This window comes from Atractosteus spatula, chromosome 22, assembly GCF_055471065.1.
Source record: "Atractosteus spatula isolate fAtrSpa1 chromosome 22, fAtrSpa1.hap1, whole genome shotgun sequence".
Taxonomy (NCBI): domain Eukaryota; kingdom Metazoa; phylum Chordata; class Actinopteri; order Semionotiformes; family Lepisosteidae; genus Atractosteus; species Atractosteus spatula.
The window spans coordinates 7,341,062-7,413,150 of record NC_142727.1 but is presented as its reverse complement, the minus strand read 5'-3'; the positions used below and the strand labels follow the sequence as shown (position 1 = coordinate 7,413,150).

General features: G+C 41.6%; 1 protein-coding gene across 7 annotated transcripts; it reads right to left on the bottom strand.

Annotated features, from left to right (window-relative positions):
* Positions 1-32,166: 32,166 nt before the first annotated feature.
* On the bottom strand, positions 32,167-67,973 carry sidt2 (SID1 transmembrane family, member 2). 7 transcript variants are annotated; one of them, XM_088939380.1, is made up of 28 exons: positions 66,872-67,973; positions 64,285-64,406; positions 59,518-59,682; positions 59,142-59,187; positions 58,427-58,528; positions 56,638-56,721; positions 56,209-56,308; positions 55,916-55,981; positions 54,831-54,924; positions 52,724-52,782; positions 49,594-49,605; positions 48,944-48,997; positions 48,720-48,788; positions 48,110-48,166; positions 47,351-47,466; positions 46,329-46,402; positions 45,073-45,139; positions 44,866-44,939; positions 44,532-44,655; positions 44,244-44,361; positions 43,846-43,982; positions 43,289-43,397; positions 41,772-41,848; positions 40,251-40,297; positions 38,328-38,433; positions 38,083-38,193; positions 37,595-37,708; positions 32,167-32,800 (listed from the first exon to the last, which is right to left on the bottom strand). In XM_088939380.1, the coding sequence occupies exons 1-28, from the start codon at positions 67,103-67,105 to the stop codon at positions 32,738-32,740; spliced, it is 2,601 nt and encodes an 866-aa protein (XP_088795506.1). In that variant the 5' UTR covers positions 67,106-67,973; the 3' UTR covers positions 32,167-32,737. The 7 variants fall into 7 exon arrangements, 6 of the variants coding, with proteins under 6 accessions (XP_088795506.1, XP_088795510.1, XP_088795508.1 ...); XM_088939384.1 differs by having other exon boundaries at positions 64,285-64,331; positions 66,872-67,967; XM_088939382.1 differs by lacking the exon at positions 48,110-48,166.
* Positions 67,974-72,089: the final 4,116 nt, after the last annotated feature.

Sequence of the window (72,089 nt, the reverse complement as noted above, 5' to 3'; positions counted from 1 at the left end):
ACCTTCACTTTGTGTTACGCGACGGGTTCGGCGAGGATAGAGACAGGAATTCAGGCTCTTGTTAACTGAAAACACGGCGCTTTATTAATCGGACGTGCGTCCGGCCCAGCAACCACAACAGAGGAAAAGACAAATGGGCTACAACACACTGGGGTCAATTCGGGTACATTTACACAGAGTGTAATTGGGTACATGTATAAAAGGGGTACAAAACCAGGGAAACTATTTACATGAGTCCGGGCGATCTCACCACGGTGAACACCGGTTCCGCCATTGGTCAGCTGCACTGGCCAGCGGCTCTCCTAGTCCCCGCCCTGGCCACTACTACTCCCGTCCTGCCCCTCGTCGCGCACCCCAGCCGGGCGCTCCTCGGTCGCAACGGAAAGCGAGGGCGCACTATCTGCACCGTGTTTCCAGTGATTTGTGAATGTTTTCACAACCTTCACTTTGTCATTTTTACGCCATTTTTTCAGTCACGCATGTTCTCATGTCAATACCTTTGCAAGGGAAACTCATGAAGACTTCAAACCAGAGGCATTTTAAAGACCGCAATTTGTGAAAAATTTCACAACCTTTATGTAAACTAAGCAAGCAGCTAATAGTCTTTTTTATAAACTGTCGTGTTTTTTGGGGTTATTTTTTTATATAACTTAAACACAGTTGAACAAAACACAAGGAACCGCGCTTTAAGTTAACTTTTACTAAATCCCTTAATATCTGTCCGTTTACACGTCAGCCAAATTCTAACGTTCATGCTTACTCTAGGGATTGTCTCACAATTACTAAACTAACTGAAACATAAGGGAGTGTGTTAAAATTACCTATCATGACATCTTCCCTTTTTTTCGAAAAAGTCCAGTACTTCTACTTTTCATTTACATACAGATATGCATAGCTTTGACCTGTTAGTTACAATCATCAATTTTCTTTTCAGTAACAAATCACAACTGTATACACATTACATTTTAACTTAGACTAGTCTCAGTGTCAAAACAGTTATACCTTTTTTTACTTGATTCCCTGGCTGTTTGTGGTATTCTACAAGTTGAATTGGTTGTTTTATGTGTTTCACTGCTTTCTTTTGAATCTTCTGATTGTGATGTTTTGTCTAGGAAGATATCTCGCCGATTCCTTCTAAGCACTGCACCATCTTTTGTTTCAATAATGTAAGATCTTGGTTGTACATGTTGCTTAACTTTTCCTTGAATATTCCATGTTTTTGTGGGATTTTCCTTTACTCTGACTTCTCCTATTTCCAGTTCTGGAGGAATTCTGGTTCCTCTGTCATAATACATTTTTTGTTTTCCTTTTCTGGTTCCCTCTCTTTCTTCGCACTTCTTCTTCCTTTCCAAACTTCAGCGGGTCTTCCTTCATCGATAGGTTTGATTTTAATCATCTTCCCATGAGCAGCTGTGCTGGGGAAGCTCCATGTTAAAGTGGTGTACTATGATACGCTAGAAGGCTCTCATAGAAATCACCTCCACTTTCTTTATATTTTTCATTTCATCTGAATTGACCTTTCTACAAGTCCATTAGATTGAGGAAAGTTTGGACGTGACGTGATGTGTACAAAGTTGAACTGCAGACTTGTGAATTGTGGTCCATTGTTGCTAAAAATCTCATTTGGCACTCCATGTCTGGAAAAAATAGCTTTCAGGCATTGTATTACTGCTTCACTGTTTGTACTATTCAATGCACGCACTTCAGGATATGCTTAAAATAATCAGTAACTATTAAAAAATTATTTCCCATGACAAGTAAACAAATCTATACCTACTTTTTCATATGGCCTACCTGGTACAGGATGTGGTTTTAATGGCTCTGCAGCATTATAAGGTCTATATTTCAAGCATAGTGTACATCTTTCTACTTCATTAGTTATATCTTGATTAATCTTGGGCCAATACATGACCTCACGTGCCCTTTTCAATTTCCAAATGCCCTTCATGAATTTTCTGTAGCATCTGCTTCCTTAATGACGTTGGTATCACAATTTTGCTACCTTTATATACAGTATGATTCCATCCACAACTGTAAGCTCTGCCCGACAGCTCCAGTACTCAGTCACTTGTGGGTGGCAGTCATGCTTGTCTTCTGCCCATCCTTGTAGGATTACTTCTTTCAGCCTTTTCATTGCTTCATCTTCTCCTGTCTCTTTCCGAAAAAAGCTGTGTTTTGCCGTCTGACACTGACATCACTGTTACAATCATGTCCATGCTTCTACTGCCTCTGAGTTCTTCTCTTGATGTCTGTGTATTTTATATCTACTGCACCCGACGGCGTCGGCCGTAAACATCCATCTTGTTACGATACAGAAAAATAAAAGCAGTCAGTGATTTTTTAATATTATATTTACAAATTTATTTTCAATATCAAAACAAAACAATAATTATAATTACAATAACTTATAATGAGTAAAGAAAAAAACCCAAAAGTTCACTTATGCAAGAGTCCCTATCTGTCAATGCGTTTCCGTCTACAGAATCTACAATTCTGTAGATTGTTGTTTCTAGGATTTCCCTTTCAATTTGTGTCCACCAAAACAGATAAACAAGAGGCAATATCCCTCAATAAACAGTAAATCCAAATATATATTGTATATTTAGACCTTTTTTTGTCACGTGTTCCTTCTTAACGATTTACATAATCATTCTAGTAAATTCTGGTCAAGAAAATTCAAGATAACACTAATTATTTACATAAAGCAATGTTATTTACAAATGATGAATATTCTAGTAAATCAAAAATATTTTCAAAGGTAATTATTCATAACAATCTGCCTGGAGTGAATGTTACGTCCAGGGTGTATCTCTGAAGTTTAATCATCATGCGTTGAACACGTAGTTGACAGTGATTGAGAGGTTTTTTAACAAAGCAATCAGTGGTTTGTGGTCTGTTTCAACCATGACAGCTTGTCCTGACACAAACTGATGAAACCTTTCACAAGCAAAACATGCTCAACAACACCTTCTGTCACGGATGTCGGAAGGGACAAACCGTGGAGATGCAGGAGAGTGGAAAAAGACCCATAAGCGTAGCGGCGGAACAGGGGATTAGCCCAGGCTCAGCAGTTCAGGAGTCATATAGAAACCTATGCCCTCAGGCAGCGGACGTGGGGCGAGCTGGTACTAGGCGAGTCTCAGGAGATCCGAATGTCAATGCTGAGCGAAGGAGAATAAGAGACCCGGAAATATATAGCCCCAGAGAGAGAAACACCGGAAGGACAGCAAAGCACAGGAAACTAGGGACAAGACAGAGTAGGAGCACCCTCAAATAAGTGAGCTGCACAGCACTGGGAGGAGAAAAAAACTCATTTAACTGAAAGGAAACCTCCGGAAGTCCATGGCTGAGAGCTGCCTCCTCCTCCAGGTTATAAACCTTTATTGGGTAGAGGAAGGGGGGGTCAGGTAGCGCGCCGGAGACTTAAAACAAAAAAAGACAAGCAATACACAAGCACAAACAATGACAGAAATAAACCTGGGAGACCAGGGTAACAAACCACAATAAACAGATAGGAACCAAGAGTTCCACAATACAGGGGTCAGCGGGACCAGACAGAAGGGGAAATCAGGAAGTGAAAAATCAAAACACCAAACAAAAAACAAAAGTAAAAAGACAAAAACCCAGGAAAAATACAGCAGACTGGGCAATAGGCACGTTCACATTCTATCACTGATATCGGAGTGGACAACCCGAGGAAAGCCAGGCCGCAGCCCGCTCACAGGCACGGATGTCGGGAAAGGTGATATCCAGCAATTAGAATGGGAGAGGGAAAAAAGGACACCACCCTATCACTGATATCGGAGTGGACAACCCGAGGAAAACCAGGCACACGGTCCGCTCATGGATGGATGACTGAAGTGATATCCAGTGATGAGGACAGGAGGGCCAGCTTAACATTCAATCACAGATGCCAGAATGACAACCCGAGGAAAGCCAGGCCACACCCGCTCACAGGCACAGGAGTTGAAAGAAGCATCCCACGATTAGAATAGGAGAGCACCGCTCGCCGGGTCAGAAGGAGGCTCAGCATTCTGTCACGGATGTCGGAAGGGACGAACCGTGGAGAGGCAGGAGAGCGGAAAAAGACCCATATGCGTAGCGGCGGAACGGGGGATTAGCCCAGGCTCAGCAGTTCAGGAGTCGAATAGAAACCAATGCCCTCAGGCAGCGGACGTGGGGCGACCTGGATGCTAGGCAGGTCTCGGGACATCCGAAAGTCAATGCTGAATGAAGGAGAATAAGAGACCCGGAAATATATAGCCCCAGAGAGAGAGACAGCAAAGCACAGGAAACTAGGGACAGGACAGAGTAGGAGCGCTCTCTGGCTGCAGAGGGTGTGACACCTTCTCTATTTGCGCATATCTTGTCTCTGCTCCAGTAAAATGCATATGCTACTGGCTGCCATGTTTCTTAATGCTTTTGTAATAGTACAGCTCCTAATACATATTGTGAGGCATCTGATGAAATCTTGATTGGTTTATGTGGATTGTAGAACTTTAACACTGGATCTTTGATTAGCAGTTGCTTGACCTCATTCCATGCTCTCTCTTGCTCATGGTTCCAACTCCATTCAACATTTTTCTCAGTCAGTTGTCTTAGAGGTGCTAATATTTCTGATAGATTAGGAATACATGTTGCGAGATAATTAACCATGCCTATGAATCTCTGTACATCTTTCTTGCACTGTGGCCTTGGTATATTTTCAATAGCAGATACTTTGTTTTATCAGGACGAACTCCTTCACTGCTCAGAATATCTCCTATGAATGTCAGTACCTTTACAGGTAAAGAGTAAACTTCAAATTTGCTACTCTTGTAGCATCCTGAACTTTTTTCATCCTTTCATTGTGCTCTTCTTTTGAAGATCCCCACACAATGATGTCATTGTGTCCAAAAGATGTCCAAAAATCATATGTATTGTTTTGTGGTAGACCTCTGGGGCTGATGCTATTCCAAAAGGCAATCTCAGAAATCGATGTCTGCCAAAAGGGGTATTAAACGTGCACAACGTGGAACTAGGTTAATCAAATAGGTTCTAGTTGCCAAAATCCAGAAGATGCATCTAATTGACTGAAATATTATGCATTTGCAAACTGTGCCATAATTTCTTCCCTTGTTGGCAGTTTAAAATGTTCCCTCTTAATGGCTCGATTCAGATCTCTGGGATCTAAACATATTCTTAATTTACCATTCTTCTTTTCTATGATAACCAGAGAGCTCACCCATTCAGTTGGTTCCTCAACTTTCTTGATCACATTCCTGCTTTCCATTCTGTCCAGTTCCTCTTTCAGTTTGTCCTTTAGGGCGAAAGAAACCTTTCTGCAGGGGTGAATGACAGGAGTTACATTTTTGTCTATGCTTATATTGTGCTCCCCAGGAAGACAACTGAGTCATTTAAATAGCTCACTATATTCTTGCAGCAGTAATTTGTAGCTCTCTACATTAATAGTAAGCACTCTCTCAATCAAGTTCATTTTCTCACAGGCAGACAAACCTAAAATTGCCTGTACATCTTTTGGCACAGCTACAAATGATAGTGGATATTTTTTGTTTTTGTACAGAACACTAGCTATGCATTGCCCTTTTACAGGTTTTTCCACTCCTGAATATCCGGTGACTTTTACTTTTGCTTCATGTCAACTTGGTGTGGGCTGCAGTTTCCTAAATTCCTTTTCAGGCATGATGTTCACTTGTGCTCCAGCATCTGGTTTAAATGCAATTACTGCATTGTTCACTTGTACCGGGATAATCCACTCTTTCTACCTTTCACTTCAGTCAATCCATCTACATAAAATTTCTCAACTTTAGTTTCCTCTACTAGAGTATGCACCTGGCTTAGTTTTCCTTGCGATTTACAGCAGTGTGCAAAATGGTTGTTCTTTCCACATTTCTTAAAAATTTCTCCATATGCTGGACATTGTCTAGGAGCGTGCTGTGATCCACAACGTCCACAAGCATACTTTGTGCTATGCGTTGGTTTTTTATTTTTCTCAGTAATTGCATACATTTCGTGCTTTTTTGTTCACCACGTGTACAGTTTTCTTCGGTGCACATCTCATTTACTTGCACTTTTATTGTTTCTGCTGCGTTGCATATTCATACTGTTTTTTCCAAATCCAAATCTTGCTTTCTTAGCAACCTTTCACTGAGTGCGTAATCTGGTATGCCACAGACAATCCTATCTTTTATTAGAGATTCTGTTAACTCTCAAAATTCACGTTTTACTCCGCGTTCATAGGTCAGATATTGATCAACCGTTTCACCTGGTTTCTGTACACAAGTGAAGAATCTGTGTCTTTCATAAGTCACATTTTGTTTCGGAATGCAGTGTCTTTCAGATTTATCCAGTATATAGTAACATCTAACTTCATGTGTTCTCCGGGTTCAAACTGAAAATTGTTATGAATTTCCAGGGCTTCCTCTCCAATTATATGTAATAAAATGGACGCTTTTATCACTTTATCACTTTTTTCACCGCACCAATTGCAGATAAATATAATTCGAATTGCTGTTTAAATCGCTTCTAGTTTTCAGCAAGATTGCCTGAGAACTGCAGACTTGGGAGTGGCTGTAACTTCTCCAGTATAATTTTAATAATAATAATAATAATAATAATTGCTTACACTTATATAGCGCTTTTCTGGACACTCCACTCAAAGTGCTTTACAGGTAATGGGGATCCCCTCCACCACCACCAATGTGCAGCATCTACCTGGATGATGCGACGGCAGCCATAGTGTGCCAGAATGCTCCCCACACATCAGCTCTCAGTGGGGAGGAGAACAGAGTAATGAAGCCAATTCATAGACTGAATCCGTGCTGGACACGGAAAAGTCTCAAATAGTCTTAGAATGTTTCCCGGTGTGGGGATGTTATCATACAGTGATAATGAAGTAGAATTTAATATTGCAGAGCAGTGGTTCTCAAACTTTTTGGACCAAGTACCACCCCTGATCAAACCAAAGCATCAAAGTACCACCTACAAGTCATCTTGTCATAGGAACCCCAGAAAATCTAATTGACCAACATGAGCACACGTGAATGAACACACTCACATACACTTATAATAAATATTATAATGAACTTTATTAGATATAGCGCCTTTGAAGATGGCTTCTCAAAGCGCTTTATAGAATGACAAAAGGAACAACAACAACAATTAAAAATAAACAATAAAAAAGCACCACTTCAGTGAGAGAGGTGAGCCTGTTTAGTCGAACAAAGCAGATGTGAATTCATTGGTCGACCCTTGATTCAATTCACAACAGAGTCTAACAGGTTTTAAATCGTTAGGCATTTTCTTGATGGCCAAGGCCTCCTCGCGGTGGATGCTGCAGTTCATATCTGGAGCAACCTCTCTAATTCGTGCAACTACACCGCTGTTTCGGCTTGTCATCGCTCTAGCACCATCTGTACAAACTCCGACGCATTTTTCCAGTCGATGCCATTCTCTTCGATACATTCATTCAGAAGCTGAAATATGTGCTCTCCTGTAGTTCCTGTTGGTAGCGGCTTACAGAACAGAAAGTCCTCATGGGACCCTCAAACTCTTATAGAACGTAAACGTGCAAATTGGCCAAATCACAGGCATCTACAGACTCATCTAATTGCAGTGAAAAGCATCTGCTCATCTTAAAGGGCTCTATCAGCGTACTTTTGACTTCATCCGCCTTATCAATAATTCTACGAGTGACTGTGTCTTTCAAAGGGGGCAGCAGGTCGAGCTGTTTAGCAGCTTTTTCTCCACACATAATACGTGTCAGCTCTTTTGCCAATGGTAAACAAAGTTCTTCACAAGTAGTGTGGGGCTTACCTGCTTTAGCACGCTTGCATTTTCCCCGTTTCCATCTCAGAAGTTAAAAGAAGTTTTTATATCATGCGCATGGGAGTGAAACACAGAGACGCTCGGTGTATTTTGTTCAAATTAACCTAAAACAGTCCTTAAATATTTTTCTATTCTATATCACGCTTTCCTGTGCTCACAAGATTGCCAGTGTTCCAAAACCATGCACATTCTCCTACCTCCCTGTTTGCTGAAGATAACTTTTTTTTTAAATACAATTGGTCACTTACGTTCGTAGCAAACATTCCTATACAATGGTATAGAATTACATAGTAGCTCTTTTGTCCACTCAAGTATGCCCAAGTACAGTACATAGGCTGCGTATTCGAAACAAACTATGAAAATATGAAAAGTCGTCCCAATTTTTCAGTGCAAACAACAAATTTTCAGGGTCATATGGCGTACCATCTGGCAGCTCTGATACGCATACCATAGTTTGAGAACCATTGTTTAGAGAAAACGGAATGGGATAAGATGCAAAAATCCGAGCAATGGCTGAACGAAACGAAGTTATATATGCAGAAAAAGAAAAAACAAAAGAAGAAATAGAACGCCTTAGACAGAATTTGGGAGAAGGGTGGGAATTAGTGTGGAGATTTTTTAAAACTAATTGGAGAAAAGTAACAGCATGTCAGCAGAAGAAAAGTGAGGATGTTTCAGATTTTACAGAAAGGTTTATAACTTTATGGATAGTATACTTGGAGTTAGCCGATGAAAAATAAATTAATGAAGATATTTCCACAGTAATAAAACAAATTTACTTGAGTGGGTTAAAACCTGATGTTGCCAAGAATGTACAACTATGCTTTCCTGATATTACGGAGAGTGGAGACAGATTTGATTTAATAACTCGTGAAGCATGTATACAAAAGTGCGAGCGCTGTAAATGAGAGGTAAAAAGACTCCCAAGGAGGAGAAAAAGGAGCCGTCAGTTTGTCGCAATTATAGTGCGACACAAAAATTATACCCAGATATAAGACTCCTTCAAGGAAAAAACTGGGATAAATATCCTGATTGGGCATATCCAGATGGGGGGGTGTTAACTAGCCCTGTGGGAAAATGGGCACAATACCCCAAAGATAAAACTACTAATAAGCTGGTGTGTTACTGTAAAAAAAAACAGGGCATTTTTTGGAGAAATTGTAAGAAAGAGGCTTGATTTCACAGTTAAAGAACATGTCAGAAGCTGAAACCAGAGCCTTGCGTAAAATAATACCGTAATACCGCAACCGTATGCTCCCCGCTATAATCGCAGTTCTAGGCCATCCTCTATTAGGGTGTATTATTCTTGATGATCATATTGTTAATATCCTGCTTATATAACGCTTTTCTGGACACTCCACTCAAAGCACTTTACAGGTAATGGGGACTCCCCTCCACCACCACCAATGTGCAGCATCTACCCCTGGATGATGCGACGGCAGCCATAGTCCCCATTACGCTCACCACACACCAGCTATCAGTGGGGAGGAGAACAGAGTGATGAAGCCAATTCATAGATGGAGATTGTGAGGAGGCCACGATTGATAAGGGCTAATGGGAAATTTGGCCAGGATGCTGGAGTTACAAGCCTACTCTTTTCGAGAAACACCCTGGGATTTTTAATGACCACAGAAAGTCAGGACCTCGGTTTTATGTCTCATCCGAAGGACGGTGTCTTTTTACAGTATAGTGACCCCATCACTATACTGGGACATTAGGACACACAGGGTGAGCACCCCCTGCTGGCCCCACTAACACCTCTTCCAGCACCAACCTTAGTTTTTCCCAGGAGGTCTCTCATCCAGGTACTGACCAGGCTCACACCTGCTGAGCTTCAGTTGGTTGCTAGTTGTGAGCTGCAGGGTGATATGGCTGCTGGCTAAGCTCAGGCACCATCTGGACATGTGGGGAGGAGAATAGGACAGTTTGGTCAGAACAGGCTGCCAGGCTGCGTACCTGGCAGGCCAACACCAAGACACACAATGGCATGTACAGCAGCACCAGCAGCCATAGTTGCAACAAGCTGTGATGTACTGTAAGGTGTGAGTAGGCTAGGCTGAAGTAATAGGTTTTCAGTCAGGATTTAAATCCTGAGATTGACTCAGCATCCCGTACGTAGGCTGGCAAACTGTTCCATAAACTAGGGGCCCTGTAGCTAAAGGCTTTACCGCCAATTGTTTTTTTATTAATATGTGGAATGAGAAGAAGACCTGCGTTCTGTGATCTACAGTAAGTGGGCTACTTGGGTTGTATACATTAATCAGCTCCGTTATATAGACAGGTGCCTGACCTCTGAAAGCCTTATAAGTAAGTAAAATAATTTTGAAGTCTACCCTGTACCTAACAGGAAGCTAATGGAGAGAGCTAAGTATAGTTGTTATGTGGTCGTACTTTCTGCTCCTAGTAACAATTCTAGCTGCCGCGTTTTGAATTCGCTGTAAGGTGTTGAAAGTGTGGTAGGTGCTCCCTGATAGTAGGGCATTGCAGTTGTCTAACCTGCTTTATACAAAAGCATGAATTGGTTTCTCTGTGTCTTGAGTGGAGAGAAAATACCTTAGTTTTGCAATATGTCTTAACTGTAGGAAGCACGCCTTCGATACTGCATTAACATGAGAGTTAAATGAGAGCCTTGTGTCTAAGATGACGCCTAGGTTACGTGCCAAATCCTTGAGGCAAAATGTAGATGTGCATTTTGGGTGTGTCCCTTCCACTGGGTTGAGCGGTCCAGGATCTTGGTTTGGTAGGGATTCATATCCACTGGGGACCGAGCTTTACAAATCCAGGCGCAGCCCTTGTCGGGATGGAGATCAATGCCAACAAAAGGCACCATGATGTCAGAAGAGATGCAGGAAGGGGGTTGAGACAAAAAATTGATTAGACACAGCAAATATAATTGTAATGTGGGGACTGTGTCATGTTATGATTAACTTTTTTTTGGCCCAATGATAAGGATTTTGTTTACCCAGCAATAGTTAATAATTGGCTTCCAGTAATTTCTGGTTTTCCAGTGTTTCATTTCAGTTTCACATTGGTTCTGAAAGTTAACACTTATCCAAGACACTGTTTACTGGCATAATGAAACTGGTACTTATGTTTCTTTCTGAGGGGAATTATCCTGAGAAAAGGTGTACATTTCCTTCCTGTCTTCTTGATTTTCAAACATAGCCATTATGCTGAGCTCTGCGGTATGGTGTGGCTGTTTATTCATCAATAGTGCTTGAAACAGGTTACAAACAACAGGAGGCCATTCAGCCAATCTAGTTAATGTTACTACTAATTTAAATAATAACTTAATCCAAGGACCTCATCCTACTGTTTTTTAAAGAAGCCCAAATTCCTTGTTTCACAGTCTTCGTCTCTTTGACCTGATGTGCTATCCTTATATGTAGCTTGAAACTCACCAGCAAAAAGCAGAGCGGCCAAGTATGTTTCTCATTGTTGTGTGCACTTCGTTGTCTGTAATTTTGACTTCAGCCCATTTCCATAAGCTCTGGTATCTGTGTTTGAGAAATGTAAACATTAAGGAGGCTGATACTGGCTTTGACTTAACTGGTGAATCTCCTGGTTGAGAAGGCAATGCACATGTGTTTAAACAGTTTTGGCAACATTCAAAGATGTTCTGTTTTGCACAATGGCAAAGGAAAATTTTGCAAAGTTTTGCAGTCCTTTGTTGATTGATTGAGAGACAGGCAGAGCAAAGGTGGAGAACAGTGAACATCTGTGGTTCTGTGTTCTTTACGTCTCCATGGCAGACTTTCATTGCATTGCAAGTACATAAGAATGGTTTCAGTGTTGAAGGTTTCAAGAACACTGTGAATTAGGGCCCAGCTGTAGTCAGTTTCAACTTGCTGTACTCTTGGTGGTACATTTTGGGATGTCATTAAGGTATTTCAAGAACCAAATGTTTAAACAGGGGATGGTGTGATCATTTGTCAACATTTCATACACTGGTAATGGAGGCTTATTTTTTCCACCTCCAGGTAATGCAAGACAGAATACAGGTACAGAATTATTTTTTTCTGTGAGGGAATTTGTGTGACTATCCCACCTGTTGCATCCAGGTAAAGGCACTTTTTTCCTTCTTGCTTAGATGAGCAACTAGAATTCCCATACCTGTTCTGTGTAAAGAACAAAATGGGTCAATCTGCACAGCCTGTGCAGATGGCCTGGATATATCTCAGGCCACTGGACATGGTCTGTGTCATACTCTCTCATTATCTTTTGGGTCAAACTTAATTCTACTGCCATATCACAGTGAAGGTGTCCTTCACTGAACTCCAATGACATACAAACTTTTAAGGACACAACGTGTTAGTGGGATGGATAAATTCCCAGCTACAATTGTAGCTGCTGAAGTTCTGCTGTGTAAAGCACTCAGTTTGAGTGTTTTTTACAGCATTGTGTGTATTGTGGTGAAAAAGCTATTAACTCATGAAGAGGTCCCCCCATCCCAGTATATTGCCTGCCGAATGTTGCATTCAAATTCAAAAAGTCATAAAAAAACTAAGAAAAGTTTCACAAATCGAAGCAAGACTGTGAAAGGTCAGTCTTCTGGCTAAAACATTTGGTTTCAAACATCATGGGTGCTGTTTTTAAAAAGATGTTGAGTACAGAAGATGGTCTTTCCTGCTGTCAAAAGTATTGCATATGTCAACCCTTGCCTGAATGAAAACAGGACATATGAAAAGATTTCAGAAATAAAACAATTTGATCCCAATTTTTACAATTTGGATAATTTGAGATTACTTTGAGTTTGTCTTTGTGCTATTCTACTTCCTATGGTCATGTGTGGGTGATTTGCATGAACACCTATTTTGTGAAAAAAGCAAAGGTTTGTAAAAAGACTAGTTTATGTGAAAGTTGTGAAAATTTTCACAAATTACGTCTTTAAAATACAAAGCTATTGACAACAGAATATTTATGTGTGGGGAAAAAAATGGCGTAAAAACGACAAAGTGAAGGCTGTGAAAACATTCACAAATCACTCTATGCACAATGCTGTGCAAAACCTCTAGGAGGTTTTGTGAAATGATATTGACATTCCAAAATGAAAATCAAACTTTGAGCTCACTTTACCACGGTCCATTGAAGCTACTATGAGTTGTCTGATATTATGAGCTGTACTAGTTTTGAAATAAAGAGCATATATGCCGAATACTAGTGACCTTTTTTTTCTAGATCTGAGTTTATGACATCTAAATTTAAATGCATTCTCTTATCTTTTTTCCTTAAATGAAATATATTCTCTGACCGCAGGATTAGGCGACCTGCGTGACTGCCTACGGCTACGATGCCACCAGGGACCCTCTCAATGTGCATCATAACATTGTTTTAATCGGCACGTCCACAAATATGAACAAAACATCCCTCTAGTGGCTATTTCTGTTGCTACTGTGCTAAGCCGGTCTGTTAATGTTAATTTGTAAAATGTGTACTTCTTATTTGCAAGTTATTTATTATGTGTTCTTCAAAGCTGGTTAATAAAACTTTTCTAAATATATAATTCATTCATTTAGTTGTTTTAAATGGTAAAATAAGTTTGGGGTGGGAGCTGAGTAGTCTACAGTATGTGCAAATTGTGATCTGGAGGAACCCCTTTCCAAGATCTTGCCTAGGGCCCACAGAAAGCTAGGGCCAGTGCTGGCTGACTTGTGAACTGGCGTGGACATCAGATTTAGCGACTGCAGTGAATATGGTGATATGAATATGGTCAAACGAGCTGCCTACATACTGGTATATTACTACATACTGGTTTGTATGTGTAGATACTATAATTTATAGAATTATATTATATAAATACATACTTGTAATTACAACATACTGGTATATAGTGAGAACAGCTATATACCAGAGGAGGCCATTCAGCCCATGTATTCCATTTGGTAATTAGAGGCTAATGGATCCAGTTTATCTTAACTTGTGAAGTACTGTACAAAAGCTGTCAGCTCAGTTTTAATACCCTGTTTCTCTCCATACACTCAAAGCCATCCACCTCCTCCAACAAAATTTCAAAGCAATTTCAAATTTAAATTTCTTTAAATTTTCACCAAGTCGAAATAATTAAAAATGCCAGAGTCCTCGCCCAGAATACATGTAATTTCCCTAAATTTCTCTGTTTGCAAACTAGATATTCAAAGCCAACCAAGCTAGTGGGCTGTTAAAACTGCTAAAAGGCAATTAATTCAAATCCAATATAAGAGATTAATCATACTTGCCTTCTAATTAAGAAATTTCCAACAGTTGGAGCAGATCCCAGATTTGGCCCTGTCAACTTTTAAAATGCAAATCTGCAAACATGGGAATAATCTCCCTGCATTCTTGGGACACTCTTAGCCTTCATGTGCTCAATATGTACAGTTCTTGTACTGTACTTTCAACATTACAGTTTATTTGAAAATGATTTCATTCCGACATACTAAGCCTGCCCTTCCATTGCCCTGCACTGCTGTGTGTAACCCTGTAAAAATGTTATTAATTCTGCCAATTAATGGAGCGGACTGGAGAGGCTGCAAGTAGCTCTGATTCTAGTTTTGATTTCCCAAATGACCAAAACTGAGACTGGATGGGTTTACATGGGGAATCGTTATTCATGCTCACCCGCAGAAAGTTCCAGAGCCAAAATATTTTTTACCTTTCAGCATGTTTAAGAGAACTGATGCTCTTTTAAACTCCATTCAGATATGCAGTTTTAAAAATTACCTTTAACTAATGAGAAACCACAATTCTTCTGGTACTCAGAACAGAATTATTAGTGGTGGAATTATATGAGTATATGAACAAATTAGACATGTTGTGATGCACATTGTATTTGTGGATAATTCCATGCATACACTTGATTATATTAAAAAATTCAATTTAAATCCAAACCAGAGATTTCGAATGACCATGAGTATTGGGACATATGCAATGTGTCATTTTAAAAGTGTAAAACCATTTGGTTGCACATCCCTGTGAGGCAATAACTTAATGAAGTCTGTGACCTATTGAGCTCACCAAGATCTTAGTTTTTTATAATTAAGGTTATGAAACCTGGCTGGCTCTTGGCTCCACACATGAGGCAATGTTCTTTAGAGCATCTGCTATCCCTTTCTTTCACCACATTTTAACATGTCCATCACTTTGGTAAAGGTGCACCTTGCTCATCTCTGTCCATAAAACTTTGCTCCATAGCTCTGCTGCTTCGCTTTGCTCTTCAACCCATTCTGAATGAGGGGGCAGGTGGGGCCATGGCCTGGGCACAGCTGCCTCTGGAACTGGCTCACTCCTCTTTATTAACAATGGCAGAATGAATCCTGATGTTTAAAAATAATTTCATCTGCTTATAGAAGGACCCAAAATACTGTATAGTATATTGTACCATTTCATTGTACATATTAAATTGTTCTTGTAATACTTTATGGAAGCCACTCCTTTACTTTTCTCTCTAGTTGTAGCAACAGCCTGAATGTGTATTATAATTCAGTTTTTATAGCAAAATAAAAGCATCTATATATAGCCTACATATTGGGCTACTGGGAATTTCAGTACCCTCAGACATCAGTAACGTCAGTATTATAAAAGCAAAACCCTACTTACACAACTGTGTTTTATTCATAAGCACATTTTACAAAACAGCTTAAAATGCCTTAAACTCAACTTCTCGTAGAAGTGGACTGGAGGGAAAGATTTGATTCTAGTTTTGGTTTCCCAGATGGCTTGAACATCTCCCTGAGACAGGATGGGTTCACAGCTTTACCACTACACCATGCACACAACGCAGGCACCTCATACACTTTTGTGCTTTATTTCCTTAATGGTGAAGGAACCTATGCATGCCTTCAAGAACTTTTTTACTGTGCATTCTCACCTCACCCAAGTTTCTCCAAGGTCTTTCAGGTGGAGGTGTAACTCATGTGTCCTACAAGTGTGTTAGGAACATGAAAGGGAACAGGGGGTTTAAGCTGATTTGTGATTTTAGCTGATTTGTGGACAGACCTACAGTAACTGCCTAACTTTCTGACCTTCTTTACACTTTATATGGTGAAAACTGTTACTGACCAATCATGAGCAAAATTTTGCTCATCTTCAAGAATAAAAGCCTGTTGCTGTCCTTAGGAAAGTGAGTGAGAGACAAGATTAACTTATTAACTTCATCTGTACTCCCTTCTTTATTGCACTAAAGAAATCTCCAGCTTGATCTTCTAGAGCAGGGGTGGGGAATGTCCGGCCCGCGAAATCATTTGGTCTGGCCCTGCCAAGGCAACTGCAGGCGTAGAGATGAGCGATAATTTGATAACAATAATTATCGCGATATAATTCTCCTCGATATAATTTTAACAAAAGCTCGAGACATATGTTTCTGTTTGCATGTTTGTGTGCGTGTTGCAGACCGGGCAGCTAACAGATTTGTTTAATGTTTCTGCTGTTTGGCAAGTGTTGTGTTCTTAAAATAAAGAGTTGTTTAATTTACCAATTAACTGTCTGGTTTCTTCAACTTTCACTCAGGAGAAAAAATCTGCCTTTAAACTTGACATATATCGTGATAATTATCGATATCGACTAATATGAAACTTTTTATCGTGATATCGTGATAACATGACGGGACAGACACGTATGTTTCTCGTCGGCTGCCCGCGGCCCGTCTGCCTGTATTGTGGTGACTCAGAGGACAGTCAGTGCCAGGCAGGCTGGGAGTGTACATGTTGCGAAAGTGTTAACACACTGTGTTTTACGAACTGCAGGATGAAGTCAAGATGTTCATGGAGGTGAAGGGAAAACCTGTCAGGGAACTCAATGATAGCAAGTGGCTGTTTGATCGACTGCGCTCAAGACTGACCGACGCAAACCTGGAAAAGCAGTTGCAAGTAGCAACATCATCAATACCAGCTAACATCACACGCCTCACCAAAGAGAGGCAGTTCTAGCCATCACATTAGGGGTGAGTTAATTAAATGTTTGATCAAATATAGCAGGCTAATTTTAAATTGATAATTTTGTATGGCCCGCGAATGATGTTATAAATATCCAAATGGCCCCTGGCAGAAAAAAGGTTCCCCACCCCTGTTCTAGAGTGGTTTGTGTGGTTTGTTTGAAATGGGTCTAACAATGGCAACACTTCTTCATTGGAATAAAAATAAGGTCAAACAGTTGTGAACCTCATGCTGAAAGGACATAAGAAGTGTTTTGGCTGTGGAGTCTAAGTATGCATGTTGGTGAAAGCAATAATTACTGCACCTACATGAAAACAGCTTAACTTGACTTGTCATAAAACAGTTAAGAGATAAAAACCACAATTAGCAGCACTATTTCACACTGCATATGGTGTTTATATAGACGCATTTTAAGAATGTTTTTTATTTAGAAGCTTTATATCGTCTATGACGTTCTCGTATCCTTCTACTCTTCTGACCACACAGCAGCACTCCTGCACGTGTTGTGGTAAACTAGCCTGTCGGGGCGGGAGATGGTTTTTGAGAATGCAACTTCAATCTGAATTCCTCCATTAAAAGTACATTCCTCCTGTTCAGATTTTACAATCTCTACATTGAAAGGGAGAAGGATAATAATTTAGCTTTTTGTGTTTTCTCCACACAACTGAAGAATACACCACAGACAATTCAATTCAATTCAATTTATTTTTATATAGTGCCTTTCACAACAAGGTTGGCCCAAGGTGCTTAACAATACAATTGACGATACATTTTGTCAATACAGGACAGAAGACCAGAAGACAACGGAGAAGAGGAACCAAAAACTCCTTAGTAAGGAGAGGAAAAACCTCTAGGGGTCCAAGGTCAACTGGTTGCCCAACCCCTTTGGGCATGCTAACATTATATAATTTAAAAAAAGAAACAATGAGGGTATTAATCCATCTAGCCATCATGTCTTCTGTGTGTTAGTACTCCATACAGATCTCTGTAGACCAGTAAATTCCTCCTAAGCGATAGCTATATCCACAATGTCCCTCTTGGATCCATGGCAGTGATGCAACATCTAACTCAGATGGTACCCAGCCTGGGCACCATCCAGACATGTGGGGAGGAGAATAGGATAGTTTGAACAGATGTATCTACCTTGTGGGCCAACACAGAGAGACACAATGGCATGTACAGCAGCACCAGCAGCCATGGTTGCAGCAGGCTATAATGTAAGGTGTAAGTAGGCTAGGCTGAAGTAATAGGTCTTCAGTCTGGATTTGAATACTGAGATTTACTCGGCATCCCGAATATGGGGTGGGAGACTGTTCCATAAGCTAGGGGCCCTGTAACTAAAGGCTTTACCGCCAACTGTTGTTTTATTCTCTCTTTCCTAGTGTTAATCCCGCATCAGCAGGGTCCACTTGTCGGCACACCAGTCTCCATTTGGTGGTTTGAACCAAATCTTTGAGCTGATGTTTCCATTAACTGCAACCGAGAATACTTCCAACTGGCGCGTCGCTCCGCCTGCCGTCGGAGTGGGAGGCGGAGCAGGAGGAGGAGAACAAAGTAATCTAGCCAATTCATAGGGGGGGATTATTAGGAGGCCTGGGAAATTTTGCCATGACGCCAGGGTTACACCCCTACTCTTTTCGAGAAACACCCTGGGATTTTTAATGACCACAGAGAGTCAGGACCTCGGTTTTACTTCTCATCCGAAGGACGGCGCTTATTTACAGTATAGGACCCACCTGGACCGCAGGGTGAGCGCCCCCTGCTGGCCCCACTAACACCTCTTCCAGCAGAAACCTTAGTTTTTCCCAGGAGGTCTCCCATCCAGGTACTGACCAGGCTCACACCTGCTGAGCTTCAGTTGGTTGCTAGTTGTGAGCTGCAGGGTGATATGGCTGCTGGCACCAACTGTTGTTTTATTAATTCGTGGAATATGAAGAAGACCTGCATTCTGTGATCTAAGCAGGCAACTTGGATGGTAAACATTAATAAGTTCCATTTGATAGACAGGTGCCTGACCTCTTAGAGCGCTGTAAGAAAGTAGAAGGATTTTGAAGTCCGCCCTGTACCTGACAGGAAGCCAATGAAGAGAGCTAAGTATGGGGGTTATGTGGTCGTGCTTTCTGCTCCTAGTAACAATTCTGGCTGCTGCATTCTGAATTCGCTGTAAGGTATTGAAAGAGGTGGGTGCTCCCTGATAATAGGGCATTGCAGTAGTCTAACCTGCTGTATACAAGAGCATGTATTAATTTCTCTGTGTCTTGAGTGGAGAGAAACTGCTGTAGTTTTGCAATATTTCTTAACTGTAGGAAGCATGTTTTAGATACTGTTTTAACATGAGAGATAAATGAGAGCCTTGTGTCTAATATGACGCCTAGGTTACGTGCTGAGTCTTTGAAGCAAATTTTTAAATCCTCTGAGTTAAGTGCTGAAGTTATAGTAGTCCTATCAGAATTGTTTCCTCCAAACAACAGAACCTCAGTTTTATCAGAGTTAAGTAACAAAAAGTTTTCACACATCCAAGTCTTTACTTCATTAATGCAATTAACTAAAGTGATAATAGAAGAGTTGTCATTTGGTGTAAACGAAATGTATATTTGCGTGTCATCAGCATATGAATGAAAGTTAATATTATGTTTTCGTATTATCCTACCTAGAGACAGCATGTAAAGAGAGAACAATATTGATCCCAGCACCGATCCCTGTGGTACCCCAAATTGAACTGGTGATATTGATGAAGCAATACAATTATTAGATATTTGAACATAATGAAAACGATTACTTAAATATGAAGTAAACCACTTCGGAAGGATGGTTCCAGATAAGCCAACCTCAAACTCAAGCCTGTGTAACAAAACAGAGTGGTCAACCGTGTCAAAGGCAGCACTAAGATCTAGACAAGACATTATATTTTTTTCTACATGTTCCTAGCACACTGACACTCCACTTGATTCTAATCACCTCACCAATTGTTTGAATTCTATAAAAATTCTACAGAATTGTAGTTACAGAATTCGAACAAATTCTTTTCATGATTTAAATGTTAAAGAATTTGCAATTCTTAACATGAATAAAACTAATTCATTTGATTGGCTTTTAAGTCATCCTGTCAAAGTATATTGATATTATGGAAGCAGCTGGGAGCATTATAACATACAAAATAAGTTTGTAGAAAGTATTTTTGTTCTCAACACAGTAATTTCAAGTGATCATAAGTATTTACACATTTGTTCCAAGTAATTTTCAGAGTTAAGCAAAGGAAAAAGTAAAAGTTTATTCCATGCTGAAGAGAAAAGAAACACAACGTTTTTGGCTGTGGGTCCTTCGGGTGTGCGCTCCACAGCCGAAACCTTTTACTTGTTCCTTTGCAGCCTACACATGCTGATGCAGCTCGCCACCTGAACTTTCAGAGTGAAACAGTATTTTTGGTTTTATATCACTTAGAGGCATCAACTACATCTCTGCTATTTACTGATCTTGGTAATGTCTTTATGGAATCTGAAGTGACTTCTCAATCTCAGGGCATGCTTCACAGGTGGTGTTTGTAGCAACTGCAGTTCCTCTCTTTCTTCATACATACATCTCCAACATCTGGGTGTAGATTCCCAAACTACAAAAAAGATTGCTCCAAAACTTTGCTGAACCATCTTTGTGCTTCTGAACTCAATGTTTTCCTTCTAACTTACTGAAACATCAACATTATACCAATATCAAGAGAGTGGGAATTATACTTTTTGTATTTGAGATTACAAATACAAATTTCTTGACGGTAAAACAAAGAAAACAGGTGTGACCTTGTCTCAGTACTTTTGGAGGTATACAGATTTCAAAATAGAACATAAATACTGTATTTTGTCACGTAGTGCTCAGTAGCCCAACAGTGCGCCAGGACAGATGTCACTTCGGTACAGTAGAGGCATACCTCAGTTTGTGCAACACCATTTCATAGAGATTTGGAAAGACGTGCAACATCTATTTCTCTAAAAGAAATGACAATATTAGAATCCATACTATTTTAACAACTGGACCTAACCAAAACAAATTTATGCACAAAAAGGACAGTAAATTCGATGTACAATTTTGTATGACAAAACCTTCTTAGCCTTATTGGTTATACAACATTCGTTTAACATCATCCATATTTTATTCCAGTCAGTCTCCTAAACGACGTGTTCCAAACTAGTTTGACAATTCTCAGCTTACAAAAGGGATCTTAAATAATTATTATTGCAACTATAACTCAATAATGAGTTTTTTTTTATTTCCTTGTTGTCTAATACAGGCTGTTAATTCTTCCACAGTTTCTGATGGACTGCTATTACAATTTCTTAAAAGGGTAATAGTAGAAAGGTAGTGCTATACCTCTCTAGGGATAGCCTTGGTTACAATGTAGAATTGATCAACCATAACAGGAACATTATATCTCTTCACAAAGTCAGAGTGAATATACATTTCATTTAATTTTATATACACTACATTTCAATATACATTTCACCATCGATATCAGATGATATGATTTAAACCCAGTTTTCAAAGAACAAGGTTTAATTTCTAAATTGTATATCTTTTTTATTCCAGATCCTATATCTATGGGTGGAAAAATTATGTTGATACATAATTTAAATAGGTATCAAAAACATGTTGAGCAGCTAAGTTTCAGATGGATTTTTCCAGCATCACAATTGCATTAAGTAAATACTTAACATATACAGTACCATCTACTTCTTAAAAAATGGGAATACAGTATATATGTTCACATACTTTGCTTAATTTTAAATAATATCAATTTTATCTTCAGAATAGTTGTAGATGTTCTAAAATCAAAAGCATTTAAGCCCCCTTCTACCAGTGTTTGATAAATCTTATATTTTTTAAGGTAATGGGAATGCAAATTCACTTGGAATAACAACACCCAAGAATTGTCATGAAAGGATTATGGAGTGAATATTTTAACCTGCTTGGCTGAGGGGCTGACCAAAGGACGAGGAGGCCAGAATCCCTGAAAGAACCAAGCAGGTCCTCAAACCACCATTTCAGAATTATGGAAAACATGGAGAAGGTGTTCTGCGATGCATGGCTTGAACTGTGGGTCATTGCAGCAGTTGGATAGAAGCTGGGGGAGTACTTGTTTAAGGTTATCAGTATAGGCTTGTAAGGGGGGTAGACTTCCGCTAAACTTGGCAAGTTGCTTATTAAAATAGCAAGTTGAAGCTAAGGGGGCAACTTTAAGTTGGGAGAAATGGCCAAAATTGTTTGGTGCCAAATCTGGATTTGTGAGACTTCTTGTGGATTATAGAGAAAGTTATGACAGTTTAAGGTCTTTCAGTAGCAAAAGAGGATCAGGGAGAGATGGTCCTCGTGAGACATGAACCTAAAGATTATGGAGTTCTTAAGGGTTCATGGAGTTAGACTTAAATTGGTGGTACCAAGATCTTAATTTACACTAAAATTTACTTTAGAGGAAATGTGGAAGGATTGAAAACCTTTCAAGGCAGTCCAGTAGCAACTGAGGGTGCTACTCTTGCGAGATGCAACTCTGGAGTTGTACCTGAACTCCAGGGGATTCAGGGGAACTTAGGATTTGAATGACGAGGAACTGGACCGATCTGAAGAACTGGACTGGACAGAACTGGAGATCCTGTTAGCACCCAGGGCTAGAATTTTGAACATTGGAAACGGAAAAGGGAAATCACTAATATTATTGAATTGATTCTAAGTGGAATTGTTATCTGAACGGATAAGTGTCCCCAAACGCAGCAATGGAAATGGGAAACTCCTGCAATTTATTCATACAGTGATTAGAAGAGGTAAACAGCAACATCCTGTCCTTCTATAACCACTGACTTTGACAAGAAACTCCCAGACAAATGGAAGGGCTGTAATGGAGCGGCTAGCTCAAAGGAAATGCAGAGGCACATAAACTAGTTGATGTAAACTCTTGGTATCTCATGAAGAGTTAAGTGTAAGGAACTTACTGCTAGGACTCTTATAGACTCTGAAACAGGACTGAAAGCATTGTTGACCACTCAATATGTCCGTGGGCAGTCTCCCACTGAGAGAAAATAACTCCCGGCCTAATGGATCCCCCCCCTCCAGGCAGCTAGGCATTTTATTGAGCATGGCTCTGGACTCCAGCTGTAATGCTATAACTGAGAAGATGCTGGACTGATCCAGAAGCAGCAGCAGCTTGGAATTTACCTGTACAATTATTAAGTGAAGCAAAGGCGGAACTGGAGCCAAGTAGGTGGCTTTAGTAGCAGCACAGAACGAGAGGAAAGAACCCGGGGCTGAATTGGATGCCAGGGATAGAGACACAGATGAGACAGTGATAACCCATATCATGACTGTTGACCAAGCCAGAGGTAGGTCGCTGGATGGACCCGGGGCACGGAGATGGCATCAGAAGCAGTAGGTAAAGAGAGAAATGAACCCGGGGTCAGACTGGATGCCGGGGATAGAGACATGAACGAGACAGGGTCACAAGATGTAGGACTTACCTGTATGAATATGAAGAAGGTGGCTCCAGTAGCAACAGAGGACAAGAGAGATGAATCTGGAATTGGACACCGAAGATAAAACACAAACAAGAAAGGAACACGAGACATAGGATGATTGCTGACTGAGCTGTAGAATGCCGTACAGACCCGGGGCCAAGGAGATGGTGTCAGTAGCAGCAGAGGACAAGAGGAATGAGCCTGAGGCCCAAGTGGACATGGAGAAGAAGGACATGAACACGAGATGTAGGACTTACCATACAAATATTAAGGAGGTGGCAGCAGAGGACTAGAGGAACCAGACAGACCCGGGGCCGAGGAGGTGGCATCAGTAGCAGCAGGAGATGGGAGGAATGAACCTGGGGCTTCTCTTCATTGGCTTTCTGTCAGGTACAGGGCGGACTTCAAAATCATTCTACTTACTTATAAGGCTCTCAGAAGTCAGGCACCTGTCTACCTAATGGAACTTATTAATGTTTACCATCCAAGTCACCCACTTAGATTATAGAATGCAGGTCTTTTTAATGTTCCACACATAAATAAAAAACAGTTGGCTGTAAAGCCTTTAGTTACAGGGCCCCTAGCTTATGTGAATCCCATGTTTGGGTTGCTGAGTCAATCTCAGAATTCAAATCCAGACTGAAGACCTATTACTTCAGCCTAGCCTACTCACTAGCCTACTCTGTGTTGGTCCACCAGGTAGATACATCTCTTCTGACCAAACTATCCTATTCTCCTCCCCACATGTCCAGATGGTGCCCGGGTTGGGCATCATCTGAGTTGGATGCTGCATCACTGCCATGGATCAATCAATCAATCAAATCAAAGTTTTATTTATCAAATGCACAACAATACAGCATGCAGCAGTAGTTGCTGGCGATGAAATGTCTCTTCTACAAGCTCACTTGGGCGGGATAAAAATCACAAAATTAAGGTTACAAAATAAGGTTACATAATAATGCAACAGAAATTGCATTAAAAAATGCAATTAAAAAATAAAATAAACTCAGACAAAACTCAACATAAATAGAGCTGCTGTGTGTCCAGGGTGTATGCAATATATTATGTCCAAGTAGTGCATTATGCCGAATACAATGAAAACTGTATTTCCATGTTGCCATTACAGGTGATTTGCTGAAGGAGCTGCAGGTTGGCAGGTTTAGCAGTCTTATTGCCTGGAGGTAGAAGCTGTTCCGTAATCGGACATTGACCGAATGCTTTGATACCATTTACCGGATGGTAGGAGAGAAAACAGTTTGTAACTGGGATGAGTAGATATCCTGGATGTTTGGTAGCTCACAGCCGCTAATGAGCTGCGCTGACTTTACCACTCTCTGCAGTACTTTGCGATCCCGGGCAGAGCAGTTCCCATACCAGGCAGTGATGCTACCAAGCACATAGCCTTGGGGGGCTCCAGTGTGGGTAGAGGATATGTTGGTGTCCACCCTCACCACCTGCGGACGTTCCATCAAGAAGTCCAGGATCCAATTACAAAGGGAGGTGTTCAGTCCCAGGTCCTGGAGCTTGATGACAAGCCTTGAGGGCACTGTGGTATTGAATGCTGAGCTGTAATCAACAAACAACATTCTCACATATGTTCTTTTCTTATCCAGGTGTGAAGGGCAGTATGGAGGGCAGTGGCAATAGCAACCTCTGTAGACCTGTTCTGATGATACGCAAATTGCAGTGGGTCTAGGGTGTCAGGCAGTGAGGAGGTGATGTATGCTTTGACCAACCACTCGAAGCACTTCATGATAACTGATGTGAATACAACGGGGCGGTAGTCAGTCAACCGACTCTGGGTTTCTTTGGAACAGGGACAATGATGGTTTTCTTAAAGCAGGAAGGAACTATAGACTGAGGAAGAGAAAGATTGAATATGTCTGGTCTGCACATGCCTTCAGAACACAGGCAGGGATAGCATCAGGGCCAGGAGCCTTGTGTGGATTGGTCTTTTTAAATACTTTACACACATCCACTCTGGGCATCCGTCGTGGATTTCAGGAATCCTCCTTGCAGGATCTGCGTTACTGACCTCAAACCGATCATAGAATGAATTTAGCTCATCAGGAAGAGAGGCAGACTGTTGTGTGATATAGCTGGGTTGCGTTTTGTAGTCTGTAATGGTGCGTATACCACTCCACATGTTCCGTGTGTTGCAGCCATGATAATATGACTCCAATTTAACTCTGTAGTTGTATTAAGCTATTTTGATGGCTTTCCTGACGTCGTATCTGGATTTTGTGTATCTATCCATATCATCAGAATTGAAAGCAGCTGTCCTAGCTTTAAGTTTGGCACGTATCTTGCCATTGACCCACGGTTCCTGATTTGGATATGTGCGAACAGTAATCCTGGGAACCACGTCTTCAATGCATTTACTGATGTAGCCAGTAACATAGTCTGTATACAGATTTATATTATTTTTGGCAGCTTCGCGGAAGATCTGCCAGTCAGTGGTAGCAAAACAGTGAATTAATATAAAATCCAATTCATCCAACCAACATTGAATGGTTCTTAACGCTGGCCTCTCCTGTTTAAGCTTCTGCCAAAAGGAGGTTGGGGGAGGGCTTTGTAGCCATCCCGGAAGGGAGTGTAAACATTGTCCAACATGTTTGTTCCACGCGTCTGGCAGTTGATGTAAATTAGGCATTGTTTTCTTCAAGTTTGCACTGTTGAAATCACCCGCTATGATGAATGCCCCTTTGGGATGTGTATTCTCATGTATGTTAAGCTAACAGTGTAGTTCATCCAGTGCCCTTGTGAAATTTGCCTGCAGCAGAATATACACCACTGTGAGAACTACCAATGTGAACTCCCTCGGTAAATAGAAAGGGCAACATTTTATTGTCTGATGTTCAAGATGTGTAGAGCATGAAGTTGAAATAATCTCCACGTTTGTGCACCAGGAATTGTTTACCATGTTCACCTGACGGTGAATAGAAAATCCTCCTTGGACGATAGCAGAGTCTGGAACAGATGGGTCAAGCCAGGTTTCTGTAAGTGCCAGCATATTGGAGTTCTTGATGTCCCTTTGGAAAGCAAGCATTGCTCTCAGTTCATCCAGTTTATTGGCCAGTGACTGAACATTAGGAAGAAGTATACTTGGGAGCGGAACACAATTGCTGCGCTGCCTCAATCCTACCAGAACGCCTGCCCGTTTACCCCTCTTCCTACGACGCCGTCTTCTTCCCAGTACAGGTACAGGTGAGATACCACAGTCCAGATAGTCGGCAGTAATTATTGGTGTAGATTTAACTGTGCCAATATTCGATCTTATGTCCATAAGTGTTTGATGGTCATATCTAATCACCAAGCAAACAGTATGTGCAGTTAGCAGTACGAAAAACAACAAAAAATAAAGAAATGACAAATGGGAGCTCGCAGGACGGCAGGCTTCCCTGTCTTGAGATATGTTTATTATCTACTGTAGATATTACTGTGTACAGCTGCTTCACAGGGTAGAATTATCAACTTTATCCATTCTGAATGTTTCTGTATATTTAGAGTTCAATTCAATTCATTTTATATAGCACCTTTCACAACAAGGTTGTTCCAAGGAAATTACACTGGATCCAGGACCAGAAAAGACCTGGAAACCTTAAAAGCACATGTGAAGATGCTGTAGTGGAGAGCTGTGTCACTGCATGTTTGCTGCAAAGGAACAAGTAAAGATGAATTCCACTGAAAAATAGAAAAGATCACTTGAAAAAGACTCTGCAGCCAAGATGTTTCGCCTTGATCTTTCAGTTTGGAATTAAGACTTACTTGTTTTAATAGACAAGTCAGAGTGGGGACTCACCTGGTGTCCTTGGTGATTAGACTCTGGATCACGTCAATCTCTCTCAACTCTAATCACCTAACATCCCACTCCTCACTCTTGTATGTGATCAACATCAGATATCAGATTACAGAAGACATTGAGGTGTTGCTGGTGGTCAATCCTTCAAGTTTTAGTTGAAATGACCCAGAACATTAGTGTTGGTAGAGAGATACGGGTAATAGAGAGGTAAAGGAAGGTACAGAAGATGTACTTAGACCACTACAGAAGAGGAAAATGTATGATTTCCAGAAAAATAGATTTCCAGGACATCAAGGCCAGTGACTTCAGTTACAGCTGTAGTGTCAGTGTGATGTCAGGGTGTGAAGCTCTAAACCAGTGGTTCTCAAACTATGGTACGCCACCAGGTGGTACGGCATATGACCCTGAAACTTTGTTGTGTGCACTGAAAAATCGGGACGGGTTTTCATATTTTCTATTTTAATCAAATTCATTTGTGTGGAATACGCAGCCTACGTACTACGATACAGCGCGCGCTAATACTTGAGTGGACACCTTCAACACAGCCTCCTACTGACACTCATTCAGACTTTGGAAGTGTTTCAGCCTGTGTGACTCTTTATATGGAACTCTTGTCCAGATAATACTATAGTGTTACAGTCTAGATCTCTTTATACTTTCCTTTGCTTCTTCCTCTGTCACTAATGTTCCAGATCCCTTCAAATAAAGGCTGAAGATTCACAGTGGACTCCTACCATCACAGGGCTATTGAGTGTCTTAAGCTCTTTCTCTGAGCTGGGATGTTGGTGATGGCACATGTATACGAATAAGGATGGAGGTAAACAGTACTCATACAATGATTTAAGATTAATAAAGAAATTTATGATTTATGATGTGCATTTGTCTGATGCATGATGAATGGATGGTCTGATATTTTCCTCTAGAAGTTCCTGTTACAGCATCAGATTCATGGTTGCAAATGATGATGATAGCAGACCATTCAGTGGTCCAAGCCACAATACTCCCATGATGGCTGGGTTGAGGCTCTTCTGTTGGAAGCATTTGGTTTTCGCTAAACATTTCATTGCAGCCAAAAAATTCAACACCTTTCTTTTTGGCAATATCCTTTTTAGAGAGTAGTAGTTTTTCCGACTGTCCTAAAATAAAAACTCCATTTCCATTTAGCCTTTTCCTTATGGCTGAGTCATGAACATTGATTTACTCTGGGTATCTTTGTGACTTTTTAGATTATTTTATGTGTTGCTCTTGAGGAGATCATGGGAAGACACCAGTTTTGTGTAGTGTCAATGTGGCCTCTAAAACATTCTGTTGGTACATTTTCTGTTTGACAGCTGATGGATTGAGCCTCAAATGTTTAAAAATGGTTTTGTGACCTTCTCCAGACTTGTGAGTCTGATGAGACTATTTTTTGTCTGAGGTCCTCAAAAATCCCCTGATCTGTATCAATCTCACAAAGTTCTGAAGTGTCCCATCTAAACTCCAGAGACTATTGAATAGGAAGTGCTTTTCCAATGCAAAATTTTATCTGTGCAACATAATGACTGTTTTGTTGTATTTTTACAGAAAATGTATGTGACATTCAGCTGTGTAAGGCATACTAATGTATCATAAATGGAAATTCTAATCCTAAAATTTCCCTAATCTATGGTCTACTAATCCGGCGATAAAATATCAGTACACCTGCTATAATAATTAATTTAAGCATTTTACTGATATGCATCAGTTCCCACTGATGTGGTGATGAATTGAGGAACTCAATGTAAAAATTCCCTGCACTTACACAAAGTCCCTAACCCTGACATATATCAGGGTTATAATAATAATAATTCCTTACACTTACATAGTTATTTTCTGGACACTCCACTCAAAGCGCTTTGAGGTAATGTAAACCACCACTGATGTGCAGCACCCAACTGGATGATGCGACAACAGGCAAAGTGCGCCAGTATGCTCACCACACACCAGTTATCAGTGGGGAAAAGCCAACTGGGGATAATTACAAGGTTATGATTGGTAAAGGCTAATGGGATATTTGGCCAGGACGCCGGGGTAACACCCGTACTCTTTTTGAGAAATGGGATGCCCTGGGATTTTTAATGACTCATCGGTTTTATGACCATCTGAAGGATGGTGCCTTTGACACTATAGCACCCACTGCTGGCCCCAGTAACACCACTTCTAACAGCAACCTTAGGTTTTCCTAGGAGGTTTCCCATCCAGGTACTGACCAGACTGACCACCTAATAAGCTTCAGTGAGTTGTCAGTTGTAGTTTCAGGGTGATATGGCTGCTGGGGTGCGCAGCCCTGTCCCTGGTGTGGTATTCTGGCCAAGACTGCATGTTGGTAATGGCTAATGCCAACCTGCCATCATTCAGTCAAGGATATTGTAAAGCTGAACCAGGAGATCGTGGAGGAAGACGGCTTCAGAATACTATTCAGAGATCACTATGAGGACTGGGTCAATATGAAATGCAGCTTCAGATTGGGAGTGGAGAGGTGGGAAACAGTGAAGGAGAGGACCAGAACCCTGGCTCAGACCTACTGCAGAAAGTCTGCAGGGAAAGCGGAAGGCGGCCAGGAAAAGGAAGGAAGCTGTGCACCTCCAGAAGCACGGAACAGAGGGAAAAGGTAAACAGGTTTAATAATTTCTTTAATTAGATTCAGGAAGCCCAGAAAAAGAGGCTGATCCACAGCCTAGATGGGGAGAAGGTGTTTCATGAAAGAGACAAAGTGGACACACAGCAAATAAGAGATGAAAATGGGAGATTTCTTGAGAGATGGGAGTTTTCTGGAAGGGCTATAGGCAAGTGTGCTGGAGGAAGTGATGACTTGATGTCCGGTAATGGCGGAAAAGTTGAGAGCAGCACCAAGGAGAATGGCAAGGTGCATAGGCCGGATGGAATTAGGAATTAGGGATGGCGTAGGAATTCTGCACCTGGTTCTGGGCCACCCTGGCACCTGCACCTGGTGGAGTTGGCACAAGAAATCTTCCGTCAGGGTAAGCTTGGACATATGATGAGGGAAGGTGTCATCTCCCTGTTTTTCAAGGAGAGGGGGGATGCGGTCGACCTCTAAAAGGCCTATAATGATTCTCTTGCATGGATGTCAAGATCTTTTCCAAGCTAAGCAAACTGGCCAGCATACCAACAGGGAGATTCCTGCCCCATATAATCAAAGCGACTAGACGTGTGGGGTGGAGGGGCGATCCGTCAGCTGAAACCTCCAGCTCACTCAAGACTGGGCCGAGGACTGAAGAGTGCCCATGAGGATAGTGAGCCTGGACCAGGAGATGCCTCTGACAATAAACCACAGCTGTTTGTTCAGATTGTTGATACACTTCACATTTGGAGAAAGTTTCAGCCACTGGATAAAGATACAGTAATCTAAAGTGGATAGCAGGGTCAATGTCAACAGACATCTGAGGGAGTCCAGACATCTGGAGTAAGACAAAGGTGTTCTCTCTCACTTCTCCTCTATATTCATTTTAAAGAGCCATTGGCAGAGGTGGTGAGACAGGAAGTCCTGGGGAAGTCCTCAAGATCCCCCAGTACACAACATGACGCTGTTCCTGAGCTCGGACAGGGGGGTTGCAGAGAGTGCTGCACATTACAAAGTGGTACTCTAGGGCCTCGAGCTTGAAGCTAAATTGCTGAAAGAGCAAGGTCAAGTTATTTGGACCTTGGAGGGACAGGAACACAGCACAGTTGGTCTCAAGCTCTGGCACAGAGCCCCTTAAGATACTGCTTGTGTTGTTTTAGAGCCAAAGCAGCGAGACCATAAACTGGACAGAGAGGATCGCCAAGGTGAACATGAAGCTGGATCTGTGAAAGACTCGGCCACTGTCCTGCACGGGGAAAGTGATGGTGTTGAAAGCAGACATTCAGAGATTCAGATGAAAGAAGAAAATCTCATTTTCCCCTGAAACTCGATTGCATCGAAACCCGACCTCTGTCGGGTGCTATGGGACCTGATCGGCCACAGGTAATTTGTCAGGCTATGTACTTTGTCACATGATCCAGTGGTTAAGCACTTAATTGAAAGCAGAAAAGCTAACAGAAGCCTATACCCACACTGTCAAGTGGGGCCGGAGGTATGAAGCCACGAGATAGCCAGAGCACTGCACCAACCACAAGGAGGTGAAAAGGCAACTAGTAGGGGAGAGGCTGACGCACGCAATGGACAACCCTAAAGTGTTAACACCTGGAAGGACTTAACAACATTTTGCAAAATGAATTGATTAATAACAATCACCCTTTTCAGACTTCTTTAATTTTGAATCGTAACAATGGTATTGTTTAGAATTGTGTTTTTAGAAATGTATTCTTTGAAAGCAATGTATACATTGCTGGAATGAATGTTTTATGAAAAAAATAAGGGGATTCATCATTGTCAGTAAAGTGTAGGTGTGCTATACAGCAGATGGATAGCAAGGAAAGGAGTTTAGGTGGTTAAGACTGAGAAGACTTGAGCAGCTTATTAAGGATGTCTGAAAATAGCTGGAAGATGTTGCCTCCTTCAGCAACAAGGCGCCTGGTCTGCAAACCAAGGTGATGGTTTACAATCTCTAACCTAATAGGAAGAGAAATACAGCACCCCCAGCTGGGCCAACAATTCTACTTCATATGCAACAGTCACCCAACAATCACCAAGTTTCTGCACCTTGGTCATTTAGAACCCCCTTCTCTGTTTCATGTGCCAGCCCAGCGCTCAATCACAGACGAAGGGGTTTCATTTTTCTCTGTGAGGGTTATTTGAAACTGGCCTTCAGCTCTTAAAAAGCTGCATAGATTTTGAACCCTGTGCGAATCACTGTCTTTCAGAGCTCCTGTCATTCATGTGCTCAAATGTAACAAATTGACAAATTCCTACCTGTACTTGTTTGACACAAACTGGTCACCTATTTAGTCAGAAAAAAGGGAGGCAAAACTTAATTGGATCAGTTACCGGCTGATGCCAGTGATTAATGGCCAAATCAAACCAGAAGACCAGAAACCCAGTAGACACAGGGGTCTGAGGACCACTGCACTGCAAATATTGCATCTCCCATATGAAAGGGTCTTCTTGAAACACAGCTCTTAAATACTCATTATTCAGACTTAACATACATGCAGACAAACATGCCAAAAAACAACAGTATTGAAAATTTGATATTTATTTTTACATAAAGTTTTTTTACAGTGCAAAAGCACTCTCTGTTCTGCTTATAAATTAATCTGAACCTGTAACTATCTTTTCCCAAAAACAGTGGGAATCTTTTCCCAAAAACAGTGGATCTTGTCCTGCTTCACTGACCATATTAGATGAAAACACAGGCCTCTTTCTAGTAGCAGACACTAAATCTCAAACCCCACACTATGTGTGCTCAGTTACACACATTGACACACAAAACTCCCCAACAATGCCTTCCAGACGGATATAAGGCCCTTTCATGTCAGTCGTGTTGACGTTAATGTAACAAAGAGAGTGGTGATATCTGTAACATCCATATTACTAACAACACGAATAAAGGCGATGGGCGGAGCTCCAGCATGGTCAGGTGACCCAGTTTCTTTGATTGGCACATGGATTGTCCACACAGGTGGACAGGACAGGTATCAAAGAGTGAAGTGGGGGGGGGAGGGAACCCCTCCAGGTGGATGTGTCATATGTGCTATCTTAACACAGGTCACAATTGGTCTGCTTGAGAGCTGTAAGGGCAGTATTTCTTTCAGAAGGCGTAGATCTTATCTCTCTGAACACAGTCCAAGTCATCATCAAGAGTAAGAAGAACCTGAGGCACAGAGAGAGCAGGGTTAGGGTTAGTCTACATACTGAGTTATTGGGTACTAGAGAGAGTACAGCAACAGCACACTGAGAGACAGATGATGGAGCATGAGGAGATATGAGAATCCATACATGCACAAAAGCAAAGGAAAGGCAGAGCTAATTCAGGTGGCTAGCATTCTTAAAGAATGCGAGCCGCATGGTTGATAAGTCTGCTCCAAACAACCAAAACTATTTGTGTAAAGAAGAGTTTCTCCCTACTATTTTAATTTCCATCATTCTTCCATCAACTATTTTTAGACTTGTAGTCTGATTTGCAAAATTCATAAGAAAGTACCGATTTGCAAAATATTTTGTAAATATACCAAGTGTCCACTGCTCCATGCTTTGCAAATACTACATTTTCTGCCTCATCTTAACTTAGCAACACATTTTTTCACAACCAAGGCTGACATCATATCCAGCATCACACACTCTGCAGCATGCCTGCCACTGCACCTTCTCCCTGCATGCCTGTTTTTGTTGGTTCTCCTCTTTCTTGTTTCTCACAACTTGACAACGCATGACGTCGTAAATGCAATGTAACTGCATTTGAAACCTGCCAAATGTCTTCTAGATCGCATTACTTCTGTTTTATTTCAGTCCTGTTTTCCAGCCTTCTGCCCTGGATGAAGGGCACAACAAATGAGCACTGGAGTGGTACCAAATCCCTTTAAAATGGCTTCAGTTATTAAAAGAGTTGGAGAAGAAACATCAAGAAAAACAGGATTCAGAAACCATGCAAGAAATAAGAATACGAAAGAAAGAAGATTAGAAACAAAGTAGATGTCTTATACACACAGGAAATTGAAAAAAAGTTATATTTACTAGACAAAATGTATAATGAGTCAGGATCAATATCACTAAAGCTGTTGGCAAGAAAACTAAAAAAACAACAGGACGATAATACAATATATAAAATAAGGGACCAGAACTGTAATGGTGTATTATATAAATGGGAAGAAATCCAAAACACTTTTACAAATTATTACAGCAAACTTCACAACCCCATTCAGAAAGTGAAGAAAAGATGGATGCTTTTTTAGAATCTCTCAGTTTACTGTTACGGAAGATCAAAATAATATATTAAAAGCGATGATAACACCTGAAGAACTGAATTTAGTGATTAGCCTCAGAGCTAATAAATCACCTGGTACTGATGGTTTTAATTCAGAATGGTATAAAACCTTCTGAGCAGAATTAATACCATATCTTCTTTCTGCTTGTAACTCAGCATTGATGGAAAAATGCCCCCATCATGGAGAGAGGCTATCATCTGTTATCCCTAAGATAGATTGGATTGTGGATCGTTCAGACCAGTCTCAGTCCTTAATGTGGATTATAAAATATATACAGCAATACTGGCTAAACGAATCAAAAAGATTAATTTGATACACTATGATCAAACAGGGTTTATTCAAGATAGACAAACCCATGATAACATTCAACACACACTGCATATCATGAGCCATATGAGCCTAGATGCTGAGAAAGGTTTTCACTCTGTTAGTTGGAAATACCTCTATAGGGTCTTAGGTAGGTTTGGTTTAATGTGAAAATATTATCAAAGCTATTCAAACCTTATATGACCAACAGCACAAATTAAATTAAATGGATATTTATCTGATAGTATAACTTTAGAACGAGGGAACAGACAAGGGTGCCCTTAGTCTCCATTGCTCTTTGATCTATATATAGAGCCACTAGCCTAGTGGGTACGACAAAATAGCAAAATAAAAGGTATTTCTATACAAGAGATTGGACACAAGATAGCACTGTACACAGATGACGTTTTGTTATATCTGGAGGATCTCACTAGTTCATTTCCAGAACTAATGAAACTCTTTGATAGCTTTGGCTTGCTGGCAGTCTTTAAGTTAAATGTTCAAAGAACACAAATTCTAACCTTTAATTACAACCCTCCCAATTTTTTAAAAAGCAAATACCATCTTAAGTGGGACCAAAGTTCAATGAGATATCTAGGAGTCTATTTACCAAAAGATATTTCTACATTAGCAACAATTAATTATGGACCCCTTATAATTAAAATTAAAGCGGATATGCTGAAATGGAACCTAATCCCCTTTATGACTTTTAGTTCTAGAATTGAATCTGTAAAAATGAAATCTACTGCCACGATTACTCTTCCTATTTCAAGCTCTCCCTGTAGAAGTCTGTGCAAAACAATTTTTAGAATGGAATAAGAAGATTTCTAGGTTTATTTGGCAGGGAAGAAAACCTAGAATTAGATTCAAAACATGCAACTTTCAAAATATAAAGGGGGAATGGCTTTACCAAATTTGAAAGATTATTATTAGGCATCTCAAAATAAACCTCTCATTAATTCTTGTAATCCAGAATATCAAGCCAGGTGGAAAGATATTGAATAATCCCTTGTAAATAACCCCCCAATTCAGGCATTATTAGGTAATAGGAATTTAGACAAATTACTGAAAAAATATTTAATCCATGGATAAAGGTCTAACTAAGGAATACGATTACAAAAGAGTATCACTTAAGTGAGGCAGTAAAGATACTCAGATGGTGCACCTATGATACAGTGGATAATAGATTTAAAATTTGGATCACAAAAGGAATAACTGCATTTTGTAACATAATGGATAAGAATCAGTTACAAAGTCTTTAAAGGAGAAACACTATTTGGGGAATTCAGATTTTTATAGATATCTTCAAATGCGCCACTATTTTAATAAAGAGATTATAAGGGGAGATTTAGATATTGTTAATGGGGTAGTGAAAGTAGTTACAGAAGCCTACAAATCAGAATTAAGTAAAGGCATTATATCTAGATTATATAAAGGTTTTATGATAAATAAAGCATATTCTACGGAGTATATAAAAGATAAATGGGTGAAAGAAAGTGAAGTTAGAATTTCGAATGAAGAGTGGTTTAAAATTGGTGAATTTCAATGGAGATGTACTAACTCGCATTTATGGAGAGAGTTTTGCTGGAAAAACATTGTTCCATTTTTCATTACTCCAAGTCAGAAGGCGCACCATACTGGAAAAATCTAAATGTTGGAGACAGTGCGGAAACCAAGGTGATCATTGGCATATATTCTGGAACTGCCCTAAAATAAGGCTTTTTTGGAAGGAGTTACATGAGGCCCTGGAAACTATATTTGAAAGGAATGTACCCTATACATTTGAGGCTTTATATTTTGGCAAACTGGATTTTGATTGGAGGGGAACTGATAAATATTTGTTTGGAATCCTTTTATCAGCATGGAACCATTAACTGAGACTTTTTGCCATTCATCAATACAAATGAATGTACTCTATAATGTCAAAGTAAAAAAAAAAAATCCAGACATTTTACTAAATTAATTAAAAATAAAAAAACAGAAAAACCTTTGGCAGCAATTATAGATGTGAGTTTCTCTGGGTAAGTCTCTATCAGCGTTGCACATCTTTACACTGGAATTTTTGCCCATTCTTCTTGGCAAAATTACTCAAGCTCCATCAGGTAGGATGGGGACCGTTTGTAAACAGCAAGTTTTAAGTCATTACACAGATGCTCAATTGGATTGAGTTCTGGGCAGATTCACAGTTGTTCCATATTTTCTCAACCTTTTTAATGTTGGACTTCACTGTCCTTCGAGGTATATTCAGTGTCATGGAAGTTTTCTTATATCCTTGCCCTGACTGGTATTTTTAAAGAACCTTGTCTCTTATCTGCGTGGAATGTTCCTTGGTCTTCATGGTGTAGTGTTTCCTTGGAAATGCACTAAGTGGGGAAGCTCCCACACACAGGTGTATTTATTCTGAAATCATGTGAAACACCTCAACTGCACACAGGTGGACTCCAGTCAAGTAATTTTATCACTTGGAGAAGAGAGTTGGTTACTTCAGATGTAATTTAGGTGTGTCAAAGAAGGAGGTAAATACTTATGCATTCAATTATTTTCTGTTTTTTATTTTTAATTAATTTAGTAAAATGTCTGGATTTTTTTTTTCACTTTGACGTTATAGAGTACTTTGTGTTGATGAGTGGCACAAATTCTCAGTCAAGTACATCATGGTTCCATGCTGTAACACAATAAAATGTGGAAAAGTCCAAGGGGGGTGTAGACTTTCTATAGGCTGTCCATGGTTTGGCACCTCACTACCTATCCAACTTATTATCTTCCTACTTCCAACCTCACAACCTTTGTCTGTCACTGGTCTTCTAGTTGTCCTCAAGCTCATTTATATTCTATCAATGACAAGGCCTTCTCCTGCTATGCGCCAAAGCTTTGGAATTCTGTCCCCAAAGATACTACCTGCAATTAAATTAAGACTTAAAATATTTCTTTTCAGAAAGGCTTTAAATTAGTATCTGTGCCTGCTCCATTTTCTAATGACCATGTATCTTCTGCTGCACTGATTCTTGCATGTGCTTATTTTGTCATTTCTAATCTTTATAATTGTTTAAGTCATAAAGCTTTGTAAATAAAATGTGCAGATGGCATTAAATTCACAGAATCACTTTACATCACGTTACATACTTCCTCAAGGATTTTTTTACTTAAAATTTGCATATTAAATACATTTTCACCTTGTGATGAAATAGGGAGTAAGATGCACTGACAGATGAATGTATGTTAACATTCGACTGAGAAAGAGATGGTACTGAGGGGAATGAGAAAATGTGTTCTAAATCCACACAATGGACCAGAAGGTGTTCAAGCACACAGAGAGACGGAGAGGAGTGAGGCACTAGGCACCCAGTTTAGTTGACTGTGAATAGGTACCAACTGACCAGGAATGAGCCAAACATGGCAATAGATGACAGGAAGTGCCAGATATCATGGTCATCAAAGAAGCTGAGCAGAATACAATCGCGATTGTGTTCCCGAGACTCTGCTGGCGTTTTCTACACAGTGGGGAAAAGACAGAGAGAGAGTTAACACAGATATACTGGCCTTACAGTACCTTCTGCATATGACTCAGAGCTATTTCTTTTAAGTCCTGTATTGACAGACTGCACAAAGTATTTGAAAAAGTCTAGTTTCTTCTTCTTGTTGGTATCACCTGCATTTCTAACAATGCATAACAAAGTGATTTTACTGCCTACACAATTGCCATCTGATTACTGGCTTATATTTGCTGTAAAGCATCTCACTAATGGACTGTGAGACACTTATGATGTTGTGTGAGCACTGCCGTGTCTCAGTCAAATTAGGTAGGAAAGTGCATGGGGGCACGCAATTGGGATTTGGGGAGCCTGTGTTTGCCTGTGTTACTGACCTGCCAGGTACTGAGACCCTGGAAGAAGAAGAAGAGTGCGAAGCCCCAGACCACTGCAGTGAAGAAGATACACACCAGTGCCATCAACTTGATCCGCTCACCACTGCGGAGCTGAAAAGCAGAGACATGTGTGACCCACAAATCTGACGCACTCTGGCCCACAAGTGACGCATGAATCTTGACACTGACTGTCACACTTTAAACACACTGTATGCACTCTCAGCAGCGCTGGTGTTAGCTCTCACCTTCATGATGATATAGAAGGCGAAGTAGAGCAGCAGGTTGCAGATGGCGATGGCCAAGAGGTAGGAGGCAAAGTCATTGGGTCTCACGATCAGCCCATAGGCAGCACTGCAACACACAGAAGACCACAGCTCTTAATACACTGGCACCACAATGAAGAGAAGACCACAGCTTTGACACAAAGCAGAAAAGACCACAGCCTTTGACACAGGGACACCACAGCACACAGAAGACCATCTGCAAAGGTTAATTTTGAGTTATAATTGGAAATGGACTGGTATACAATTACAGCTTTTCTAGAATCTGCATTTGAGATGTTTAATGTTTTTGCCTATACCCCTTCTCTTTATATACAGTGGATATACAAAGTATACACACCCTTATTGCAATTGCAGGTTTTTGTGATGTAAATCCAGAAATCAAGATAAATCATGTCAGACATTTTTCCATCTTTAATGTGACCTTGCAACCAGCAAAATTCAAGAGAAAAACAAATAATTATTAGGAAAAATAATTGAAATAAAAAAAACCTACATCACCCTGGTTGCATAAGTGTGCACATTTCCCCAACTAATACTTTGTGGAAACACCTTTTGCATTTATTACAGCAGTAAGTCTTTGTGAATAAGTGAATCAACTTTGCACACTTGGACTTTGCAATTTTATCCCACTCTTCCTTCCTTGCAAAAAAGTTCAAGCTCCTTCAAATTGCCAGGGGATCTGCTGTGCACAGCCCTCTTTAGGTCATTCCACAGGTTTTCTATGGGATTGAGGTTTGGGCTCTGACTGGGCCATGCCAAAACTTTGATCTTCCTTTTCTGAAGCCTTTCCTTGGTTGACTTGGATGTGTGCTTTGGGTTGTTATGTTGAAAGGTGAAATTCCTCTTCAGGCCAGAAAGTTTTGTGCCAAAATATCTTGATATTTGGAGCTAGTCATTATCCCATCTATCTTGACTAGAGCCCCTGTCCCAGCTGAAGAGAAGCAGCCCCAAAGCATGATGCTGCCACCACCATGCTTCACAGAAGGTATGGTGTTCTTTGGACGATGAGTTGTGTTGTCTTTGCGCCAAACATATCTTTTAGAATTAAGGACAAAACGTTCAACCTTTGTCTCATCAGACCATAAGACATTTTCCCACATGGTTTAGGGTGATTGAATGTATTTTTTTGCAAATTTTAGACAGGCTTGAATGTTCTTTTTTGTGAAAAATGGCTTCTGTCTTGCCACCCTACCCAATAGCCCAGACATGCAGAATACAGGAGAGTGTTGTCACATGCAAGGAGTGACCAGTACCTGCCAGAAATTCCTGCAGCTCCTTTAATGTTGCTGTAGGCCTCTCGGTAGCCTCCCTGATAAGTTTGCTCCTTGTCCTGTCATCAACTTTGGAGGGTCGTCCTGATCTTGGCAATGTCCCTGTGGTGCCACATTTTCTCCACTTATTGATGATAGTCTTCACAGTGCTCCATGGTACATCCAATGCCTTTGATATTCTTTTATACCCCTCTCCTGATCGGTACCTTTCAACAATAAGATCCCATAGATGTTTTATCAGCCCCTTGTGGGCCATGGCTATCCCAGTAGGATGCAACCACAAATGTTTCAAGAAAATCCTACAGCAACAGCTTATTTTATTTGGGGTTAATCAGAATCACTTTCACTGATGGCAGGTGTATGCTACTTACCTTTGGACATGATTATTATTTTGAATGTGACTGGTTAACTCTGAACACAGCTACTGGAGATGGAAAGATGGAAAAAATGTCTGACATGATTTGTCTTGATTTCTGGCTTTACATCACAAAAACCTCCAATTTTAATAAGGGTGTGTAGACTTTTTATATCCACTGTACAGATATACAGATAGTATACCCCTTCTCTCACTGCCAGCACATAGAACCCCTGAGCTCCTACAGCCAATACTCACAGAGACCAGTTGACGATGTTCCCCATCACCAGCAGCACCATACGGTCCTGTAACAGATGAAGGGGAGGAAATAGGAACTGAGAGAGAGGCAGCTTCACCTGAGGATAATGCAGAACAACAGTCTACACAATAACAGAAACAGAACTGACTTCTACTTGCAGTGGTGCAGCATGGAGGGAGATCATAAAGAGCAAAGGAAGCAAGTGGACCTCATAAGGCCTACATCAATAGGCCAATGCTTTTTACAGAGAAATTGGTTTTAAAAAATTGAAGCTACAATAACAAATAGCACTCCGACAGATTTCCAGATTGAACTACAGAAGAATAGCCATGTGCATATATATTTATAGACGTGTAATGCTTTGTTTATTGTGTGGGTCTTACTGTTTCTTTGGTGCGGAAGGAAGGAGAAATCTTAGTTAAGGTTGAAGGTCACTTTTCAAAGTAGCTATAATTGATCGGCTGGCAGCCTGTTCCCTTAAACTCCTTGCACCAGAGAGGAGCTGGTGTGGTAAGGTGCTTGTGGCCAGAACTATTTTCTCTCAAGGAGCAGGTAAAGGTCTATTTCATGCTGAAAAGAAAAAAAAGAGACAACGATTTGGCTGTGGAGTCTTCTTCAGGTATGAGAGAGAGAGAGAAACTGACAGCTGATAAAGCATGGGAGAACAAAAGACAGTAGTGAAGAGGAGGTGGGGAGCAGGAGAGAAGGAGTACTGACACTTAGGGAGAACTAGAAGAGAGGTGTGAAGTCAAAACCTGCAAATGAATAAAGAGGATTAGAAGCAGACAAGTCTATTGTTAAGAGAAGAGGGAAGGTGTGATCCTAGTTTCAGGATAATTTTGGTTTTGGATGTCTTTCTGCAATCAGATTTCCAAAACTCCTCCATGAGGATGCAGACAGAGAGACCAGTATGATCACAGCCTTTAGAGGTGAAAAGAGGAACTATGGGCTTGGAGAGATCTTTGAGCCCTGTCATGTTCCTTGAAAAGGTCTCCCAGTCTTCTTCCTGTCTCACCAATGTAAACAGTTTGGCATTTTCTGCAAGAGACGCAGTAAATAAGTTTGCTGGAAATACACAATGTCATCAGGATGATCCGGAATTGTCCAGAAGGGCCTTGAATGTGTGTGGTATTGGATATACTGTATATTTACAGGTGATGCAGTAAGTTCTGTAGCAGGGAAAAGTACCCGGTGTCGATTATTGCTGTGGGCAGTCAAGGGAGCTATGAACAAGAGGTTTACGCAGATTAGGTAGTCTCTCTTTTTTTTCTTTTCAGCATGGAATAAACCTTAACCTGTTCCTTCGCATGTTGATGCAGCTACCTACTTGAAACTCTATTCTATTTTAGAACTTTAACTTCTATTTTTCCGAGTGTTGCAGAGATGAGATTGAAGTTGTCTGTTCACTGAAGCACTATTCTGGTGAGGGTGCTGTATGGACCGTGACTGAAACAGATTACTTCTCATTCTGTTCTCTGTAGAAGGTGTGTTCAAGTTGTGAAGAACAGGGAGGTACTCACAATGTACATGGGTCCACTGCACTGGCGTATACAGTCTGTGTACACGACATACAGCATCCTGCGCACTATCCCCGAGTCTGAAACACACACACACATCATTACAAACCCAGAAACTGGACACACACACACTAAATACAGCATCCTGTGCATTGCACCTAAGTCTGAAACACACACAGTGTTACATTTCCAGATACTAGAAACACACTACATACAGCATCCTGCACAATACCCGTGAGCCTGAAACACACACAGCATCACACATCCAGAGACATCCAGAGACACATCAGTAGCCATATCACCCTGCAACTCACAACTGGCAGCCCACTGAAGCTAAGCAGGTGTGAGCCTGGTCAGTACCTGGATGGGAGACCTCCTGGAAAAAACTAAGGTTGCTGCTGGAAGCGGTGTTAGTGGGGCCAGCAGGGGGCGCTCACCCTGCGGTCTATGTGGGTCCTAATGCCCCAGTATAGTGACGGGGACAATATACTGTAAACAGGCGCCGTCCTTCGGATGAGACGTAAAATCGAGGTCCTGACTCTCTGTGATCATTAAAAATCACAGGGCGTTTCTCGTAAAGAGTAGGGGTGTAACCCCGGTGTCCTGACCAAAATTTCCCATTGGCCCTTATCAATCATGGCCTCCTAATAATCCCCGTCTATGAACTGGCTTCGTTACTCTGCTCTCCTCCCCTACTCTCCACACTGATAGCTGATGTGTGGTGAGTGATGCCGTCGCATCATCCAGGTGGATGCTGCACATTGGTGGTGGTGGAGGAGATCCCCATTACCTGTAAAGCGCTTTGAGTAGAATGTCCAGAAATAATAATTATTATTATATACACAGCATTGCACAGTGGGTGAACGGACATACACAACTACAAAACAAGCATACTACAGTATTAACACCATGATATTATTAACATCAATGCATTAATAATATTATTATAATGTAGTATGAAGAGCTTTAGAATTCAATCTATAGAACAGCATCTGAAAAAATGTCAGCAGTTTTAATTTTATGTTCTTGTGTATAGATCTCCAGTTCTGTGAAGATAAAATTTAGTTATGAAGTATTAAATTGGTCCTGTGCTACTGGCTGAACTGTCATGTAACTGTAATAACAATAATAATTGTAATAAGTACAACAGTTAATACCAGCATGGTAACACTGACTGAGTTGTTTTTTTTAATCTAGTCTATATGAACATAGCCAAAAGGCTAAAATAATTAATACATTTCCTAGGTAGGTCAAACACAAATTTCAAGATCACATTTAACAATCACAACATTATAGTCAGCCTGTCAACAGATCTTTCTGTTGCTTATTAGGTAGTCTCTCTGACTGCACTCAAAATCTTAAAGGGAGATTTCTGTTTTGGCTTAGAAGCTGCAGGTGCGCCTATCTAATGGAATAGGTATCCTGAAGGTCTTGTGAAGGGTGTCTACTGCTTCATGTAGCCTAGCTTGACTTGTGTGCAGAGGCATGCCTGTGCAGCTGACAAAAGGGGTGTGCCATACCCAGCCTCCAGCGGCCCATGTAGTACAGCTGTATGCTGAGCAGCAGGGTGGCCAGGATGTGGATGACGGAGAACACAATCCAGAACACAGTGTTGCCTTTCCCGAATACCTGAGACAGATACAGGGGGCACAGACCCACAGAATGGGTGACATAGAAGGATGTAAACATACACAGCCTGAGACTTAATAGTACTCTGGGATAAAAAACTACAATATCTTTAGAAACATTAGCTCCAGATTATCAGTAGAAATAACAGTAAAAAATCGTGTGTCAGAGCTCTGCACATTCTGTGGGATATCTGGGATGTGCTAGAGGAATGAAAAGTGTGTGTTTGCCCAGTAGACATTTGTAGTGTGTTAGAGAAGTGCAGGCAGGTGTAACCAGTGTAAGTGGTTGTATAAAGTGCAGGTGGGAGTGAACAGCAAAGGGTGAATACAGTGTAAAGTATAGCGTAGGGTGTGTACAGTCTCAGTGCAGGGTGTACAAACCCATTTACAGTGTGAACAGTCTCTATACAGGATGTGCAGCGTAAGTGGATGTGTACAGTCTCACTCACCACACCCAGCACAGAGAAGAAGATGACTGCGGCCAGGCAGGCATAGGCAGTGTAGGCGCTGGCATTGATATCAGGGTGTCTCTTCTGGTACAGCTTCAGCATGCAGAGCCCCGCAATCATGTACATGAAAGAAGTGTCTGACAGGTAGGATGAAGACAGAAATATACATCAGCAGGACCAACTAACAGAGGACACAAACACAATCCTGCAGTGTATGACTCTGGTGAAAATTAAAATACAACATTACTATTTTAGTACTGTAGCATAAAAACACAAGAAATGGAAAAAGTAAATAGAAAATCCCCAAATATGTTCCAAACCAAATAGTTTCCCTCCAAGAACAAGGACACGTCAGTACCTGCTGGTGGAGGAAGTACAATAACATAGGGGACACTCACCAAACTGGAAGTTAGTATAATTGGGACAGACATGATAGCAGGCACTCAGAAGCCCCTCCATCATGAGTGCAGTGCCCATGGCATAGAACAGTCCAAAGTGCTTGGGGATCCCACACTCCTACACACACAGAGGAGGTTAACCAGGTCAGATGTCAATAAGACATTTCACCACTTACTGGCAAATAGCTTGCTACCCTATATGTTTCACTGTGTCAGTCTGTGTATGACTCCACCAGCCTGATCCGGGTGGTGGCAGTCATACTGGTCAGAGTGTACATGTGCACTCACCAGCGCTGACAGCTCATTGCGCATTAGCGCCCTCTTGTGGAGAATGTCCCTCTGCAGGACAATAAGCAGGAAGAGCAGCCCCAGCATCACATAGCCAAGGTTACTGAGGATGTTATTGAAGGCACTGCAGAGACATCATATATGATATGTTACCAGACACACCATTCTTACCATGCACTGAAAACCTGCATAACATCTAGCTTTGGACTGTTGTCTTTAACTATTTGTTTTGTACTGTAAAGGTTTTGCAATACAGTTTGGACTTGTTTAAACAGTTTGGAGTATATTGTTGAGCAATATACTCAGGTATGCAGAACAGGAACCACTGTCTCACCTCAGAGCTCCCAGGGGGTGTGCACACAGGAAGTTATAGTAGCAGATATCCTGATTCCCTGTCACATTTACCACCTGTCAAAGAAAGCAAGGGAAATTTTCAGTGTAGCACACGTAATCATTGGCAGGCTGAATACAGCAATATGAGGACATTGTCTTATTATGTACAACAACACAAGAACAACATTCAGAAAACCAAGCTTCTTACCGTCTGATAGGTTATGACCAGCTGGATGACAGGCAATGCATAGAAGACTGCGATAGTGGCAATATTCCTGCAGAGACACCCACAGCATCCGTCACTGAGATGGTCTCACACTAGCACACCCACAGCATCCGTCACCGAGACGGTCTCACACTAGCACACCCACAGCATCCGTCACCGAGACGGTCTCACACTAGGACACCCACAGCATCCGTCACCGAGACGGTCTCACACTAGCACACCCACAGCATCCGTCACTGAGACGGTCTCACACTAGCACACCCACAGCATTAGTCACCGAGACGGTTTCACACTAGCACACCCACAGCATTCTTCACCGAGACGGTCTCACACTAGCACACCCACAGCATTCTTCACCGAGACGGTCTCACACTAGCACACCCACAGCATTCTTCACCGAGACAGTCTCACACTAGCACACCCACAACATTTGTCATCAAGACAGTCTCACACTAGCACACCCACAACATCTGTCACTTGTCTCACACTGAAACAGTGAGAGTGTAAATACAAAGAGACACACCAGGAATGTGACACTGTAAATACACAGAGACACACCAGGAATGACACTGTAAATACACAGAGACACACTGCCACAGTCCCAGTGTAAATGCACAGAGACTCCCTGTAACCAGCAGCCATATTATCCTGCAACTCACAACTGACAACCCACTGAAGCCAAGCAGGTTGCTGCTGGAAGTGGTGTTAGTGGGGCCAGTAGAGGGCGCTTACCCTGCAGTCTAAGTGGGTCCTAATTCCCCAGTATAGTGACGGGGACACTATACTGTTAAATGGCACCGTCCTTCGGATGAGATGTAAAACCTAAGTCCTGACTCTGTGGTCATTAAAAATCCTAGAGAGTTTCTCAAAAAAGAGTAGGGGTGATACTACTCTTTCTAGCCAATTTCCCATTGGCTTTTACCACTCATGGCCTCCTAATAATCCCCATCTATGAATTGGCTTCATCACTCCCCACCGATAGCTGATGTGTGGTGAGCGTACTGGCACACACTGGCTGCCATCACATCATCCAGGTGGGTGCTGGACATTAGTGGTGGTGGAGGAGAGTCCCCATTACCTATAAAGCGCTTTAAGGTGGAGTGTCCAGAAAAGTGTGATATATGTATAAGGAAGTATATTATTATTAATAGTGAGAATATAAATATGCAGAGACACACTGAAACAGTGACAGTGTAAAGCATAGAGACACACTGATACACAGACAAACTCAGACTCACCAGAAGTATATCTGGTATTTTTTACTCAGCACTCTCTTGTCCTTGCGAGCCAGGTCAGACACACAGAGGTACTTCTGCAAAAAAAAAATGAGAATGAGAGTGTCTGTGAGTGAAAGGGGCATATGAGAGGGTGTGTGTGAGTGAGAATGGGTATGTGTGAGAGCAGATGGCTGGGTGAAAGTGGGAGTGACAGGCAGTCTGAACAAGACTGGAGTTATGATATTACAGAAGTCTAGGAAATGGATACCACTGGATATCACTGTTCTAGGTCTGGCAATCCAGAGATACGAAGGCAATCTTTAATGCCTTTGAAAATCCAGGTGAAAGTATTATCCAGCCCACAGATCTTGGTAAGTTTAACAAGCCAAGAATATTATAACACCCCACAGAATTTTGTATTTAGAATACTCCCACACATGCTATCCCATCTGAATTAATATTCATAAAAGATCAGAGATATTGGCCCCACTTAAAAAACAGTGAGCAACACTCATTCTACTTCCACACCCTGCTGAGTCCCTTCAGTAGTCTGACTTCAGCCACACAAATACCATCTAGTTTCAGGACAGCAGCTAAAACACCACAGATCTTGCAAAGCAATCATGAACTTAACCACTGAGACCAGTAGCACCAGAACAAACCCTGGCAACACTATAGTTTGACAGCATATCTGAAATGGGTGAGACAGTAAGCAGAGACCAACCCAGCTATGTAAAATCTACCTTCACAGTTGAGGGAGCCCTGTAACCCATAACCCACTCTAGAAATGCAGAAGAAACCCTACAACCCACTCACAGTACATTCTGTGGGGATGGCAGAGAGGACGTCCAGTTAAACAAACAGAGACAGCCCCAGAGACAAAGAGTGGGACAGTCCCAAAGACACAAACAGACACAGTCCAAGAGAGAAACAGTGACATAGTCCCAGAGACACAGGCGTAGAAAGGCACAGCCACAGACAGATACTTGACACAGTCCCAGAAACACAGACAGGTACAGACCCAGAGAGACAGATAGACACACCTTGGTGCGGACAATATTCTTGTCAGAATCAATGTCAGCCAGCGTGTCATAATCATCCTCCTCCACAGAGCTGAGAGACTCCTGTCTGCCCCGGTTTACATGGTCCAGAGGACGCTCTGAGGGAGAGAGGGAAGGAGCAGGGATGAGGAATGGAGGAGAGAGAGTGTGTTAGAAAGAGAAGCATCAGCCTCATTTAAACCAATCAATCCAGATCCTAAAGGAGCTGATTTCACAATCTGGAATTGTGGAAGTATTAGTCGCAGATTCTCAGATTGCAGATTGTAGGGAATGCTAATTTCTCATTTAATAAGATGTTAAGTTTTGCTTGGTTGGAAGAGTGATTGCAAATAGAGAGATTTTTTTCAGATGGTTCAGGTCTCCATTTAAGCATGTGAAACAGCTGGGTTAATTTTTGATATCAAGATCACTGAAAAAATCATTCAGGGCAGTCAGGTTGTCACAAATCATCTCAATCTGAAACATGACTGAAGATATTACTAAGATATTACTGTTGAATTAGAAACATTAATTTTGATGATATATGAAAACGAACAGAACAGACTATTTGGAATACTTAGAACTATTGCCATTATCACAATAATGATAGTATCATCACCAGTATAGATACTGCTACTAAATCATAGATATCGGTGATAAAAATAAATAGATATGCATGGTTTGATTACAACTAGAGCTTGTGGATTAACTAGAGAGGTGTGGATTAGAGCATGCTAATTTATTCTGAGGGGGGTTAATCACCAATGTGAATTGTGAAGTGCTGTACTGTGACTGATCGCCGTTTGAAGTGATCCTGTCCTGAACACAATGAGACAGACTATCAGAAACGCACCAATCAGACACAATAATGCCGAATAATAAACCAAGGGGAATATCTGTCACTGACAGCAGGTTATATAAATGTACAGTACTTAGTGGGTACATCTGCATATCAATGTAGGAACTAGAGCACATCTTTATAAATGTAACAAATACGACATTTCCTTTCACAAAGTAATCAAATTTCCTCTAATTTTTTTCTGTTTTCAGTCTGTGAGGTTTCTGTTGAATAGTGTTAACTAAACACAATGGTTAGCGTTAGAAAGGGGAAGTGTTAAAGATTTTATGGTGTGTGCAGGTGAGTGTGTCGTGCCTGAGGCTGCACCTCATGTGAGCTCGCTATTGTGCCTGGGGCTGTGCACCTCATGTGAGCTCGCTGTTGTCCCTGGGGCTGTGCACCTCGTGTGAGCTCACTGTTGTCCCTGGGGCTGTGCACCTTGTGTGAGCTCGCTGTTGTGCCTGGGGCTGTGCACGTGTGTTATGCTCAATCAAATGCATGTGTAAAGGTGTGTGCTGTGTGGACTGGACTTACCCATGTAATGGGCATCACCTGAAGCCATGCTGTCAGTGACAGCCTCAGAGCTCACAGTGCTGCCATTGTCTGGGAAAAAAGGATCAATAATAAATATCAATGATCAAAGCCATTGTGAAATAAAGTACTTGCATCTCACCTGTCCACACTTGCATTTATTGTCCTCAAATTTAACTAGCCACGCAGCTTCTACCACTCATACTCTGTCTGAAGACAACACTCACCAAAGGAGCCGTAGTCATAGGGCTGGCAGAGGGAGGCGGGGGTAAGGCCCTTCCCTACGATACAGACACACAGTGAGACAACAAACATAAAACTCCACTACAAGCAGCATCACCTTCAGTCACTTCTACTCTGGCCTGTATGGCCCACTTCAGAGTTACAGCCAGTGCCTGTCTGGTCACTGACAGAGGTGATGCTGCTCGCAATGTTGTCCTTGCATCGTTACCTTCATAAGTCAGTTAAACTCTGGGCTTGAAGCACCAACATTTTGCAAAAGCAGCACAACATCAGCACAGACTTAAATGTAAATTTTAGATATAAAGGATGGAGCTTCATATTCTGTTAGTGGGTATCTGATCAGGTGTGAGGCTGTGACACATCAGTTCATAACAATATAGTATACAATTCTGTCAAGCAGTGATTTACAGGTTTGACAAGAGTGATAACAGACAGGCAGGCAGATAGCTATTACTCTAGAAGCTACCGCAAGCGATGCGGGTTAATTTAATTCCAGCACGCACACATTTTGACACTGTTAGCAAGGCTCTTGTGGCCTGACAACTTTCATCACAGCTCTAGCACATCAGCACACAGAGTTGCAGCTGTCAGCTGCAGGCGTGCGGTTTTACTGCGTTGCCCCAACAGATCTTACCGAGGAGAGAGGCTGAGCCACAAGGCAGCATGGAGAGAGAGAGAGACAGAGAAAGGGATGAGAGTTCATTCTGCACACAAAGACACACACACTTGCATTCATAAACTAGTCACACCTGAGCTGAGCACACCTGTTCTGCCTGGAATCACACAGCTGAGCTGTCAGAATCAGGCTGTTCCTTCAGGAAGGGCAGACACCTACCAACACACAGCCTTGGCCGAGTCTCTAGACGTGAATTTGTTGGGGTGTACGAAACGGATTAGTCACAGACAGTCCACGCGGCCACATGGCGATGGACTGGGCCACGACAGTGTCGAGAATCATGTACGGTTCCATAGTTATCAGGTGCTCTTTCAGAAAACAATTCTTTGTGTTTAAACAAGAAGCTTTTTGGTATTTAGATCCCATTCCCACCACCTTATTCCAGTCCTGTTTCTCTTCTCTCTGTCCCATTGTCCTCAATATAATACATGAATCCTTGAGCACCGGCATTGTACCAACGGTCCTCAAAACTGCTGCTATTACCCCCGTGCCAAAGAAGCCTAACATGGCTCTCGACAATCTTAACAACTTTCGCCCCATCTCCAACTTACCCTTTCTCTCTAAAATTCTAGAACGTGGTGTCACACTTCAGTTACATAACCACCTCATGACAAACAACCTTTTCGAACCCCTCCAATCTGGCTTCCGTCAACTTCACAGCACAGAAACCGCCCTAGTCAAAGTCACCAACGATCTCCTAATAGCTTCTGATTCTGGTTCTCTTTCCATACTCATCCTTCTTGATCTCAGTGCTGCCTTTGACACTGTTAACCATAACATCTTACTTTCTCGTCTCGAGACTGTGTTTGGAGTCTCTGACACTGCCCTCAAATGGTTTAAGTCTTACCTCACTGATCGCTGTCACTTTGTCTCTCTCAATGGATACAGGCCTGAAATTGGTCTTGTCAAGTCTGGTGTCCCCCAGGGCTCAATACTGGGCCCCTTGCTCTTCAGCATTTACATGTTCCCACTTGGTCAGCTTTTAAGATCACATGGCCTCAGCTTTCATTTTTACGCTGACGATACTCAAATATACATCCATACCAAACCAGACACTGATGTGGCTGTCTCTATTCTATCTAATTGCATCTCTGACATAAAAATTTGGATGACTCAAAACTTCCTTCATCTTAACTGTGACAAGACTGAAGTCATGCTTATTGGTACCCCCCATCAACTTCGTAAAGCCAGTCCTGTAACCCTGTCTGTAGATGGCTCTGTACTTGAGCTTCAATCAAAATTGAAAAACCTTGGGGTTATATTCGATTCTGGCTTAACATTCGACCCAGATGTACAGCATACTGTCAAAACATCTTTTTTTCACCTTAGAAATATCGCAAGACTACGCCCTATGCTATCATTAACTGTGGCTGAAAAGCTGATCAACATATTTTTATTCTCTCGAATTGACTACTGCAATGCTCTACTCCCTGGGGTATCTAAATCTACTCTGAACAAGCTGCAGTATGTCCAAAATTCAGCAGCCAGAATCCTGACCAGGTCTAGTGCAAGTGTTCACATTACTCCTATCCTGGAGTCCTTGCACTGGCTTCCGGTCAAATTCCGCGTAGACTTTAAAATCCTCATGCTCACCTATAAGGCTTTACATGGCTTGGCACCTCAATACCTGTCTGAACTTTTATCGCCCTACTCCCCACCTCGCAACCTCCGCTCTTCAAATTCTGCCCTCCTTACTGTTCCCCAAGCCCGTCTACATTGTATGGGCGACAGGGCCTTCTCCTGCTATGCCCCCAAGCTCTGGAACTCTTTGCCCAAGGATATTAGAGAGTCATCTTCTCTAAACTCCTTCAAATCCAGACTCAAAACCTTCTTCTTCAGAAAAGCCTTTACTTAACTGGTTCCATTCTTCACCCCTCTGCTCTTCTTAATACCACCTTCCACGGTCTCCTCTATTTTTATTGTTGTATTGTTGTAATTATAATTGTGTCCTATCTTGTGATATCTTCTTATTTATTGTTGTAGTCTTCTTATTTACTGTTATTGTCATCCTGTAAAGCGCTTTGAGAAGCCACCTTTAAAGGCGCTATATAAAATAAAGTTTATTATTATTATTATTTATACAAGATAGCATTGTGTTTATATGAGTTAAAATTGCATTAAAACATGATAGTTTTTGCATTTATACAAGATAACTGCATTAAAAAGCAAAAAAAAAATTGTGAGTAATATTGTCTACAATATTATTATATTATCCAGAAATGACACGCCTTCAGAAACGTACCAGTAAGTCAACAGCAGGTATGAGTCTTACTGGGAAGTCATCGTAAATGTATTCCATTCTATGTTTAAAGAGTAGGCAATAATCTATGTAAGGTACATGTTTCTGGAGTTTCACATCAAGAATAACATATGCTTGGAAAGGCATGTCATTTCTACTTTTCACAGAAACGTCGAAAACGACACATTTTTAACCCAGGACTACTCACTGACTGACAGGGTGCTCTACTTCATGGATACAAAAGACAGTACACATGCTCCTTTAGATAAATTATTTTGCACAAAGAGAAGTGTGACAATATTCTTCTGTTATTAAAGTCAATGATAGTTTTTATGGGACAATTGTATTGCATATATATTGCAAGATATTAATAATAATCAATATTATAGTCAGCAATATTGTCCACAAATTTATTATTGCATTTTAACGCAATGTGATCTTGTATAAACATAAACAATTCTTGTTTAAACAGCTGTTCTCTGGCGCTAATACGTTTTAAGAAATCTGTGCGCTGACAAACTATATGCATGCTCACCAACCCACACATCCTTTGCTACAGATACAAAGTCAATCTATAACTACCACACTCACATGTGCCTACAAACGAAAAAAAGAAATGTTGCAAATAAGAGGTAACTTTTGGCCCATGTAACCCATTTGGTAGTTTATTAATACCTAAAAAGTCACACACATTATTATATCTAGATAATGTGCTCATCAGCCTGAAATATAACAGTGTGCCTGTCCTGCTGCACAGAAAACACAGATGAGGAGGGGGATATGTGTTCAGTGGTGTTCCCCCACTCCAATGCCACTAAAAACAATGGGATGCCCTTGCCAACAGGTTACCTGTCTCTGCAGGCGACGCATCTGGAGTGTTCAGGAGGCCCTCCCTTTTCCTGTGCAGCCTGGTGATGAGAGAAATGAGTAAGAACAGGCAGGTCAGCTCCATGGAAACACTGAAACAGCAGTACCAGTCAACACTGAAACACCAGGACTGATCCACACTGAAACATCAATACTAATCCACACTGGTAACACTGAAATGTCAGTGATATCAACACTGAAACACCAAAACCGATATGCACTGATAACACTGAAATGCCACTAATTTCGACATGAATATACCAATACCAATATGATCTGATAGCACTGAAACACCAATATGTATCCACACTGATAAAACTGAAACACCAATGCTGATACACACTGACACCAGTACGGAACACACAACTCAATCATGTTTAAGTCAAACCCTTGCAAGAAACAGCAGGATCTCCAAACTATATAAAATTGGGTGGATGGGTTGCACGACTGTTATCCATGGTTTGCATGGCTACATGGTTTGTTATCCATCCATCCATCCTCCATCTTGTAACCACTTTATACAAATCCGAGCATTTTCTATCTGCTTTAAACAATGCTGGATTGTGGGGGAGCTGGAGTCAGTACTACATCCTGGCAAGCATGGCAGGATACACCGCCCGAACGGGACGCTGGTCCATTGCAGGGCACATACTGACACAAACCAGGGCCAATTTTTCTGGGAGCTAATTAACCTACCAGCATGTTTTTGGACTGTGGAAGGAAAGTGGAATACAGGGAGGTACTCCACGCAAACATGGGGAGAACATACAAACTCTACACGGGAACTGAACCTGCAGAAATGTTAACCACTGCACCACAACTGACTGTGAATTGTCTTATGTTCTTGTAACACGTATGAAGGGGGTTGGCAGAGCAGTGTGATGCTGCAGTTTGGTCCTGGTTCAACCCTGGTTGTTCAAAGAGCAATGTCAGTATACCCTTTCTCAATACGAGAATACTTTCTCAAAGACTGTGTGTTACTAGTGGAAAATAATGTCTGACATAATACTAATCTCCTGACCCAACTACCCCTGCTGAAAACACACACACACTTTAAAAACCACTGTGTTGCGTAAGAAAATTAAAGATTAGGAAATATGACACACAAAGTCTGAGTCTTAATGTAGATGCCCCTAATTTTTTCCATGCTCACAAAACGAGTCCTGCCAGGTTACTAGTTTATATAGTGCTTTTCATGTCAAAACATCAAATCTGAGAGGGACAGATGTATTTAAACAACATAACAAAACCAGCTTGCCTAAGATTTGGTACATTTTTTTGCAAGTTCCTATGAAAAATAATATTCTGTACACTTTCAGGAGGACTGGATACATTCACTATCGCTGTATAATTTTAAATACACTGTAAGCTAACAGCAGCCATGGGTGTTTATTTTACACAACTGTAAGGCAACACCGAGCCCTACTGAGGAATGATGAAGTATCCCTTTTAATAGACTTAAGGAGAATTTTACTTTCTTCAGTACAGCATTTGTTTTTCTTGCTTCGATGTTTAAAGACACTGAAACACTTCTATTGATACTTCTAAAACTAACAGATACCAAAATACTAATGTACACTTGGACAGCAATACTGACACCAGTACATTCCGACAAACAAAAGCACTCTACATTTCTACTAAAGCACATACTAACACACCTAACACATCAAAACACTTACTGAGACACACTGATGCAATAACAATAACGCTTCAACACTATATGGGTGGTGTGGTGGCTCTATGGCTAAGGATCTGCGCCTGTGGCTGGAAGGTTGCCAGTTTGTATCCCGCGGCCAACAGAGGAATCCTACTCTGTTGGGCCCCTGAGAAAGGTCCTTAACCCCAACTGCTCCAGGGGCGCCGTATAAATGGCTGACCCTGCACTCTGACCCCAAGCTTCTCTCCCTGTCCATGTGTCTCATAGAGAGCAAGTTGGGGTATGCGAAAAGACAAATTCCTAATACAAGAAAATGCATTGACAGACTGCCAAGGACTGCTTAGGTGCTGAGACACTAAAACAGATTTAATATTCTCTAAAGAAACAGATATAATTAGGAGCACACGTGGACATAAAGACAGCCAGACAGACCTTTTGTTTTCCAGACATGCGACGAGGAAGGTGAGGAGGTAGAAGGAGAGGAAGATCCCCAAACAGAACAGCATCCCCATCACATACACCTCCGCTGGAGAAAGAGAGAGCAGCATGACTTGTAGTGTGTATTACAGGAGTATTGGGGACCGCTGAGCTAAGACTGCAAACAGCAAGAATGTTCACAGAATAGGGAAGCTCGTTGCAGATATCAATAATAGACAGGGTGAGATTCTAAGGGTGTTGATTTCAGATACTGTATATGTATATGCTGTTTTGGGTGGACAAGAAGGGTGTCACAGAGTAGCTGGGCTGAAACTCAAACACAGCCACAACTAATACAGGTTTCCCTAATCTTCTGCATAATTTGCGCTCACTCGGTTTCCGTAGTGAGTATCAGTCTTCCCAACTTCAGGAAACCCTTGCTCACACATGGTTTCCATAGTGAGTCCTAGTGTTCCAACCCTCGCTCACACAAAGTTCTGCAGAAACTTTAAAAAAAACAACAAGATTGCTGCAGCATATTCTGACTCCATGTTATTGTATCCTCTCTCATGTGTCTCCACCCAGCTGGGCATTCAGCTGTCTGACAGCATACATAATAGAAGTCTGGGGATTCAGGGTAAATGTCATTTCATTTTACATTTAATTACATTGTATTACTTTTGTGTCTTGAATTCTAAGTTACGTTATTGTACTGTGGGGTAAAATCGAAGCGTGAAATCTGCGAGTCCTGTTAGCTGTTGATGAGTGTAACAAGGGGAGTTCAAGCCCATATAGCCCATAAACTCAAGTATTTACCCACTGCAGGTCTTCAGGAAGTAAACCCTGTGGCTGACAAGACAAACCTGTACTACAGTTGTGGCTGCAATAAATCACTGGTGAAATATTAAATAGAAATTTGCCATGAGAATTACAAAAATACACTAAGACGATTTTTACTGTCACATCATTACTTTTAGTAGCTGTTATTTTCTACATCAAAATGCCAGGTAACTACTAAATTAAAATGCCCCAAATGTTTCGTGTTGCGGTTATTTCAGGATGAATTCAGTCACTCTGTCATGACATGCAGCGAGGCTCACGTTTGATGGCAGGAGAAACCAGCACATCCAGCGCTTTGCTGCGATTCCCAGCATCAATGAGCTCATCTGAAGGGGAGGAAAGAGAGAAGGGGTAGAGGAAGAAAAGAAGAGAATGATCATTAACATGACAACACACATAAATACTCTGACCTCCACCTAATTCAAGTCACTTCTGAGCTGCTCTGCCGAAGTTGTTGAAACAGGACACCTTACTGCCGAAGCACTGACATAGCCTGCAGTTAATAAAAAACAGATCTTTCACTGGAGGGATTTAAACAGCCTTGGTGTCTCACCTGGCTGCAGAGGGTAGAAGCGCAGAGGCCCGCCGCAGGCCTCGTCCTCTGTCTTTACCACAACCACCACATAGAAACTGTTGCTGGGAAAATCTTTTCTCTGGAAGAGAAACCACAGAGAAGCAGTGTCAGACTGTCCAGAGAGTGCAGAGGCATATAGCATCTATACATTGTGCACACAAAAGAAAGGGAGTAATGCAGTACTTACAGAGGCTTTTCAATTAGGAAGCGATTCAGGTGTCAAAAAAGCAGGTTTTTATCCCAAAAGATATTTTATTCAAATAAGGAGCTTGAATAAAGGACAATGCACAGAGATAGTTTGTGTGCAGTGTACAGATGAAGGCCTTGTGTGTGTACAGCGTTCAGAGGAAGGCCATGTGGGTTCAGTGTGTGCACAGCGTTCAGAGGAAGGCGTCTTGTATACAGTACCTGTACAGTTATGGCTGCTGTTGTGGTCATTGTCTGGTACATCCCAATAAAGGCCACATTGTTATCCAAATCATACACAGGACACTGGAGAAAGACAGTGCAGAAAGGAGGAGAGAGTAAAATGTCTAGATGGAAGGTAGAGCCGCTTCTCCTTCATAGCATTTCTTATTTTGCATAAACATGGTGTGTGGGTGTCACTGAGCCTATTGCATCTTACGTATCTCCGTTTCTCATGTAACAGCAAACTCCTGCTACCAAGGTGGAGATAATCAGAGGTGAGACGAACTGAACTGCCTACAAACACAGCAGCGCAGGCCTGCACCCTTCAATGGAAAAGAAAATGGAAAGATCATCTGTGGAGGACCATGATTGCAGATCCAACCTTAAATCTGGTGCCAAACCCAACAAATTGGTGATCACGAGTAATTCCGTAAAAGAGTGTCCTAATACAGCCCAGGCAGCCGTGTTTCTGAGGAATCATCTGATGAGCACAATAAATATTTGCTGTTCCATACAGTTAATAGCTCACAGATTAGAAAATCCCAGCCAAATGTACACATGAGGACAGGCCATGTGCGGTTTGTTGCAGAGCAGGTGACAAGCTTTGCATCTCTTTCCCTGGACTGAGCAAGTAATCAGTAGATTTCGGTAACCAGAAGGAAGCAGTGGAATGCAACACTAGAATCCTGTTAGACAAATAGTCCTGAACCTTGTGGGAATGCATGGTCACATGCTGGTTTTGAAGCACTTGGTTTCCACTCCCAGCGAGTTTCGTTCCTGCTGCTCATAAAAGGCCCTGTTTTATTCAGCTGGGTGTATCTAATATTTTGGCTAGCAATTGTATGAGAGTAACTCATTAAACACAAGGCAAAAATGTCCTACCTGCATATAATGTCAGCAGGGAAATTGAGTATATACAGGTTTAAAGGGAACAAATAATAGGTTTATTCCATGCTGAAAACATTAATGTTGCGTTTTCTTTCTTCTCTTTTCAGCATGGATTAAACATATTACTTGTTCCATTGCAGCCTATGCATGCTGATGCAGCTACCCACCTGAACTACTGTACAGGTTTAAGGCCTGTATATACTCGTTTGCTCACTACCTCACAAACCAAATCTGAACAGCTTAGTATTAAAAAAAAATTAGAAATCTTACAAACACTACATCTACATTAATTCTACAGCCAATGTGTTTGTCTTTTGTAAAAGGACATTTTCCAGAATCAGAAACTAAATCCTGAAAAGTGATCTTGCAGAACCCCGGCCTAGAGAGCAGGCAGCACATCTTTAACACCATATAATCTTTACCTAACGAATAGAAAGTCAAAGTCATATCTTCTGACAGCTTAAATGTTTTTATTTATTTTATATTATCAGGTGTTTCCCCCCCAAAAAAAACAATACATGTAACAAGCAGGCAGGTACCTTATGACTCTGGCACTGAATGGTGGTATACAAATATACTCTCCTGTAATGCACCTAACTTCAGCAGAACGCACCGCTGGTAAACGTGCCCGACTTCAGCAGAACGCGCCGCTGGTAAACGCACCCGACTTCAGCAGAACGCGGAGAAGGTAAATGCGTGGGACATCAGCAGACCACGTTTACAGGTGAATACATGTGACTTCAGCAGTGCATGCTGCAGATAAATGCATGTGCGCTGTAGTACAGCAGGGAAATAGATCATATGCCCATTGCAGAGACTGGACCCAGCAGTTATGCAATCACAATCAAATTGGATTCTCTGAGCAGTGCAGGGACTTTGACAGAGGTGTGGCTACACTCACCAGGATGTCCTGGATAGAGATGACAGAGCAGGGGAATGTCATCTCAGAGTTCACCTTCACTACAACTGAATCTACTCCCTCTGGGAACACATACTTAAAATACTGAGAGAGAGAAAAAGAGATGTGAGATGAGGAAATAAGAGGGGGAGCAACATAAACATGCTGTTACAGTTCAACACATTATCTCTAGTCAGTTCACACACACACAAATACCCAAAACAACTGACACTCACACATTCAAAAACACACACCCACATCTACACACTTCAGACTCCAAGATCTAGTTGTTGCTGTCAGTCTAGCAGCTTGGACTTTGCACTGATAGATCTGGTGACAATGATGTGAAAGCACATAAAGATCAGACACCACATTAGGGTGTATCAGGGAGATGTGATGTCTTTGTTTATATTAAAAGTGTACCCTCTGACGATGTTTTTGATGGCCTTATTTTTTTTTATTTCACATTTATACATTTTTTATTACAATTATTTTTTCCTCCTTTACTGTACTTCTATATGTATAATATATATATATAAATTGAAAGGTGCTATTTTATACAAATACAAATAAAAACTGATTGATTGATCAGTTAATTGCCTGTACGGTGAGATAATATTTCTAGAGAGTATGCATGTATGTCAGTTAATAATATTGCATGTATTATTAACTGGAGGGCTGTTTTGAGTGTGTCCAGTACGTGAGAACTCGGTCTTACCTGGGGCTGGGATGGAGTAGCAGTGAAGCTGGACTTCTTGTCTGTCCTGCAGACAAAAAAGTTTGTCAAACACTGACACATCCACAAACACAATAACTGAGAAATACTGCAAGACAGATCCTGACAGACACTGAGATCTCCCTGCTCAGTCTTAGTGCTGGTTTCCTAATTACAGAAAGAGATATACTGACAACACATTGATACACTGAGATATTCTTAGACACACGAAGACAGAGTGATAACATGACGCACTGGGAGAAAACAGAAAATACACTAATACAGCAAGAGAGGCACACTGGAGAACAGAGATACACTGACATCTAGAAAGACACTGAGAGGAGCCCCACTGTGCTGAGAGAGCCCCGGACCCACTCACTGCAGCGTGAAGCTTTCCACTCGGCTGATGCGGAGCTGGTATTGCACGCTCGCAGGGGACAGCGTGGACACGTCCACAAAGAAGAACTGTGTCTCCATCTCGGCACGGGCGGGCGGCTGACACAAGGTGCGCCCCACATGTGGGTAAGCGTACTTCCGCTGGTAACTGCAGGCAAGAATCATGAGCAGAAGAGATGAAGAGAGGTGAAAAACAAGAGGAGCCTAATGTCAGTTGTACCCACTCTTAGCGATGTGCTGAATGACACCCTCTTGCTGGAATAAGGTAAGTGCTGCTTAATTACGTGCTGGTGAGACTGGTAATCTGCCCGTGTTGCCAAGGGAATAGGCTGATTAATAGATTCACATCCCAATCATCGGCCGTGATGTCATTTCAACCAGCTTCAACAGTACCTCCCTGTTCGGTCTTAGTGCTTGTTTCCAAGTCTTGGCATTTCTCTTATGCTACTTACTCTTCTAGCTTGACGCACTGACTCGCTGATCATTCCTTGCATTTGCTAGCGGCTTCTCGTACTTGACCTGGATCTGCCTGCCAGCTAGCTGCCTGCTCACCTGTCTGCAAGCCTTTCAGTCTGCTCACCTGTATCCATTTGCCTGCTCGTCACTGAATATAGTATTCACATTACCGAGTTGAAAATCTGGGTTTTTGGAGATATCAGAACATAGGCCTATGAGGTGCCTTGTTTTGCAAATAGAGCTATTTTTTATGTTATACGTGTGTAACACTGTGTGTTGTCTAGATGTGTTACTGTTAATAAATATTTGTTTGTCCTAGTTTGCCTCCCATTTATTAGTCTTTCGCCAAAGCTGCAGCAGAGAATAAAGAACTTGGGAGCCTCAAAATTATCCGAACCGTCTGGGTATAGCTTTGATATATCTGATATTTTGGGTTTTCTATATTATAATTATTTTTATTCCTCCTCTATTTTTTATTTTCTAAACACTGTATTTGCAACAATTATACCAGTCTTCTACATTAGTGGTTCTCAACTGGGGGGGCCGCGGCCCACTAGGAGGCCTCAGTAAACTTCCAGGGGGGCCACAAGATGACTGAAAAGAATTGAAAAATATTAACAAAATGCTTAAATCGCTAAAAATCAAGCTACAGTAACTATAACACGTGTAAGTTTATATCTGCAAGTATAATAAAACTTTTTTTTGACTTTTTTAATTCGCCCACTAAAACAACTTTCAGCTGATCTAGAGTAACCAAAAACTCTCACTAACGCTTTAATCGCTGATGGAAACGCTCCAGTGCTGGATCCAGAGGATGACAAAGCACCCACAACTAGCTACAAAAGGCATAAATGCTCGGCTAATGCTGAACCCAAAAAATGTAGAAAACATGACGATAGTTACCTTAACTATGGGTTTGTTTTGTTTTCCAAAAGCAAAGATTAGCCTCAGCCACAAAGTGTAGTCTATTCCCAAGTACTATCCAACGAGTGTATGAGACCTTCCGAGTTGATCAGACATTTACAGACAAAACATAACAAGTACAAAGACAAGCCCAGGTCCTTTTTTGAGTGAAAGGCAAAAGAACTGACTACTAGCGCACAAGCTGAAATGAAGGCAACTACGGGTGTGGATAAGAAACTCCTAAAAATATCATACACTGTAGCCCAGAAAATAGCTCAGCAGAAAAAAACTCATACTTTTGGGGAAACCCTGATTTTGCTTTGTGCATCTGAAATTGTGAGGGAATTATTTGCAGGGAAGTCCAAGCAATTAACCAAAATGCCGCTATCAAATGACACCATCAAACGTCACATCTCATCTATGTTGGGTGATATAAAAGTACAGTGCAACACGGGGCTTTGGGACAATGACTTCGCTATCTCTCCACACATTGACCACATTATTCACAAGCATCAACAGCAGTCCTCACACTGAGTGAGTAGCTTTTGTAATTAAGTTGTCAAAAATGTCTGCAGTGACAAATTCTGTATTTTAAGAATTATTTTTTATTTTTTTCATTCTTCAGAAATACTCATTTTGTTTCCTTTAAAAGGTAATAGTTAAGCCGAGTGAGTAGTGAGCAGCTTTTATTGTTAAGTTATAAAAAAAGGCCGGAAGTGACAAATTCTGTATTTTGGAAATTACTTATTATTTATGCATAGGCATTTCTGAGGCATTTTATGTTATGATTAAGCAATTTAGGCACTAGCAAAAATAACTTTTATTTAATAAACACACAGGCTGTTTTTGAAATGCCTATTAATTTTGTGTCATGTTGGAAAAAAAACATAGGCAGTGTAATAGCACAAGCAACAAATATTTTTGTTAATAAACATAAGTTTGAAAACAAGCGCTTTAGTCATCATTGCAGCAAAAGTACAAGAGGAAAAATATCATGGCCTGTGTAGGGGTCCTTCGAATAATCTCTTGGACACTGAGGGGCCTTGGAGGAATAAAGGTTGAGAACCACTGTACACTACTTGCTTGGAACAGAAGCCTGGAGTAAGCTGCACCGGTCTTTCAGACTGATCACAATAAGGATACCTCTCCTGCCTTAACCTAATCATTGGATTTAGTCATCATTGCAGCAAAAGTACAAGAGGAAAAATATCATGGCCTGTGTAGGGGTCCTTCGAATAATCTCTTGGACACTGAGGGGCCTTGGAGGAATAAAGGTTGAGAACCACTGTACACTACTTGCTTGGAACAGAAGCCTGGAGTAAGCTGCACCGGTCTTTCAGACTGATCACAATAAGGATACCTCTCCTGCCTTAACCTAATCATTGGATTTCTGATGAGTCAGTAAAAGCAGATTGCAGGAGGAACTCTACTGACTAGCTATTGAGAGTCCAAGCCCTGGTGTCAGGGGAGGGCTGAGATTCAACACCCACAGCCACTCCTATGAAATGTCAGCCTCATGCTTGCAGTGAGGTGTGTGAGGGATGCGCCTGATAGCTCTCCTGACAGACCCTGCAGAGCTTTATCTCTCAGTCAGTTCACATAACCCCTCATCCATAACTACCCACATTCATGCAGACAGAGACCAGACAGAGACTGATACCCGCATCCACACAGACAGGGAGTCACATTCTGTTCACACTGGGAAAAGAGGGCTAGGTTTATGAGGTTTAGTCATACCTCCACACATGCTTACACTTACAGTTTAAGATCTCTCTGTCACTGTCAGCCTGGCAGCCTAGACTTTGCACCTCGACAGGTGTAGCTACAGTGATGTGGAAGCACACAGAGATAAGACAGAGGGACACCACGTAGTGCATATCAGGGAGGTGTCCTTATCTGTCCATATTAAAAATGCACCCTCTGCTAATGTGTTTACATCTTACTTAAAAAAGTATGTGTTTTCTTTTCTTTAATTTCACATTTGTGTCTGTTTTTTTTGCAAATGAGTACCATGTCCGGAAGCTGCTGCTAAGGAGTAGAGTCTTCAAAAGAGAAACTTAACATTGTGTGGATACAAAATAAGAAATGAAGGGCGAGTCCAGTTAAATATAATTACATCATTAGTTGTCTGATCTCGCAATTTCCCAATTTGCTGAGCCTGTAGTAGTCACTTGAACTAATTTAGGATCCTAGGGACGGAGCAGTGGCTCTGTGGCTAAGGATCTGCGCCTGTGGCTGGAAGGTTGCTGGTTCAAATCCTACGGCCGGCAGAGGAATTCTACTCCATTGGGCTCCTGAGCAAGGCCCTTAACCCCAACTGCTCCAGGGGCGCTGTACAATGGCTGACCCTGCGCTCTAACCCAAGGCTTCTCTCTCCCTATCTGTGTGTCTGTGTGTCTCATGGAGAGCAAACTGGGGTATGCGAAAAGACAAATTCCTAATGCAAGAAACTGTATAGGGCTCATAAAGTGATCTTATCTTATCTAAGTACCTTAATCATAGAACCTTAAAACATTCTGCTTTACCAGTAATTAACAGACCATCACCACCTACCAAACATTAAAGCACCTACCAGAGTACAACCCTGAAGTTCATCCCTTCCTGCTAATGTCAACCACTCATTAAAAAACACAAATCTCCTACACCTCCCAACCAAAGAAAGGCATTAACATTAAAATCTGAGGCTCTTAGATTAGCTTCTTCAAATGTCTACCGTATTTATTTTATTCTATTAAGTAATAATATATATACACAATATATACACTATACAATAAATAATTTATAAGCTGATAAACATATCCTCCTGTATATATCAATATTAATATAAACTAAACTTTTCTTAACTTATTCAGAAAAGTCTATCTTAATTTCTGTGGACAAGCACAAGTTGCCAAAAAAACATACTAAAGACAGCACTAATGGAAAAGAAGCCTTGTCCTTAAAAAATTGTTATGAAATCCTTCAATACTTTAGTTTTGGAACTTTTCTGTTTTATATCACTTCACACGCATTTCATCTCATAATGGACAGAAACTACTACCCAACTGCAGAGAATTCCAGTAAACCCTGGAAATGGAGATCAAAGTCATTTCTGGAAAAGGCCACCTCCAGACACAAAAGGAGGGAAGGTCTGATGTTACATTAACGAACTACAAGAGTTTATCACAAAACACATTCTTGGATAGGAATCACAGCACACACACACAGCGCCCGCCCTTGACCACAACAACACACACAGCGCCCGCCCCTTGACCACAACAACACACACAGCGCCCGCCCCTTGACCACAACAGTGCGCACGCACCCGCCCTCAACCACAACAACAACGCCCACACACAGCGCCATTACAAAGTTTTTGCATTCTCAAATATGGCAACTACAAAATACTTACAGGCCGCGAAGAATGAGAGGCACCTGGAAGGAGACGACTGCCTGTTTCTGACGGACGACAAACGAGATGGGATTTTCTGCCCCATCTGAAAACACAATCACTGACACTCGTACCCCTTCGGTCTGAGAAAGAGAAAGATCTAGGGTCAAACCACTCCTTCTGCTAAGATGGAACCACAAAGAAGGGGAGAGGGAAGGAGACTCTCCCTTCAAAAAAAAGATTAAATTATTAGCACTAGACAGCAATAGTCTGTAGTCAGCTGACATGTGTCCATCCATCTAAGAGAGAGGAAGAAACACAGCTAAGAAGAAAGACTGAGAGGAAGGACATTACACAATATAGCACTATACTGAATTGACTTGTGTTCAATTCACACTTGCCCCCCTGAACATCTGAGAAATAGGAAGAAAAATCTGCATTACTGAAAATCTGCTGTTTATGTGCTTCTCAATGACACCCTGTCCACCTGAACATGACGAGCATGAGGAGAGACACAGAATGACCATAATAATGGCCCTGCAGTGTCTTGAGACAGGGGGTGCTGAGTGCTGAGCAAGCCTCTGTGATGTAGCAATCCACAGACATGTGATCCAACTATGAGTTCACTGTGTTTACTAAGTGTGTTCACTAAGTTTAGGTACTTAAATCTACAAAAAAAGGCAAAATAGCCTCTTCTTGTAGCCTCTTAAATTCCTAGAGCTCCAGTCTTGACACCTGAGCTCACTGGATCAGTCAGCAGCTCTCCGATCCTGGGACACGAACACTCACAACTGCTGGTGTACATGAGTGCTTTCTAATTCTAGGCAGTAATGTTGCTCCATCTTGAGCAAAATCACATGATTGCGCTTGGTCACTGGGCCTTTGAATGTTTCTGCAGTGTGGAGGCTGCTGACAGCAAGTGTTGAACAGCAAGCCACAGCTGGTGTCAAGGAACTTTCCTGAACTCCACGCAGTGCCCCATAGCTGTGCCATGACAGCCACCAGTTGCCCCATGCCTGCCCTCACACCGGGGCTGGTGAAGAGGCTGATGATCCGTTTTGTACAGTCTTTGGTATGAGCTATGAAGAGGTCAGGATTCAGACCCTTCACTCCAACTGCCAATCCACCTAGTCGACTGCGTCTGTCTGATTCCATCTTTCTGAACTGCTTACTCACATACCCATTTCTACTGATGAACACCTTAATGGTGTGTGAAGGCTTGTGTTCAAGGACAAAAAGGCAACATCCTACCCAGGATTCGAACCTACAACCTCCATGTTATCAGCTCAGAGGACTGTAGGGTAGTATTTTACAGCACTCCTCCACACTGCTGAGACAAAAAATAAAACCACTACAGCACAACAGTAGGAATGTGGCCCCACATACACACTCCACACATACCTTAGACGGACAGGGATGTGTGTCAATTGAGCAACGCACAAAGCACTCAAGTTCCAGTGACGCACTGATCTTTCTTCCTCTTATGGGCATGGATGAGAGCAGTACAGAAATACTAATCTCGCGCACAAATGCATCACCCCTCAGAGTAGGGAGCCCAAACCTCCAAGACAGCAACATGTTTTACCTGATTCTTACAGTTCTAAACAACATTCAAATAAGTCTTGGGTTTTTTACATCTCCTCCCAGGTACTGACTCTTAACCTGGTAAAAAGCGCAAAAATCTAAAACCAAATCGAAACGAGTGACCAATCAGAGAAAGGACTTGCAACCATCAGTATTTCTGGGAAACTCATCCTCCAGGCACACAAAGGGGACACAAAGTCCACAGGCCCTGGAGTGGGAACCGCCAGAGTGAGTTTGACACTCCTGGTACCGTTTTCTTGAAATGCCTTGAATTACAAGTCAAATCTGTTTCATCACCTGATCTAGATGGCTCCTCTGGGAGGGTCGAGGCTTGAAGGGAATTTTTTACAGTTGAAAAAAATCAACAAGTGTATTTCATCTCGGTCATCCCAAAAAACAACTGATTTTCTGCAACAAGTTCAGAACTAAGCCAGAACAGAACTAAGAAGGAACAGCTCTGGAAGTGTTGGCATGGCTAAAACCAGAACTGGTTCAGGATTCAGCACTCTTGCCTGACAACGTTGCTTACTTTTGTATGTACAAATCTTTCAGTAATAATTTTTGGTTTATTCAATGGTTTATCACCTGTGTACGTGTTAGGGGGATATCTCAGTTAAAACAAAAACGGCTGCAGCAGCTCACTGCGACTAGAAACGAAGAGAGTAAAGGACATGACGCTCTTTGGTGTGTACTGTCTCATTCACGAGACGCAACCTAAGCCCACAGTGCACATAAACTTGTACATAGAGGCCAACAGCGTATGAATTAAACAAACTCCGAGGAGTGTCGTTGTTGTCGGAGGACAGTTCAAAGAAAACAGAAACAGACCGAAAACCAAAGGAGAAGAAAACAAAATTGCAAAAAAATCCATGCTTTGATTTTGCATGGAATGGCCCGTTGTTTGTTTTTAATTATTAATGTGTAACCTATCCCCGCCACCCGTCCTCAAACTACGGTTTTGGAACCAGCGAACCCTCAGACTACGCAACACCCCCGCCCGCGCTGTGCTCCGCAGCTGCCTCACCTTGTTCCGGGAGACTGTGTGGTTGAAGGCGTAGATCGTCTGCTGCTCGCTGTTCACCGTGTCGTTGTACGTGGTGTCGAACTCCCCGTCCTTCTGGACCACGATCTTGGCCGCTGTTCCGGTGTGTTGCCCAGCGGCGGTCTGACAGAGACCGAGACACAGCGCCAGAAGGGCGGCCGGACCTGCTGCGGTACCGAGCTTGTGCCGCGACTTCCAGCAGCTCCGGGTCACCATGGCGACGTGCAGTCGGCAGGTGTCCCAGCTAGATTCCGATCAGTTAGTGCTCGGAATATTGTCACCCTTTAGCAATTATTACCTCCAGACGCCTGCAGTCGGCCAGTACACTTAGCATCTGAGGACTCCCGGCCGGCGAGAAACAGTTGGTTTAAAAAAAGACTCCGGAAGTCCTTCACATAAGCAGAACTGAACAAGAGACATGCGAGTCTCCGCACTCAGGGTCCGTCTGCCCCTTTTTTCTCGTCTCCTCGGATTCAGAAGCGTAGTGCAGCCGGCCCCTGACTCTCCTCGGCCCGGCGAACAATGGGGCAGCCGCCCGGACCTTGTGCCCTCACAGCGGCTCTCTTTCCGCCATCCTCTCACCCGCCTGGTCTTTCGCAGCAAGAGTTACATTTCGCTCGCCTTCCAGACAGTTTCCCGAGACCTCTGCACCAGTGCGTCGCTTCCCGCGGCGTGTGGAAGCGCCGTCACACAAGAAATCTCGCACAGATCCGGGTTTGGGGCTCGGACGAGGCTAAAGGGAGCTGTGGATTTGCCAGTCTTAACATCTAATAGGAGCGTCCTTCTGTATCTCAGTATTATTCTTACGGACGCTGCCGAAGTGTGTCGTCATCACTGTATCAATAAAGGGTTGAACCCGCGTCTCCTCACAAGCTCTCATTCCTATTGCTGTTGTTTACACATCCTGGCTCAATGACGTCACTCCGCCGCACTTCAGGCACACCGGAGCTTCGTATCGCTTCGGTTATCTTCGATAAATATCGGGTCCTGCCCTTTTATTTTCGTTCCCCAAAGCCGGTTAACATGTGGCGCTATTTACAGGGAGAAAGAAAACTACAGGGGCCGTTTGAGATTTCCAATACCAACTGAGAACCTTCAGTTCTGAGTGAAGTTTAATATTCTCTGTGAGCTTCAATGCATGACGCAGATTGAAGGAGAACCGATGCTTTACCGCTGTTTCTAAACAGCTGTTAAAGCTGACACCAACAGGGAACGTAGATCTTTGCTGTACAGGAAGTCGTTTCTACCGCCCAATTAAAAAAAAACACTAGCCATACCTTAAAATTTCGCATAGGGCGCTCTGACGGCGAAAACACATGAGCACAGAACTGACGAAAGATTTTGTTTGTTCAGAGTGTGTCGAAACTTTCCCTGTAAGCAGTGCATATTGACCTCGTGGTTCAAGCCGTTCAAGAACAGGATGCGTGTGCAAGGTGGTGTTGCCTTTTGACCCCTGTTTTTACCACCCCCTGAACATCGATACTGCAGCCGGTGTTGGGGAAGCAACTTAAAAAGTAATTAGAATATGCTGAAATTGCTTTTTCAAAGGCAATGCATTACTTTACATGAGAATTATACACATTAGGTAGATTAGAGATTATTATGATTTCCACCCATATCTTTTAATTGCTTACACAAATAACCCACAATGGATTACTTACTGAAAGTTGTTTTCCCCAGCTAATGACTACACACATTTTAGTCAAATGTATCTTACAAAGCAAGCAATCAAATATTTTAATTAAAGAACAGCCCTAAAAAAGTCTCACTGCAGCCTGTAAGGTGCAGGTCTGGAGCAGTTATGGGGCTGATGAATGAATAAAGTCCAAAGGCAGTAGATTCAATTCTGGAGGTGATGAATTAATGAAGTGTAAAGGCAGTAGATTCAGTTCTGGAGGTGATGAATGAATGAAGTGTAAAGGCAGTAGATTCAGTTCTGGAGGTGATGAATGAATGAAGTGTAAAGGCAGTAGATTCAGTTCTGGAGGTGATGAATGAATGAGGTGCAATGGTAGTAGATTCAGTTCTGGAGGTGATGAATGAATGAAGTGCAATGGTAGAATGTGCGGCTCCGAGCAGGGCTGTGGCTGATGAGTGACAGAAGTGCCAAGTCAGTAGATGAATTTCTGGGTATGGTGAATGAATGAAGGGAAAATGCAGTAGTTGCAGCTCTAAAAGAGAGTGGGGGTGATGAATGAATGACTTAATGAAATGCAAAGGCAGTGGGTGCAGCTCTGGGTTTGATGGAATGAAGTTCAAAAGCAGCTTCTTGGTAGGGTGACAAATGAATAAGTGCTAAGGTAGGTACAGCTCTGGAGCAGGGCCTGGGGTGATGAATAAATGAAATGCAAAAGCAGTAGATGTAGCTCTGGGGGTAATGAATGAATGATGTGCAAAGGCAGTAGATGTAGCTCTGGAGATGGGTTGGGGGTCATGAATGATTGAAGAGCTAAGTCAGCAGGTGCAGATTTGGAGCAGGTCTAGGGGTTATGAATGAATGAAGTGACAAGGCAGTAGATGAAGTTTGGGGGTGATCAATGAATGTAGTGCTAATGTAGTTGGTGAAGTTCTGGAGAAGGGCTGGAGGTGATGAATGAATAAATGAAGTGCAAAGGCAGTAGGTTCAGCTCTGGAGCAGGGCTGGGTGTGATGAATGAATGAAGTGCAAAGGCACTACATGTAGCTTTGAGACAGATGAATGGATGAAGTGTAAAGGCAGTAGATGCAACTCTGGAGGTGATGAATGAATGAGGTGCCAAGGTAGTATATGCAACTCTGGGGGTGATGAATGAAGTTCAAAATCAGTAGGTGCAGCTGTGAAGCAGAGCTGGGGGTGAAATATTAATGAATGAAGTGCAATGGCAGTAGATGCAGCTCTGGAGCTATATGCTCCAGTTTATGCCTGAAGCTAAAGAACTAGAGAAAGTTATGTTAGTGAGGAAAACTACAAGCCAAGCAATATGCAGGTGGATGGCAAGGCAGGGACCAAGCACTCAAGGTCTGTGTCTCCTCTTGATTTTTACGAGAGGCTCAGACACACTCTTTTGCTGGGCAAACCTATGTGGGTGCTGAAGAGAGTGTTAATTTCAAATGTTTGTTAATTGCAAACCTTCACCCATCACTCATGGAAATGATCGTGATGCATAGATGATGAGAATGGCTGACATTGGGAAACTGGCACAGTAAGCCTGGAGAGCAAAGGGCTGCTAGACTGTTTGTGTTCTCCACAAAACCCTATCGAGTTCACAAATACCTTCAGGCTATTGAAAGGTTACAACACAGATCATCATCTCCTCAGGGTGCTGGAAGTGTGAATGAGCTCAGGCTCTCTCCCTCAGGAGAGGCGGGGATGCTCCCCTCTGCAGAGTGTAACTCGGATCCACCTCTTCCCTCTACTGTCTATCTAAATTGGATGGGAGGACCCCTGTTAGGAAGTTAGGAAGTGGTTTTTAGGTCATTTGATACTGAAAAGCGAAGTGAAATGCATTTGTGTTGTTGTCACCATTGAAAATGATTTGCAGTGCAAAGCACTGCTGGACACTATATTTGCAATTCAGTTTTATCTCATCTGACGAGTCCGGAAAAATTTAACTAAAGACACGAAATGCTTCGAAAAGACTCAGATTTGAAACTTGTAATATAATAATTACTAGTTACATGCAAGACACTTCCTGAATGTCTTCCCACAGAGTGTGGGTTAAGGTTTTGATTTGGCAAAATGATGGTGAAACATCCTGTATATATTTCAATATTTAAATCAGAACCACTGTGACTAATTGGACAAGATCTGTTTAATAGGTTGGTACGTTTACAGGACTGCCATCAGCTACAGTGGTGGGCTCAAATCAAATCTCCCAAAGCTGTTTCACTCAGTAAATGCTGTTGAGCTTTACTCTGACACTCCTGGAAAAATAACCACTAGTACATCAATTGTCTCTAAATAACCAATAGCACCACAGCTGTCTCACTCAGCTTATTTAGTTACAGACCTGTTAGTGAGACCTGGTGTCCAGAAGGATTCCGAACCCACATGCAGGGCCGGCCCTGGTCATAGGCAAACTAGGTGGCTGTCTAGGGCCCTGAGGCTGCCAGGGAGCTCCCTCTAGGTGCAACACATTTTTTAATTGGCATGTTCAAATGTGAGCGAAACAATTTCCTATAGCATGTCTTTCTGTTGATGCTATGAATTATTCTAATGGAAAACCAGTCAAAAAATGACCAATATTAATAGAGCACAAAATGTTTCTGAAGCGCAGAAGAGTGGAATAGATCTTAAACCAGAGGTTTGCCAAATTTAGTCATATAATGCATTATGTGCAAAATAATGTAATGATTTGTATTTCATTTGGTTTTGAGTCTGTCAGATCCATGTGACTAGCGAACAGTATAGATGCCACATTTTCAAGCTAAGAGACAGAGACTACTTGAGTTGTTTTACTAGAAATGAACAGATTCACATTTCCAGTTATTGTACACGTGCTCTGTAGGAAACCTGCTTAAAAATTGGTGCTGCCAGGCCAAACACAAACGTGAAAAGCGAATGTACAGTACAAAAGACTGTTCAGCAATTATACATAATTAACATAAAATGCATGTTTTCTTTGTAGTTTCTCCTGCATTTCACTAAATGGGGGTATTGTGAACTCAACCTGTAGCCCTTCGGATTGTTGTTGCTCTCCCTGTGACAGCAGCAGAAGCAGAGAGGAGCTTTCAGATCTCATATTTATAACACACCTGAGGTTGAAAATATAAGCCAATTGATTTGATATTTTCTCAGCTTTACTTATCTCACCTCCCTTGTTATTGAGTGCACTTGTTTTTTTATTTCTTAATTTCATATTTATACAGTTCCTTTCTATAAAGGTTTCAGTAGTTATGTTATGATTTGCTCTAGTTTTGAAGTAACAGAGGTCCTGTTTATAGTTATTCATTGCTATTAATGTTAGTTTATTACTTTCTATGTTAAAATACATTATCTTTGTAAAATGTGAGCTTTGTGTTCTTGTTTATAAGTTATTCACTGTGAGTTCTTCAAAGTTGTTTAATAAAAGTTTTCTATTTACATAATTCATTTAATTGTTTTAGATAGTAAAATAAATTTAGAGTGGGGGCATGTCACAGACACATGTGAACCCAGGAGGAAATCTCCTTGATGAAGACCATGGCAATCATGGTCTCTTAGGTCAAACTGCTCCTCAGA

What these genes read in the sequence shown, in the direction of transcription:
- sidt2 (XM_088939380.1), bottom strand. Translation starts at nt 67,105, where the DNA reads ATGGTGACCCGGAGCTGCTGGAAGTCGCGGCACAAGCTCGGTACCGCA. An exon ending in GCAGTGGACCCATGTACATT is followed by an intron (nt 40,298 to 41,771) that starts GTGAGTACCTCC and finishes CATCTGTTACAG; the next exon opens with GACCGTATGGTGCTGCTGGT. An exon ending in CCATGTTTGGCTCATTCCTG is followed by an intron (nt 32,801 to 37,594) that starts GTCAGTTGGTAC and finishes TCTGTGCCTCAG; the next exon opens with GTTCTTCTTACTCTTGATGA.